Raw genomic sequence first — 72,089 nt, forward strand, 5'->3', positions numbered from 1 at the left:
CAAAAAAAGGTCCTGAGACCTATGACATAATAAGCAGAGGATTTAAGTCCTTGACAACATTTTAAGAAAGTTACAGATATAACCCCTACTATCAGCATGCAATAGAATTGATGAAGTTACAATGGGGCCCAAGATGTACCCTTCTAGAAGGACAATTTATGCCTCCAGCTAATAACTCCTTCAAGTCATGCCACCTCAGATGTAAACTAACCCATGTCATTAAGGGGACTGATACCATTTTGAAATATCTTCTGAAGAGGACCTTAGTTTTATTATCTCTAATCACAGCAGCACCTGACATTAAGTATATGCCAAAGAGGTCAGATGACCTTGAGAATAATAACATTTTATTCTTCCACTGTCTTCTCTGGAGTGGTTTTAGACATTCCACTCTGATGAAGAAAGCTATAGAACTGTCTTTGGGAATGAAGAGTGTGTCTCAAACATTTAGGCTTGCCTATAATGTGCTTCAGACTGAATCTTTTTCACCAAGAATACACAGAAGTTTCTCTCTTTCTTCATGGTAGACTCAGGTCTACCATTCAACTAACAGAAACCAGAGATTCTCCCTTAGACTTTATTGGTCAGGAAATACACCTTTGATTACCCATAAAAACCTCACAGAACTCTGGATTCGAGTCCAATGACCACTGAATGATAAACTCAAACTAGATCCAAGCACATCTATCTTTAATCTGATCACCAGAAAGGTAACATTCCTCCACACCCATACCTGTGCAGCTTATTTTAAGTTTAAATAGGGAACAGATCCATGGACTTAGACCCAACTAGTCAGAAGAAACCTCAGAACACTGTCAAGTCTGATTTTGTTAAAAATAAAAATTTTCTAGAGTTCTCTGAAGATGTGGAGCCTGGAGTGCCTGGACCAACCTCCTCTACAGAAGGTAAAAAGGGATACTTCCCTACTCTCCAACAGGATTGAGGGCATTTCTCTTTTCCAAAATTTTGGTATTTTTTTCTTCTCATGATTGAGGCCTTAAAAGTTACCAGTTTGACTCAGTAGACTCCCACAAGAATTCTTTTTTCTCAGCAGCCTCTGGGATATTTTACCTCAGACCAAGGAGCATTTCTGTTTTTAATCAAAGTTCACAGAAATCAAGAGAGGAAGCAAATTGTGGAACCTTATACAACTTCTTGAGTAAAGTCACATGACATGTTGCAAAATCATCAATCTATCTTAGTTCTGGTTGGTTAAACATAAGTCTCAGGAAATTAGCTAATATCATAAGATCCCAAGCATACTCAATTTCAATTGAAATAGTCCAGTTGGAGTTCATAGTGCTGTGTACTGTCATTCTGATTATTCTACCTGATATGTTAATTTCTTGATAATAGTAAGATTCCCACAGTCCAATGTAATCATACGTAGAGCCTTGTGGTTAATTTCCCACAAATGCCAGTATCTACTAGTAGCTAGACTTAAACCAAATCCCCAGAATATAAAGCTGCACAGAAAGAATAATTACCACAGAAGGGGCAATTTCTCTATTTTCAAGAAATCATTAAAGTTTATTGTATATATGTATATGTATATATATATATATATATATATATATATATATATATATGTGTGTGTGTGTGTGTGTGTGTGTGTGTGTGTGTGTGTGTGTGTTTGTGTGTGTGTGTGTATACACACATATACATTTGAGAAACACTTCTAAATTACATTGAAGCCCACTGTGATTGGATATCTTCTATTATCAATGCAATATGGGAGATTCCTTACAATAGCACGATTTCTTCTACACTGAGCTTGTTTGGGGAAAACATCCACTTTTCTCTCGACCAGATGGACATCACATACTCTCAATTCGATTATGGTATCGATTTTATTTTTTCATATAAACACTTTTTACTCAACAACTGAGATTCCTGAAATGCTTCCCCATGCTAATGAGGCATTCCAGGTACCCTAATCCAATAGCTGATGACCATTACCCATCTTGCCTGTTCCTACTCTAATTTTCCCAAAGTTTCATGATATCACCCTAAGAAAATTTTGAATCTATGTACCTTGGTCTCTATATCGAAATGCAGAAAAATGTTCACACATAGTACAAGCTAAGTAGATTCCTATTACCAATGACATCGTCATATGAATATAATGACTAATTATGAACATAAATTGTTTGAGAAACAACTTGGACCTTAAATTTAAACCAGGAAGAATCACTCAGGGAGGCCAGAAAAGTAAAGATATTTAATTTTTTAGTTGAATGGCAAATCACTTTGTAGACTTCAACTACAATAGTTCGCTGTTGTTTTCACATCATGTGCAGAACTAAAGAAATTGCTTGTCAATTCATGTTGCTGTCACATCAGAAAGCTTTTACATAACCAATTGTTCTCATCATTTTCCTTTTCTTTATGGTATTAATGCTTCATAGAAATAGAATTGTGTCTTCTATACTGATTTTTCTTTATTTAATGATAATAAATTTAATAATAACTTCCACCCATATCCTTATTGTCCTCCCTGTCTACAGTTCCTTACAACTTAGGATGTGCATATTATTAGTAGAAACTTTGAGAATCCAGGCAGCAATTGCATTATTTATGCACAGGTTGGATAGCTATGCCAAACAAGACTAACTCTTCAGTTTTGGGTTCAGCTACTCAGATCTGTGTGTAGATGAAACCACACCATTATGGGTAATTGGACTCAAGCCTAAAACAAAAACATTGGGGAAGAGAAATAAGTTGGTGCCTGCTTTCTCTAAGAATGAACACAAACTAAAAAGATAAAAAACTCTGAATAATAACTGGAAACTTAGGATAACTGCGGTAAAGTTTCTCCACTGTATAAAATACCTAGGACCTTTACATTTGACAGAATTTTATATGGCACCTTCACACTGCCTGAAGGAGATTCTGTCAATAGGGCATCAGAGTTTTCCTTTCTTACATGGGGTTCACTTTTCTGAGTGTTAACTTACTACTTCTCACTACATTGAACAGAATTGCAGAACTCTCCTAGGACTAGCATTTCCCTAGACCTCATTTGCCAAGTGAGGCCTTGAGCACTTATTACACCTTACGTGGTCTTTATATATTCCTAGTCCTTCCAAGTTGCTTTGAGTCTTTTTTCCTTAAAGGGCTGTCAGATCAAGGGAGCCTTATACCACTTATTCAACATAAAAGAGCATCTAACATTCCCTGTCTTCCCAATAGGATTGTGGCTCTATTGTCTACCTCCACAAACAAAATGGATTTTAGACCTTCAATTTCTGCAAAAGGGGAACTTGGGAATCAAAGTCTATTGAAAAGGCTCTCAATACTAGCACTGTGTCAAAGGGGTGTTTTAAACCTCCATCTTCTACACTAGAAGACTTCAGGTCAACTAGCAAATGAAGATCCAAAAAACGATCTCTTCTGCCCATGGCTCACAAACAAGTCTATTAACTAAATTTTCTTTAAGGCCTTCACAATATTAGCATTGCCAATGCCCTTCTATACTTAAAGAATGAAGGAAATGTCAGGGGCAGCCCCGCATATTCACTGTAAACCTAAAATCAATCATAGGACTAAAATCAGCAATAGGCTTGACATACATGGTCTTGGGTCTCTGTGGAAAAGCACAGAAACAGATGGTTATTAGCTATTGTAAACAAGCAACTTTGGTGGAAAGTTACCATAGACCTGTTGTCGTAGAAAGTTGTCATAGACCTTGTAAATAGGTAGCCATTTTGGATAGTACCAACTTAGATAAAAAAGAACAGGACTGATGGAATCAGAGAGCTCAAGAGACAAGGGAAGTTGAACAGAGGCCACAGGGGGACTTGTGGAACCAATGTTCTCCATTGGCATTAGTCTCAACACTGGCATCCCACATAGCAGCAGGAGGCACAGCACTGGACACATGGCACTCTGTGAGCTGCTCTGTGCATCCACGATGCCTTCAGTTTCCCTTGATTGAGCCCATAGTGTGGTGGGAGATGAAAAGAAGGGCCCCCACAAAAACCTTGGTCTACTTACCCAGTCACACAGGTTGGTATCTCAGGTATCCATCAATGAATTCTGGTAGATGCTACCTCACAAAGACATCCAATCATCTGTTGTGCACAAAGGCCCAGATGGTCTTGCTGCCCACTTCCAAAATCTCACCTGCATTCCAGCTAGCATGATGAGCTGAGGACAAGGACATATCTAAACAAGGAGGGAATATTTCATCTCGACATTCCCATTTGAAAACTCTGCTCTGGACTCAGGCCCCCCAATGCTAAGCAACTACAAAATAAGCATCTCCAGGCAACTGACCAGGATACCTGGCAACCATTATGAGCTAATTCAAGCTCCCTCAGAATCTCTCTCCTCTCTGAAAACCTCCACCCCACCTCCATCACACCCCAGCCATTCACCAACTGCCATGGAACACTCTGTGGACACTTTGATCATCTTCCTGCCTCTAAAGTCCCCAAGTCACTCTCACCATGGATCCTTCTTTCTATATCCTAACACACAACCACATACCTACCTGTGCAGGGACCAGGCACACATGCAACTCAGAGCTTTCTGAATAGATTCAAGTGGACTCAAGATGACAGGCAACTAGGGACAAAGCACAATGAGCATGTCTCACTTGTCTCACCAGGATCCCTGTAGCACAATTCCTCACCAACTCCTCCTAGACATATTCACACCAAGGTCTTCTGAGGGTGCACATTGGAAATACTCAAGGTGTCTTAAAACTTTCTCTCCAAGTGTTCAATACCACAGCATTATAGCAACTGGGTAGCTATCCACCTATCTATCTATCTATCTATCTATCTATCTATCTATCTATCTATCTATCTATTTATCTGGCAATCTATCTATCATTTATATTTTTCTACTTACCTATATAAATATCTACCTACCTACCAACCTATATAAATACCAACCTATATAAATATCTACCTACCTACCAACCTTCCAACTTTCTTACATACCTCCTATCTTTTTATCTATCTATCTATCTATCTATCTATCTATCTATCTATCTATCTATCTATCTATTTCTATCTACCTAACTACCTACCTACCTCCTTCTATCTTTTTTTGGCTTGCCAATACATACACATCCAGGTATATTTTCTAGGGCGGAACCACCTCTTTGTTTACCAGATAATGAATTCTGTGGTCAATTCTGAAATGATTTTCACTATCCACCAGGAAGCCTTCCTTTCCTGAGCAGTGAGAGTCTCCAGAGGTCCTCTCCTGCACTCTTAAGAGCTTAAGTCACAGCTGGTGTAAATAGACCCATCTAACAACCACCAGGAGAGAAGTCTGGCATTGATTTCCACTTCTGCCTCCCTACCAAGCTTTCTTGAGGCATCTGCTCTGACAGAATCAAGACAGCTCTTTCTATCCAGGCAGTCCTGCTCTGAGTTCTCAGAGGTGCAAGGCCCACCACCCCAAACAAGGAAGAATCCTGTCACCCTCTATATTATGTATTGCTAAACAATTGTCTCATCCTTTTACCAAGACAGAGAGGTACCATCAGGAACAATTTCCCTGTTGTCCACAATAAGTATTTCTAAACCTTGTATCATCCTATGCTATGGCGTGGTCACACATACCACCTTAAGGTTTTTTACTACATTGAACCTAACCTTCCCAGACCAAGCTGTGCTCAACACCATAAGAAATGATAAATAAATAAATGTATAAATGAATAACTCTGAATATTGATTCAGCCTTCGCCATCAATGTTCAATATCCGTGATCAATACTCTTTATCTATAGGTTGAGGTTGACCTTATTCATTATTATTACTACTATTATTTATTTTTATTCTGTTTTTTGACTGCAATGATGAATTTTCTTCATCATGGTGATGTTTTGTGAGTCACTGAGGTATGACATCATGAGTATGACATCATGAGTATGACATCATCTGTGTGACATCATGGGCATGACATCATGGGTGTTACATTATGGGTATGATATCGTGTATATGACATCATGAGTGTCACAGTGTGACATCATGCATGTGTCATCAAGTGTATTTCATGGGTATGACCTCATGGGTATGAAATCATAGGTGTTATATCATGAGGGTGAAATCACAAGTGTGACATTGCAAGTGTGACTTTAAGGGCATGATATCATGAGTTTTATATCATGACTGCTTTAAACATGGCAATAGTTAAAAGAAATTTCAATTTTTCATTTTGAAATTAAATGTCTCAAGATGATTACTTGATTTATGATTGTCTAAGATTTCTGTGAATTATTTTACATACTTGTGAATGTTTCCTAAATCATATCATTATTAATAATAACATTATAAAGTTCTTCCAATAAAATCACATTTGCACAGTAAATTTAAAAATGAAGATAACTGAATAGTATATTTTATAGCATTGATAACTCAGTAATTAATATTCTTTTCTCAAACTTTTAAAAGTTATTCATTTTCTTTGTCAGAATACAAAGAAATGTTTCATTACAGCACTTTTGTGCATATGCTTTTATTCATATACATATTTATATACATAAGCTTTTATTGATTTTATTGCACATGTGTAATGGAATTGTCCATTGTTGTCTAGATAATTACCAAGTTTATTCATGTCCATGAACAAGCAACTGGATGCATTGGAAAGACAGAAGACTAAGTCTTGTAGAAGTCCAAATTAGTAACTTTATATATTCAGAATGGGAGAAGCTTGAGACTGGAAGTCAGTTGAACAAATGATGGTTTGAATATTTAATAGGCCCCTGGTGTCCCTTCCTTTCCAGTATTTGACCTGTCTAAATAATCCCCAAGGTGTTTTCCTGCTATTTTTCTTGGCAGACTCTTCTGAGAACAAAAACACATCATATCAGGGAGCCTGCCTTAGTTTTTCCTTAATGCTTGTCATCTTGTAACTCCTCCTAATGTATGTTTCTCTCTCTCTCAATTTTCTCTCTCTCTCTCTCTCTCTCTCTCTCTCTCTCTCTCTCTCTCTCTCTCTCTCATTCTCTCTCTCTCTCTCATTCTCTCTCTCTCTCTCTCTCTCTCTCTCTCTCTCTCTCTCTCTCTCTCTGGCTCTCTCTATGTTTGTGTGTGTGTGTGCACATATTACTGGCTAGGTGAGATTGAGTGGAAGTGGATATTAATGGCTTGTATGTGTAGTGTGTTTTCATGTATGTAGGTGCACATATGTATGGGTATGTATACATATATGTGCATGTGCCTGATCACATGTTAATGTTAATGTTGGGTGTCTTTGATGAGTCACCCACAAACCACTAGCCAGTTTGTCCCTGGGATTCCCAGTCTTCAACTGTCCAGAGTATAGGAGAGCAGCCACACTCACTCAACACTGAGTACTGGAGATCTAAACTTTTGTCCTCACATTTGTGTGGCAAGTGCTTTATCCACTCAACTAACTAACCACCTCTATTATTTTTTGAAAAATATTATTAAAAATTGACATTTATGTCCTTTATTTTCTTTCTGAAAAGTTTGTTGGTGGCATACATAAAAGCTGTTGAATTTTAAATGTTGATTTTGTATCATTCCACTTTGTTGAAAATGTACATATGTGAGTTTTCTGCTGAAGGATTGTAAGCACACGATCACATTTTCTGTGAATAGGGATCATTTGACTTCTTCCTCTCTTATTTCTATCCCTGGGGGTATGTAAACTAGTTTAGCACTGTGTAAATCACTACATAGGTTTTCAAACATAGACTTATTATATGGCCTAGCTGTCACACTCCTGGATAAATACTCAAAAGACCCTAAGACCTACTACTGACATACATGCAATGCATGTTTATTGCTTCAGTATTCACACTACCAAACAAATGGAACCATTTCTTTCCATTATGAGCTTATTAGAAAAACTGTAATTCATATATACACATACATATATATATATACACACATAAACATACATATAAACATATGTAATGGTATTTTAGTCAACTGAAAAGGTAGCTGAAATCATGGCATTTGGAGACAATTGTATAAAAGGAGTGATTGTTATGTTAGGTGAAGTAACACAGTTTTAGAAATAGGGAATTAACCGATTTACTCTCAAGTGGGTTTGAGATAATTTTTATATGATTTTATGATGTGTTCCTCATTTTTCCAAGACTTTTAACATGAAGGGTTGTTGAATTATGTCAAATTCTTTCTCAACATGTACTGAAATGACCACGTGGTTCTTGTTTTTCCTCTGAGTTTGTTTATATAGTGGATTACATAGATGGCTTTCCAAATATTGAGCTACCCCTACATTCCTGGGATAAAGCCTACTTGATCCTGATGGATGATGGTTTTGATGTGCTCTTGGGTACGGTCTGTGAGAATTTTATTGAGTATTTTTGCATCGATATTCTTAAGAAAGATTGGTTTGAAGTTCTCTTCCTTTGTTGTGTCTTTGTGTGGTTTAGGTATGGGTGTGATTGTGGCAACATTGATCTAATTGGATAATGTTCCTTTTGTTTCTATTTTGTGGAATACTTTGAAGAGAATTGGTATTAGGTCTTCATTTAAGGTCTGATAGAATTTTAAACTAAAACCATCTGGTCCTGGGCATTTTGGGCAGGGAGAATTTTAATGATTGCTGCTATTTCTTTATACAGGAAAGGGTCTTTTATTTATTAAACAAAGCTCAAGTTTTTATATTCCTGGCAATGATGATGTTTCCTACTCTTTGTGATAAGAGAGAGCAGAGATGACTACTTTGTCTCACTTCATATGTGACAAAATATGTTAATTGATTTTCTCATCTATTAACAATAATAACCTACATTGTCTGCTTAGAAATACAGCAAAATCACAGTGGGAAGAGAAAATCTCTGTTATCACAACTAATTGCAGTTTTTTCTTTTTATTTATTTATTTTTATGTTTTATTTATATTTCAGATGTCATCCCCTTTCTTATTTCCCCTCCCTAGAAAACCCTATCCCATGCCCCTTTTTCTTTTTGCTTTTATACACTTTTAAAATGTTAATCAAAGGCTTTAAATGTTTGTTAATGCTCAATCAGAAGCGTAACCCAATACCCAACCTAGATGTATCAACTCTCTGACTGGTGGAGACACGTGAACATCTGCCTCCATGTCCACACTCTCTTTCTCTCTCTTTCTCTCTCTCATCACCTAGCTTCACACTTCCTGTTAAAATAAAACTTTTCTCTCAATTGCAATTAGAGCATACTTATTCCTAATTGCACCAGTGAGGTAGAATTCCCAGTCCATCATTTGGTTAACTAACCAGAACCTCTGTCATCTCTCCTAACTAAAGCACTTAGTTCTGAACCTGGCATCTTTCCTTGGTTTTAGAATGAATATCAGCTGAAAACCATCCACTTTCTCTCAAGTAAATAGCCAGGATTGGCTATGAGACTAAAGGTCCTCAACTCCATCCCAAATCCAGAATGACTGAGTTAACTGAAATTATGGGAAGCACAAAGCATTGCTTTTCAGACTTTGCCAATTTATAGATACCGCTGAACACCTGGACAGTCCCTGTATTACAAAATATTGGAGCATCTGATCTTCAGCCTTCTGCCCCAGGATCATATGACAGATTTTATTGGTGGAGAATTATTAAGGGCTGATTACTCTGTTTAGGCAGATATAATCAGTTGACTATTCTGCAAGTGTGTCTTTTTCTGGACAGTAATTTTTCTGTAGATCGAAAGAGGCAATTCTTGCCTAGTGGTTCACATTGCACAACTGGAGTAATTTCAAGGATGCTCAATTTTTCCTAAGAATCCACAACAGGAAGCTTTCAGGAGCAGATGGATCTTTATTCAAAATGAACCTAACTATAGAAATGTTTGTAACGTCAATTCTATGGACTTCTGATGTTTTGAAAACCAACTATCAATGTAAGGTAGCCTGGACTGTTGACTGTTATCTCCTCTCAGCTTTTTCTAAGTAAAATATTGAAAACACTGTAACAATAAACTCAAAGCCATGAATTTGCTATAGTCCCTTAACTCATAGGCTAACCGTCCCAAATCATTTATAAAAGTTAAAGAAGAACTGGGTCTAAGCCTTGTATTCCTCAGTGTGTTATACAGGCACAATGCCCATGAGATTATCAATATTCATCTCACATTTATATCAATAAGAAGCTCATACCAATAAAAACCTTAAATTTGAAATCAAAGTAAATTTTGTACCATTTAAGAAATTATAACTTCATCTTGATATTAATTATACAGATTTATACCAATAGGTTATGGCCATGCAATAAGTTCTAGCTAATCCTCCCTGTTCCAACAAAATTACTACTTTTCCCTAGAAAGACAGACCAATATTAACCACCTTAGTCCCCATGCCCAGGGAATAGGGGCACTGACTCTTCTTTAACTTCTTCCAGCTGATTATGAGCATTGAGATATTAGAAGAGGGGTGGTGGGAAGAGTAAATTGAGAAGCCTCTGATGCTGTGTCTTCAATGCATCCAGATGGAATTCCAGAACATCAGAGGTTTGGGCAGGTCTGCTCAGTATGCTTGATGAGTAGATACACCAAGGTTGTGAATTCTGCAGTATACAATTCTCAGAAAAAGTTTTAGTATCAAGAAAAAATTTTTTCCTAGAGGTTTGACATTTTTTAAAGATGTTGGTTTTAGCAACTTTTCTTTATTTTTCCCTTGTTAAAAATAGTTGTAATATTTTTAGTTCAAATTTTATCCCCTTATCCCATTTCCACCACCACCCAGGAACCCTTTATCCCATCCTCCCTCCCCCCTTGTGCTTCTATGAGGGTATGATTTTCCAGTTTCTATGATGCTGTTTCCGTTTACATAAATTGCCTCCTAAATTTCTAAGTCCTTCCCTTTATGTTATTAAATCTCATATTTTTCTTTCCTTTTTTTCCTCATTTTTCCCTTTTTAGTCTCTCTTTTTTTAAATTGGGTATTATATTTACATTTCAGATATTATGCCCTTACCCCACTTCCTCCCAAGACCCAAAAACCTCCTATTCTATCCCCCTTTTCCATGCTTCTATGAGGCAGTGCCCACACTTATCCCCCCACTACCACCTTTCCACCCTCAGGTCCACCCCAGTCTGAGTTTGTTTTTTATGGTACAAAGAATCTCCTCTCCCACTTATGCCTGACAATTACATCCTCCCCTACATATACTGCTGGAGTCATGGGTCATTCCCTATGTTCTCCCAGGCTGGTGGTTTAGAACCTGGGGGGCTCTGGTTATTTAGTATTTTTGCTTTCCTCCTGCTCCTGGGGTCACAAACCCTTTCTGCTCTTTCAGTCTTCTCTCTAAGTTCTCCATTGGGAGACCCTTGATCATATCAGTGGTTAGCTGTGAGCATCGTCCTCTGAATGTGTTAGTCTTTGGCAGACCTCTAACTAGACAGCTATATCATATTCTTGACAGCATGCACCTCCAGTCATCCACATAAGTGTCTAGCTAAGGTGACAGTACATAGGATGAATTCCCAGGTGGAATTATCTCCTGATAGCCCCTCCTTCAGTTTTGATGGGGATTGCATTGCATCTATAGATGGTTTCTGGCAAGATGGCCATTTTTACTAAATTAATCCTGCCAATCCAGGAGTATGGGAGATCTTTCCATCTTCTGAGATCTTCTTCTATTTCTTTTTTCAGAGACTTGAAGTTCTTGTCATACAGATCTTTCACTTGCTTGGTTATATTCACTCCAAGATATTTTATATCATTTGTAACTATTGTAAAGGATGTCATTTCCCTAATTTAATTATCAGCCTGTTTACCTTTTGAGTATAGAAAGGCTACTAATATATTTGAGTTGACCACACCCTTAACACTATTAATGATATTCTGCTATACTTGAAGACAGAAACCTAGCATAACTGTTATCACAGAGGCTTCACCCAGAAACTGATGCAAACACATGCAGTGACTCACAGTCAAACATGAGGTGGAGCCCAGGCAGTCCTGTGTAAGAAGGGAAAGAAGTATTGAGGAGCAAGAGTGATCAAGGACAGCAAAAGAAAACCTACAGAATCAACTAACCTGGGCCATAAGGTCTCATAGGGTCTGCACTGGAATTCAGAAAGAATGCATGGGAGGAATAAATTAGGGCCTCTGCACATATGTAATAGTTGTGCAGCTGGGTCTTCATGTGGGACTCCAAAACAGCAGGAGCAGGTGTTGTCTCTGATTACATTGGCTGCCTTTGGATGCCTTTTCCTCAACTGGGCTGCCTTGTCTAGCTTCAAAAGAAAATATGCCTAGTCTCACTGCAACTTGATAGGCCATGGCTGGTTGATATTTACAAAAAGGCCCCCTATTTTCGGGTGAGAAAGGAGGAATATGGGGAAGGAAAGTAGGGAGAGGAAGCTGCCATTGGATGTGAAGGAAATATAACACACACATAAACATATATACACACATACTCATATATATACATACATATATACACACATACTCATATATATATATATGTATATATATACATATATATATGTGTGTGTGTGTATGCGTATGTATGTATATATATATATATACACATATATATACATGTATATACACACACACCCTGGAAACATGTTTTGTAAGAGCTATTTAATTATTAAGAACAAATCCATATAGCCACCAAATTTTCCCATGTGATGTTGTTATTTTTTCAAGAACTACAATTCTCAGCATTCCAAAAGTTACCTGGTCCTTTGGTGAATGGAGCTTACAGGTTAACTTAGAGTTTTACCCAATATGTCTGGTAAGAACTTAAATGAATCTTGAAATTCAATGTATACAAAGCAAGAGGAATTTCTGGGAACAATCATGCATACATATATCATCACTATACAAAGAACAGTAACAAAATCGGTACATTTATGTTCTCTTTTCCAAAGCTAAATGAATACTAACTTAACTCAGTAATATGTAGTGTGCCTTATGACTAAGCTGACTGCCCTCAGCTCTCTGTCTTCTCAGAGGTACAAATTCTGTGTGTAAATATGGAAGACATTTATTGCCAGTCATGAGCACTAAAATCAAAGAGCATCCTATTACTTAAACAGTGGACTTAATTATTAGAATCTGAAGAGGAACTCATTAACCTGCTCACATCCTCCTCTTTAGGGACATTACGGAAAGTCAAGTCAGAAGACACACACTCCACAAATGCATAGCAAGTAACAGGAACACTGTTCTGCTTCTTGTAATTAGCATGAGTCAATTTAATATTTATATTCTACTTAGGAAAAGCCATGCAGAAACTTTAAGTTCTTGATCACAAAGGAAACCAACTGGGGGTTCAGGAATCCAGGCCAGCCTGGGCTGCAGAGAAAGAACACTGTCTTTACAAATGAATCCCAGTGAGGCCTGGAGAGGTAGCTTCATGGCTAAGAGCTCTGATTGCTCTTGCACAAAAATCAGGATCTTTCTCAGTACCTATGACATGTTGTGCAATCATTGGGAACCCAAGTTCTAGAGGATTCAACACCCTCTTCTCCATGGATACCAGATGAATATGTGATACACATACATACATGCAGGCAGAACATGAATATATGCGAAATAAAATTAATCTGAAAGATTAAATAAGCATATAAATCCTCACACTCTTTAATCTACTTTCTCTGCCAAATGAAGGTTACTAAATCTAAAGTACAGAGCTCAGTGCAACACCGATTCTCACCTGTAAGAAGTCACATGGTGAGGATTGTTACCTTCCAGTTATTCCTGTAGGATAGTAAAGCATATGGACCCACAGGTACCATTAATTCTTTTTGACATAATTAAGGTGGCTACCTACTAATGATGGGATGGCTTGACTATATTGTAGCTAGAGGAATTTAATCTATCACATTATTTTATCTTCTTAAAAATAAATAATAAAATATCAATGGGGACTGGCAAGATGACTCAGTGAATAAAGATGTTCCTTTTTACTACTAAGCTTGAGGATCTGAGTTCCATCTTTTAAACATGTTTGGTGGAAGGAAAGAACTAACACCTGAAAATTTCCCTCTGACCTCTATGAGTATGTAGGCAGGCAAGTGAGCACACAGAGGCAGAAACACTTCGGTAGTCAGACACACTTGTATGGACACACACACACACAACCAAAAGAATAATAATAATAATAATAATAATAATAATAATAATAATAATAATACAAGCTTCTCCTAATTCAGTAATGAAAATTACTCCTGTGGTTCCTTCCTCAACTTGAACAAAAAATGGTATGATTTCTCAGCAATTAGAAATAGGAAGCTTCTCACTCAGCATTTTAAACTAAAAGGAAAAAATACAGCTATTTTACAGAGTTATTCACTATAATATTTTTTCTATCCTATTATTAACTTTTGTTGAAATGTAAAGTAAAATAATTAGTAATAGGGACAGGTGAGCTGGCTTAGTATTTAAAGGTACTTTCTGTCCATCCTGATAATCTGAAACCAATGCCAAGAACCACAAAGTAGGAGGAGAAAAGTCTCAAAAGCTGTCATCTAAACATCATACATATGAATGGTCTGCACATGTGTGCACAAATGTTCTCTCTCTCTCTCTCTCTCTCTCTCTCTCTCTCTCTCTTTCTCTCTCTCTCTGTCTCTCTCTCTCTCTCACACACACACCACTTACAAAATAAATACAAAATATAATAATACAGACTTCTCCTATTTAAATAATGAAAGATATTTGTATGAATCCTAGTGTTGAATTAATTCTAGAGAAAAAAGCAGGCAGCATGACTTTAAAGGTCTCTGCCATTTGTAATCTTAACCATAACCTGGTCATGCCAGATTTCAAAGCTATTTCATTCAACCTGAGAAAAATGTAAATATTTATTCAGGTCTTTCAATTTTGAAAAAATAAAAGGGCTCAATTTCTTGAAACCTTACTTTTAACCAAGTTTAAGTCCAGGACTCCTTGTTCTGCAAGCTGCAAATGTCCTCCACTATGAGCACTCCCTTTGTCATACCTGGAAGCCTACACAATCCAATGCTGTTTTGTTTCTTTAGTTAAATTACAAAGTCCTTGCACATGGCTTTATACAACTACCAACTGCATTACTACTTATAAGCACAGTGTGAATTTACAGGGTAAGTTTAGGAACCGAAAATCAAGATAACGAATATCAAACATCAATTGATTTCTCTAGCTACAAAAATAGTTTATACAAGTGATATGAAATGAACACTTTTGTTTCTTCAACGCAGACTAGAAAGCCATTTGTGACAAGCCATTACCTTCAGCAAAAGTCTCTCCAATCAGGTCCAGACCATGAGGTTCCTTTATGCATTGATAAGAAATTCAAAACAGCACATGCACCTCTCTGGGACCTATATACAGAAGGATTGAGAGTGCAAGGGAATCCTCAATTATATAGCAAGTTCAAAGCCAACTGGGACTACATGAGACTCAATCTTAAATCATAAAACAAAACAAAAAATACCTGAAATATATTAATGTGTGAAATGAACTTCTATCAAAAGTCTCCAAGTTTCACATATTGCTAGATAATGATATGCATTTTGAACAAATCTACTCCCTGTTGTCTGTTTTATTTAGTTTTGTCTTTGGTGAGTGGTATAGGAAACGAAATGCAGGACTTTACTCATGCTCAACAAACACTTTCAACTAAACTACATACTCAATCAGGTCTGTTTATGAGAGATAAACTCATAGAGGGAAATAGTGTTATATTAATTAACTTTGAAATTTTACACATCAACTGATGAACCTTGAAAGTATACACCTTTATATCTATATGCCTTTCATATAAATCTATCAAGTCTATAGTGGCCTCAATTGCTAACCCAGGAGTACAGACATAACTAAAAATTCTAGATGCTGTGTGTGCCCTATATAGCTTGGTGAAAAAAATCTTAGAAAAAGGGTCTTATTTTGTAAGACTAACAATGACCATCAGGCACAAAATATGCTCTCTCTCTCTCTCTCTCTCTCTCTCTCTCTCTCTCTCTCTCTCTACCTCTCTCTTTCTCTCTCTGTCTCTCTCTTTCTCTCTTGCTCTCACTCTCTCTCTCTCTTTCCTTTTCCCTTCCCCATCTCTGTTTCTCTCGGTCTCCCTCCCCCTCCACTTTTCTTCTCCCCATCTCTCTTTCATTCTCTCTCTTCCCATCCCTCCCTCTCTACCCCTCCCCTCTTCCTCTCTTCTTCTCTCTCTCTTATTTTCTCTCTCTCTGATGTGATTGTGTGTGTGTGTGTGTGTGTGTGTGTGTGTGTGTGTGTGTGTGTGTACATATTCCCATGGTTAGAACCAACTCAAAACAGGTCTCTTTCTCAAAATTTTACTTAGCATTATCTGAAAGAGGAAATTTTTTTATAATCACTAAAGATAATATGATTAAAAAATGGATTTGATAACTAAAAGTGTTTGGGTTCAAAAAACCAAAACAACCTGAATAGTCACAAGAGTCAGGCAAAGCAAGATCTTCATTTGGATTAGGTAGCAAAAATTGACCAGTCAGGGACAACAGCACAGAGTCAGGTGCTGGGCCTTTTACATTTCATCATAATAAGTATACAGATGGCAAATTTTTATTGTACTCAGGCCCCTACTGATCCATAAGGGACACAGAACAGATTCAGTAGCTGACTTGTGATTCTGAAGGGAAATTGTACATTATTTTTAAAGGATGAGATCACAAAGCCAGGGGGAGTGGGTGGGCTGTAGCATTGTCCAATCATATTTTGACACACAGAGTTGAGCAAGGATGTAAGCATTGGTGACTAACCCTTATCTGCATCACATGCTTTTCAGATCCTTGATTAATAGTATTAGTGGTCCTTCTAGTGGACTTTTGGTCTTCTGGTGAACATTTAGTCCAGTAACAAAGTAATGGAATGACTACCTGTAGTGAATTAAGTCATAAGAGGCAATACATTTACAACTTGGGGGGTCTTAGTTTAGATAGAAGGACACTTCACTCTTCACATTCTTTACTAGTTGACAGCCAAACATGAAACACCTAAAGAAGCAGGATAGGCGTGGGTGCAAGAGCTTGGAAGCATGAACTCAGTTTTGACCCTGTCAGCAAGATGGAAATTGTTCCTGAGATGACTTGACTCAGGCACTTTTTCAGGAACAACCAAAAACATAGAAAGTCTTTTGGGATTGGGCTTAGGATGTAGGTCAGTTGGCAGAATGATTACCTAGTATGCACAAAGAAAGGGGTTCTATTTTTGGGACCACATAAACCAAAAGAGGCATACATGCCTATAATAATCCAAACACCTGGGCAACATAGGCAACAGGAAAAAGCTCAAGATTATCCTCAGAGCTATGGAGACAAGAAGAAACCCTGTCTCAAAAATGTCCTAAAGTCAACACAATGACTCTGTGGGTAAAGGTACTTATAGCCAACACTAATCAGTTCAATCCCTGAAACCCACAGAGTGGATAAAGAGAATCAACTGTCAAATTATCCTGTGATCTCCCAAAGCACACCTTGATATGCATGTATGTGTTCATGTGCACACACATAAATACACACACATTAATACATACAAATTTTAAATTTCTTATGGCCTCTATAAAAGAATCTACTAAAAGTAAAAATGGAAGACAATCATAGAGTATATAACCAATGCCCAGAAACCTGCTGTAGGCCTTTCTGTGGGAAGATTGCATTTTGTATTTGACTGTGGGGATTGCAGCAGTAGATAATAGAGAAGACAAAATTTTCTACATGCTTCTCCTTATCACCAGAAATGTTAAATTAAATCTCCCTTGAAGATGGGGAGATCCAAGGGTCTGGTTCATAATCCCTTCCCCCATTTGTGATTTTTCAGAGAGAAATCTATGGATTTTTCAAAGACCTTCAACTCTTCCATGCATCCTAAGGATTTCTGGGAACAACAGTACAGGCAGAGAAATTTCTTATCAACAAATCTCTCACCTTAAGTATAAAAATTCACTGAAAAGACATGAGACAGCTGCCCATCCTTTATAAGAGTTCCCTTTTCAGGTTTCTCTATTTGTGTTTTGTTCTTCTATGTCCAATAGTGGTGCATAATTTAACTGCATGCTTTAATGATTTGCCAAAGTTCAAAAGTGCAAAATTTTATGTATGAATATTTACTGACACAGGGAAGCAGTCGTTATTTCAGAATAAACAGCCAGGAACTAATTGTGCTTCCAATTACTTAATTGAAAGTGTAGCAAATTCTGAATTTGTTTTATATTCAAAACAGATTTCATCCTTTTAAATTAAAAAATAATTTGAAATTTAAAAAAGTAAATGTAAGATTTTATAAGCCATGGGGAATAATACCTAATTAGAATGTCAGTGAACCATTTGGAGCAGATGAGATGGAGCATTGGATTTTTGTTACAGCTGACAGATTGTATAAGATTGAAAAAAACAGTGAAAGAAGACATGGGAATTTTTTTTATTGTGTTTCCAGAAAACACTTCAAGGCCAACTTTGAGTTTCTCCTTTCTCGTATCAAATCTTCTATTACTTCCATGTAAGAAGGCTGTATAAATACAGATGCCTACTTCTGATATAATGGATCTGAGTACTTCACACAGAAATATTGTGAAGATACTATTAAATAATGACACCACATTTCTAGATAATGTCACCTGTAAGATGGCAGTTCTATTTGTAAAAACATGCGGGAAAATGGAGGGTTTTAAATTTTTCTTCAATGCATGTTACAGCTAAAAAGCCAGTCAGGTATCTGTATTTTAGGGTAAAAATAAGTAGCCATAAGTCATAGAATTATATATTAGGTAAAGAGGAAAGGAGAGAGAGACAGAGAGAGACAGAGAGAGAGACAGAGACAGACAGAGAGTGAGACAGTGAGTGAGACAGAGAGAGAGACAGAGATAGAGAGAGAAAGAGACAGAGAGATCACCTATGGTATAAAGAATTTAGATAAAACTAAGTTCCAAGAACTAATCCATTTAATATAGAGAGGAATAGTCAGCAAGCAAGAGTAACAAGGAGAAGGTCCTTAGCCAGAGGAGGCAAAAGGGAAGTGGTTAGCAAATGAAACAACATTGCCATGAGCCAAAGAACATGGGAGTAAATGGGGGATTTGACAACATGCTGATTTTTATTTTCTTTGGTAAGAGCTGGTTCCATAAAGTGGTAGGCACGGAGGCTGCAGATGTGTGTGATAAAGATTATTGTGAGCAGGGAGAGAGAGAGAAATGAATGATGACAAGGGCTCATAAATTGAGTAGAGAACTGTCTTGCTAGACGAGAACACATGGATATCATCCAATATTGGATACTTGTCCCTCAACTGGAGCACAGGCAAGGAGGGCAAAAGACTGACTGTGGTAAGAGAACATAATGTCTGAAAAGGCTGAGAACAGAACACATGGGAAATATTAACTTGAAAGATCACAAGAAAGGCCACAATTCCTATGCTGTACACGCAGGGGCAAAAGATGACCAGAAATGAGTCTGACCACTTCCTATCTTGCTTGGGACTCTTGTGTCCAGAGTATCTTTGGCTCTACTGTCCCCTCTAAACACATCTTGAACTTCATGGTGCCTGGAGATACTTACTAAGCTGGAACCATTGCTCATACCCATCCAATGGCTGATATGTGGTGTGGTGTGGTGTGGTTTGGTGTGGTGTGGTGTGGTGTGGTGTGGAATGGTGTTCTGTACTGTGCTGTGCTATGATGTGCTGTGCAGTGGTATGCTGTGGTAGCCTGTGTTGGTGTGGTAGTATGATGGTATGGTGTGGTAGGCAAGAACAGAAGAATCTGTGAGCATCAAGAAACAATGGGAACCTTCTTTATCTGTGCTTGTCTTGAGTTCCTGGTCCATGTGTAGGGCTTTGACAAGACACCACCTTTAAAATAAGCACAGAAAGCACACACTGTGTGTTCTTGGACACCCGAAGCTATGGGAAGTTGATGTGAAGATGAATCTTAATTTATATTCTGGTCTTAAAAGGCCATTATACCTTTGGCTTGAGCCTGAGACCATACTATGTAGTATCACAGGCTGAACCTAAACCACAGCAATCCTGGAACCCAATGTGCAGAGCCTTTCCAATGGGTTCTTGCTGATGAAGGGAGCCACTAGCTAGTAAATCTTCCCTAATGTCTTGTTGTCAGGCCTAAGATGAACATGGGCTAATGAAGCAATATCAAATCTACTCATTTTTGCCTTTATCTCTCATTCATTTACTCTTTATTTTTTCCTTCTGCATGACAGGAGAAGAGACAAACAGGCATGTCCTAGGTCAGTGATTCTCAACCTTCTTAATATTGTAGTGACCCGCAACCATAAAATTATTTGTGTAGTTTTGCTAATGTCTCAGTATTTACCCAACAACCTAACAATGTGAGGGCAACTGTGCTCATATGTCCCAGGGCTTCTTGAGGAGGTTATCACCAAAAACAGCCACACTCTAAACAGTGAAGTAACCCAGTTCTCTCCACAGGTGGCCTCTAATCTCCTGGGATTCCCATGTCTCTCCCTGAGACTTGCTCTCTCTGATTGCTGCATTCTGCAGTCCTGTGTTTGGGAGTAAAGTGTTCTGTTCTCCCATGTCCTATTCTGCAACAGAAGACCAAAGTACTAAAGTCCCTTTCAAAATCCAGAGCTATACCTGTGATTGTAAGAACTATAAGTGATATGTAGGAAGACAAAGGCAACTCCAAAGTCACTCTGCTACCAGGATGGTTGAGGAGCTATCATAAGCCACTTCCATACTCCTATCCTCAAAACCATAATCACCTCTCCAAGTCCTCATCTCCAAATCCATCACACTGGAGATTAATGATCCCAGTGAATTTAGGGAGCACAGAAACTTTCCTTTTCTAACCCTCGAGCATAAACCGTGAGCCTAGAGGCATGCCAGATTATTCTTGGTTTTATTTCATTGGTTTGTTTACTTTAAAAGTAAAGCTGAGACAACACACATAAAGACAAACCAAAAAGAAAGGCTGCACTCAGGAGGACAGTGTCTATACTCATAGCCACATGCAAGAGTAGCAGCCAGTGACATTTGTAAGTGTGGCAAAAAAATGCTAATACACTAGGAAAAGGTATTGCATGAGATGTTTAGCTCTAAATGTGGGCTCTTCATCAGGACATAAGCACAGTCTTCCAAGTCAGTAATATTCCTAGGATATCAAAGTCAACAACACAGACATAAGACTTGTAGTCGAGCATAGTGTTTATTAAGTAAATATGTATACTATTTTGAACAGATATTACTTGCTCACAATTGGGTAACCATTTAACATAGGATATCAAATAGCACCGGGCTACAGAAAAGAGATAGAAATAAAAAAAAAAATAAACAAGGCCTCAGAATTTGGGAAAACTACATGATAGAACAGGTTTCCCCCCTGTCTTGCAATTCTATGGTATTTTAAATTTCATCAAGAAAAATATGTAGGACCCTGACACACTGCTCATGCCACAACAAAAGCACATCTGGATATAAATATACACAAAGTGGTGTTAAAAAAGCAGGGGCCAGGGATCACCTATTATCACCCACCAAGTAGGATCTAACAGTCAACTTCTGCAGCAATATTTACAATAAACTGACTATGCTTAAGAATAACTACAAACTTAATTTGCAAGTAAAGCAGTATGACCCACCCACCCTCTCCCATCAAGGGACTCTCCCATTTTGTATGGCCCTTTGCCATGCAGACAGTGGAGGTCTGTCTTCAGCCTCATCTTCCGCTCATGGGTGAGGATTAGTGTCCTATTCAGCCTGAATGGAACCAGAGTGATCTTGTCCAGGGGGCAGAAAGCGTGGAATTTTCTCTTTTCGGTGGTCAAAAGAAACATGCTGAGAAAATAAAGGGGGGGTGAGAGTGGTAAAATTAAATGCTTGTCTAGAGCTCTTTCATTACATAATCTGTGCTGAGGAAGACAGAAAGTAGGATTGTACCTGAGAAACATCAATCTAACTCAGTAATATACAGATCCTAGTAGACACTGGTTTTACAAACCAATGAGTTCTACATGTGTAACTTCCTCAACTTGATAATACTTCAAGTCGGCATTTCAAGTAGAGACTATATTTCTAGTGTGTTTCCCTCATGAAGAAGAGGCCCAGAATCCTTTGAAATGCAAAATAATAAAAGCAAAATAATAAAATAAAATAAAATAAAATAAATAAAATAAATAAATAAAATAAAATAAAATAAAAGCAAAATAATAAAAAATATATCAACTTTTAATACTGATTCTCTCTTTGCCTGTAAACCCAAGAGTGGATCTTTACTAAATGATAATGTTCTGTAATGGGACCCATGATATTATTCTAAAGCTCCATAAAATTTTCTGAGGATTCCAGGCCATGTATTTTTAAATCAAGGTTTCCAGATGATTGAGAATCACCTACAGGTGACATTGCTGATTGGTGATATGATTCTGCCAATACTTGTTGTGACACCACTGATGCTTGACGTGATGGTGCAGATGCTTGATGTGACACTGCCAATGATTGACATCGAGGTGCAGATACTTGATGTGTCACTACAGATGTTTGACATAACAGTCCAGATGCCTGACATGAAGCTGCCAATGCTTGACATAACTGTGCAGATGGTTGACGTGTTGATGCATACACTTGGATTAATGGTGCATATGCTACACTTATTGGTGCAGAAACTTGACATATTGGTACAGATTCTTTATGTATCAGTACAGGTACTATACATGATGGTGCAGATGCTGAACATGATGGTAAAGATGCTGGACATGACACTAATGATGCTTGACATGACAGTAATGATGCTTGAAATGAGGCTGCCAATGTTTGATGTGATCCAGTCATTTCTTGGAATGATCTTGATGAATGATGCAGAGGTGGAGGGGCACAATCAATAGGATCCTCCCAATGTCTGTAAGAGAAGAAGTTTGGAGCAGTGACATAAGTCAAAGAATGATGGCTCATGAGAAATTCTCCATGCTACATATAACCTGACCCACATTTATATATTATTAGCTCTTCACAGCATGTAAGAGAAATCTTACATCTACATCCCTGGTTTTCATAGCCAGTGCCTTCATTCCAAAATGTTAAAGAACAGACATGAAACTGGGGAATTACTCAGCTATGGTCAATAAAGTCTCTCTACAAACACCCTATGCAGAGACTCTGAACTTGAGCAATGAAGCCAACTAATTTCAAGGCTTAGATTTGAAGTCTCTCACTTTGAGGCTGTCTTATCTAGGCTTTCTGTGTGAAAGATCCTCCATTCTATTAATAGGTACTCAGATAGGCACTACTAGGCAGGAAAAAGGGAAAAGGTGATGGCCTCCACCCTTCTTCCCAATCTATCTCTCACCTATGTGTCTCATTTCGTGAATGCTGAGAATTGTCATTTCCAAAAAATTCCATGGTGGGTGACCCCATGTCATCTATAACAGTCACCACCTGTAGACACCAACAGGCTTATTGTAAAAAAATTACAGGTATACCATACAACCCCGTCTTACATTTCAGGCTCAGACTATCCCTGTACCTGTTCTCCTGGATGATATACACGAGGTCCTTGTCCTTGCCCAGTATGTTGCTGCCCAGGCCGTTCATATTTTAAGTTTCGAAGCATTCCAGTACACTGGGAGAATTCATATTCACATTGTTCTTGTTCCCTATGCTACAGGTTTTGATGCATAAAATAATAAACATAAAAGTAATTCAATGTCGGAAAAAGACACCGCCTCCCAAGAAATGAACTTAACATTCAAATGAATTCAAAAACAATAAAAGTCTGGTCTCTGTACATATGAGGCTATAGGAACTACTGACTGCTTTGCTAGCACAGTATTCAGGGACATGCCCCTGGGTTACAGACTTCTAAAAATCCAGAACACCCACACAAACATGTGTATATCATCTAGCCTATATTCAGGTCTACCTTGCACAGATACTTTTCACTTTCTGGGACCACTGAATTGCAACGTATGGAGTAGGCTAAGCCAAGTAAAGGAAGCAACCCAACATTTTTTTGAAAATGAAATGTTGTTTCAGTTATAAAAGTAAACTAAATTTCTATACCTCCTCTTCAATATCTGGGTAAGAAGGTTGTTCACCATAGAAGGATCTACTTATATTCAAATCATAGACCTCTGTCATCTTCACTCGTGGGCCACAGAGTTGGGCAAACTTTTCCCCAAAAAGTGGATGATGGTATTGATATGTTCTCTTTGGCTGCATTTGTAAGTACACAAAGTAACAAAGATCTGTTGTTAGTCTATGCTTTTCTTTAATGTACGAAACACAGTGGACATGGGGAGGGATTGCTTACCCAAGTCTTTAAGAAACCCCAGACATATAGATGTTACACTGGGCCCTGCTAAGACCTGCCTGGGCCATCACCTCCTGTACATAACCAGATTGCAGACCCATTACTCATTATTATAAGAATTAAAAATTATATCTACACTGAGAATTTAATTGTGTACTAATTCAAAAAGAAAAAAACCCAAAACATTTTAGTTTAAAAAACTTTTTTAAAAAGGATAAATGTATTCACATGCTTTTTCTTCTAAATAGTTCAATGAAATTTCCTGGTACTCCAAAAAAAAAAAAAAAAATCCCTGCAAGGCAAAAAGGCCTTTTCAAAAACAAAGATGCCAAGACTCAGGAATTTGCCATTGTCACATTGCTGGGGCTAAACTGAAACAACCATCTTTTAGGTTTTAGTCTATGAAGATTGCCTGGGGAATTGGCGGTGGAGTATCTGCCTTTTGGATCTGTAAGAGATGCAAACAATTCTGCATAACTGATAAAAACTCACTTCCTTGCTTGATCATCCTGCATATTTAAGAATCCTGCCTTTTAGAAAATCATTATTTAAATACATGGTTATATCCACAATCACAGATAGAAGAAATGAAGGCAAGCAGAAGAAAAGAAACTAGCTTATGCTGCTGTTTGCTGAGGAGAAGGTTGGGATAAGTCTTCAAAAGAGCTGCCCTCTCTTGAGATTTGCCCACACATGAGGAAAATCTGGACCAGTAGAAATCCAGTATTTTCATAGCAGCTCAACTTACTTCAACTATTCTCTGAAGCACAAAACATTCTTGTATATTTGAAAAGCTAGTAGATTAGAAACTATAAAGTTAACCTGGGCAAAGTGAATTTAAGCTAGCTTCTGGGTGCACAGCTTGTAATGGTGTGGTTGGACAAGATGGGGCAGCCTCAGATACCTTCTGATGTCCTTGTTCTTGACCCACAACGACTTCTTGAAACTTAGGGTCTTTCTTGTGTTCAGTATCTTCTGTTATTATACAGAAATCATCATCTGAAGAAGCATCATGACATGCAGAATATTCATCAATTACATGTTCCTTAGGATTGGATAGCTTTGCCTCTACCAAGGATTTCTTCACATCCTCTTCAGTGCATTCTCCTTGTTCTGGAGTGGCCTCTGTGTCTTGGCTGTCATTTAGGAGGAACTCTGGACCTACTTCAAATTCTCTGTCTTGGGGCTCTAGCATATATTTTGGATCTATCTCATACCCCTGTCTAGATGTAGAGGCTAAGGAAGAAAGCACAGAGAAGATTGTGACAAAACAGTAAAATGTGCCAAAAAAGGAAAAAGCAAGTGAATAATAAGAATTCTATTGAATTCTTCCTATTGGAAGAGGGAGAATCTGCACATTTCTAATTGGGATTTCTAGAAGGTACAAGACTAGGGATTGATTGAATCTGTGAAGAGATATTTACCTTTATTGCTCTGAAATCATCATCTCCAAAATTTTACAGAAAACAGGCAAAGTTAGACTTGACATTTGTGATTTCACACCATTATAAACTGAGCACGGTTTTTATTTTAAAGCTTGCTATGCCCTTGAAGGTCATCCCATTTCTTTAGACCACATCCAAATAGCTAATTGTACCTACTTGATACTGGTGTTGTTGATGAAATATCTGTAGATGAAGAACTTGTGCTTGTCCTCATGCCAGCACTTATGCTTGTGGCTGCACTTAATTCTGGGGTTATGCTTGAGTGAGAGTTTGTCAGGACCGGAATTAAGTCAAATGGCATTCGCTGAGTGGCTGCTTGAACTTCTACAATCTCAACCTGAATTTGCAACAGAAGATAACACATTTCACTTACAAGATAGAATAAGATAGGCATACTAGGAAAAACAGGCAGACCTGTCCCAAACCTTAGACATACCTCACAATATACTTCAGTAATTGAAGAAAGACCCAAAATCTTCACACACACACACACACACACACAAACACACACACACACACACACACCTACACATCCTTAAAATTATTGTTGGGGTACTAAGCCTCAAAGAGGAAGTGGCCACTGATGGGTTTTCTCAGAGTTCCTACACATGTAAGGTAGGCTTCAAACACAATAAATGCCAAGTATGACATAATGTTTCAGGCTGATTAAATGGAAAATATCAGTACGAGTATTTTGGCTGTAAGAAAAAAATGAATTGTAGGACACTAGAATTTCTAAGGTTAAGGTTATAGAGCAAGTTAGGAGAATAAAAGAATAAAAGGAACAAAAGATGTCAGTTTTCATTAAGCATGCTTATGTTTTAGTCAAATGTTATTTTAAACCATTTGTAGATGATCAACTTAGGGTCAGGATAAGCACAAGGACTATTCTAAGCATGGCAGTTACTTACAGTAAGGAAAAAAATAACAGAAACTGTCATGCTCATAAGACATTTATTGAAATGAAAGTCTTTCTATATTGATAACACACATTAACTAAATAATGATATAACAAGAATAAAGGCCCCAATGGTTCTCTGGGTGACTGCCAATGTACATACTTCTGTGCCTGCTTCAGGACATTCCTCCACATTCACAGCTTCAGCCTGAGCATCTGTTTGCATTTTGTTCCTACGGTGGCGTTTTCGAAGCCATAATAAAGCCATAAAGAAATCATTATTAATATGTCTTTTGTGTATTGGTCAGGAAGCTTCCTCATTGCTGGATAACTTTCATAGTACTGGAAGGGGATTGAGGAAAGAAATTCATCAACAGGCTTACTAGCTGTGAACACTGTGATCAAGGATAATGCCTAGCATGACAGGACATGCTCATGTTTACAATCATGGCATTACAATGTTATAGGTGCAACCAACCAATTTCTGACTGGATTGATGGCCACACCACAGGAGAAAATACATAGGAACTGATCTGTGAAGCGTTAGGAAGAGAAGTTGGAGATTATATGACCTAAATACATTGTGTGAAATTCTTAAAGAATGAATAAAATCATATTGAAAATAACATTGTATAATGATATGTATGCATGGAAATACCATAAGTAAACCCACTACTTAAAATTAGGGGTTTTTAAAGTTAAAGTATGTCTAACTTTAAAATGTCCTGTGTCATAGGATTAGAGGTTTGATTCTGTGGAAAAACACTTAGCCAACATAGTTTATGTTCTGGTTCTAAATCATATTCTAGTCTTGCAAAGACAAGAACACAAAAACAAGATTTATATTTGGGAGGTCAAGCAAGAAGAAATCCACCATCAGTACAAAATATGAGAAGTTGAGATATAGTAATATGTCTGACTGTAAAAAAATAAACAGCCAGGCAGTGGTGGTGCACGCCTTTAGTCCCAGCACTTGGGAGGCAGAGGCAGGCGGATTTCTGAGTTCAAGGCCAGCCTCGTCTACAGAATAAGTTTCAGGACAGCCAGGGCTATACAGAGAAACGCTGTCTCGAAAAAAAAAAAAAAAAAAAAAAAGAAAGAAAGAAAGAAAGAAAGAAAGAAAGAAAGAAAGAAAATAAACCAAACAAGATAATCTAACAGTAAATGTGCTAAGTGATATTTATGAGATTCTGATGTCATTAAGAAGAGTTAAAACAGGAAAAGCCAGTTAATGAGTTATTGCAGCCATCTGCATATGTTATCTGGGCATGAAATGTACAATTTTTACTCTTACTGGTTTGATTTTCAGTGTGAAATAATTTAAACATAAGCATATTATTTACAATAGTTAACACTTAGAGAAAATTCTAACACAACACACACACATGTGTATGGGTGTACATATATACAACACACATGTTGATTTCTTCTTGAAGGTAGGATCTCACATATCCCTGGCTAGGCTTAAACTCAGTATGTTGTCAAGGAAGACATTAGAGTTTTTATTTTGGGGCTGGAGGAATGACTCAGCAGTTAAGAATACTGACTTCTCTTTCAGAGGCCCTAGTTTCAATTCCCAGCTCCCTCAATGGAAGCCTACACCTCTCTGTAACTCCAGTTACAGAGTATCTCACACCCCTCTCCAACTGCTGTTTTTCACTGGAGATATGTGGCTCACAGACATACATGTAGGCAAAATACACAGATAATGATTGTCTTTAAATTGCTCTATGTGCCCCCACCTCTCAACTCAGATATCACAGGCATATGCTGCTAGGTTTATGCTAGGCAAGCCCTCTGTCAACTGAGCTACATTCCCTGCCAGTGGAGAAACCCTTTTAAAAAAAAAAAAAAAAAAAAAAAAAAAAACGTGACAAAACACACATTTCAAACACTTCAATTAAAGCTTTCAATTCAAGGATTTCTGGTCGATTCAGATCATAAGATGATTACAATGATTTTAGTTCCCTTTGAATTTTTAGCCCTTTCATATTTACATATTTCTTTATATGCTGGTGACTTACTCTGGGGAAGCACTAAGATAACTCTCCAACCCCAAGACAGTTTGAGAACATTTTCATAGCTCAGAAAAGGTATTCCACTGTTCTAGCTACCATTCCTCTCTGTCCCCATCCACTCTGCACACAATACCTGGCCAGAGGCAACCTCTAATCCACCTTCTGCCTCTGTTGAGTTCTGTGTTGTGAATTAACAGATGAGCAAAATTCAGTTTGTCTAGGCAGGCTTCACAGCAGGTAGGCTTGGTGGCCAGCAGGCTTTGAACAGAGCCTTCACAGGCTTCTGATTGTAAGCCCTGGGTCTTAACAGACAACCATACAATACTCAGATTCCCCCTTGTTTTCAATTGAAACCAGTCACTGAAGTTTAAACACTTGACATCATCCTGGACTTTTTGTAAGCCCTGAGCCTTGGCTGCAAAATATTGTTACTTTTTATCCATCTGTTCCCAATCCTCATTCTTTTAAGGTAGTAAGTAACCTGGGACCCGTAGCTCTCCCATGTACTTCAGACATAACCTGGGACCCATAGCTCTCCCATGTACTTCAGACATTAATCTATCTTTCACCTTAAATTTACTTGGCTTTGCAGAACTGTCTTAAAGCCAAGCTTGCATTTCCTTTGAAAGCATAAGGCAATTTTTTGCCTTTGAATTGTATTGCAGGCTGTGCATGGTGGCCCACTCATGAAACCCTGGAACATGGGAGTCAGAGGCATGAGGATCTCTGTGAGTTGGAGGCCAACCTGCTTTATATAGTGAGCTCCTGGAAAGCCAGAAAATCTCTCTCTCTCTCTCTCTTCTCTCTCTCTCTCACTAACTCTTTCTCTCTAACTCTCTCTCTCACTATCTCTCTCTCTCTCACTCTTTCTCTCTCTCTCTTTCTGTATCACTCTTTCTCACTTTCTCTTGCACTCAGGCTTTCTCTCTCCTCGAGCCTCTCTCCCCATTCTCCCTCTCCCTTTCTTTTCACTTTCCTTTTTTCTCCCTCTTGTCCCTCCCCTTTCCCCTCCTCTCTCCCACAAACAAACTGACAAATAATGTGACCTGCAGTAGACATCTTTACACCTGACAGCAAGTGAATGTTTTGCTCCATTGTCCTGTGTGGATGGAGCAGGATATAAGCCACTGCTGCATCATTAGGGAACAACCTCAGATGTATATTATGTGCTCTTTTCTGTCACTTTTTTTCTAGGTCCATTATTGGATTAATCTATGAAATGATGTAACAGACAGTAGTTAAACGATTCCTTCCATACATTAAAATGTACAGATCTGGAAACTGGAAGAGGTATTGGTGGTGGGCTACTCAAATACACATACAGATGTATGTATGTAGGTAGGTAGGTAGGTAGGTAGGTAGGTAGGTAGGCAGGAAGGTAAGTGAGAGAAAAATAGACAGAAAGGCAAGGAAAATTCTGTAGTTTTAAACATAATTTGACTATGTTAAAAATTAAAAATAAAAAACCATTTATCAATGTTCATTCTGTTGGAAGACAATAAATTATATTAAATGATATGGTAGGTTCAGAACAGCTAATTGGTCATTTTAAAACTCTTAATCTTTCTTATTTTGGCTTTATTTAGCAAAAAAAAAAAAAAACGTGTTTCAGCTCTGCATTATTTACAACCATGATACCTCTTACCTATGGTGTTGTAAAGTACTGTCATCATCAGAATCATCATCTACAGCATTTGTTTGAATGTTAACTGGTTGTGCCTGCAAAAAATTAGCATCATCAGTTGTCACCATTTTAGCATCTCTGAGAATCAAATCTACAGCTTTGTACAGAGAAGACTTACACCTTCTTCTAACCCCCTAATTGGCATTAAATGTACCTATGTACTAGAAAAACTTGACATTTCTAACATGCATTATATATTCAAGTTAATCCAAGTGTCACCTCGGTGTGAAAAAATTGCTAGGTTTACAGGTACAAAAACATCTTATGCACATACAGTGGTTTAGTCCAACACTAGTAGATCAAGGAATTTCACTTTGATTCAAGTTCACTGCTTGCTATTTTACACCCTCACACTATAAAGACTCCTCTGACTGCTATCTCTGTTCTCTTTAATTTGTTTTCCAAAATATCAACTGGTATAGAAACAATATCCTTTAGGCACAGAGAGAAAAACTGGAGGAAATCACAAATAGACTTTCTGGTGCCATGATGGAGACTAGTGAAATATGGGTGGGACAAAAAAAAATTGGTTTTCTCTTTCTCAGAATAGGAAACAGATCTTGGGGCTGAGTCATCCTGTATATTAGAAGTCTACATTCTTGTGGCAGAAGATGAAACTCAGATCCCAGAGGGTTGGTATGAAGGAAGAGTGAATGAGGCAATCAAATCAGACAACTTCCTTCAGTCTTCTCCTCTATACAACTTTCCACACTCTCTTCAATATGGAAAAGTGGTTTGTTCTGAAATTGAATCTAGGAGTAATCTACTATGGCATCACAATAGAAACCTGGTCTACAGCCAAACAGAGCTCTTTATATAGGCTGCTAACACTACCCAGTCTTCAATGTTCTAGTTAGCCCTGTATCCATTCATTCCAAATCCTGGAGTTTCCATCCCCATGACTAAAATCAACCCAAATTCCTGCCATTCACATCTGGTTATCTCCATTCTTGTTTCTTTATACTTCATGTTCCACATTCAAAGCAGCCTAGGGATTTCAGTCTAGATCATACTCTGCTTAGCAAAATTCTGTATGTATTACTACAGTGAGCAAAGTTCTGCACAATCTATCACTTTCCTGTCTCCACCATCCACTTCACTCTTTCCCTTATTTGAGTCACATAAGCAATTTTATTCCTTCAAACTCTCCAAATTGAGGTCAGTGCACTCTCTGTATAGACTGCCTTTGTTAGACTTGGGGGTACCCTATTCAAAACAGAAATCACCAGCTCACTTTCCCATGACTCCTTTTATCAGTGCCTTGTCTGTTAGCTGCCTGTATGTGATTCCCTGGTACTTACTGCAGTATCTAGGACATGAAAAGTATTTCATGTCATTGAAAATACAAACTAAATGATTTTCAGTCTAACACATGAATTGTAATAACTAGCTTTTCCTTTGGCCTGTAAAAAGCCTTTACAATCAAGTACCTAAGGTTGTGAGGGAGGGAGGACATGAAAATTCACTTTATAAAACTAATATACAAGTTGTTCTTTCTTTGCTGAATACTAAATGTATGTACACGGATGTCCAGTAGCTGGAAGAGAAAATGCTGTGCCCATCAATAAGAGAGAGATATAGAGCATACTCACTGTCTCATCCGGCGTACGTAGAACAGAAATGTTTCCCACAACATAGTACTTTTCCTCCCATAACAGCCTTGGAGCAGAAGACCAAATCTTTCTGCTATTAGGACCGAAGTTTCCAAAAAATACAAATGACTCTAAGGGTGACAGACATAATGGCAATTAAATCAGAAGCAATCCTGGCTAAGAGAGCAGGCAGACAACATTCACATCACGATGCTGTTTGTCACCTCACTGGCAGTTTTCAAGATTCTGAGCCATGGGCTTCTCTTTACCTTCCTTCCCTTCCAGCTAAGATCCCCAGTTTCCCACATGGTCACCACTAATGTATGAGGCATGCATCCTGAAAAATCAAAGGTGTGATTTTTGTGCTGATGTCAATCTTTTTCTTTTGACCTATGGATTCTTGAGTTAGTCTCTAAAAGAAATAGTGTTTGTTTGTGTGTGTGTGTGTGTGTGTGTGTGTGTGTGTGTGTGTGTATTCATGCATCTGTCCAAGTGATTTTTAATGATATTTCACCTTTAACTTTCAAGAAAGAAAGAGGAGAAATATTTTAACATGCATTTGTGTACCTGAAGCAAAAAGTATTATACCTTACCTCTGATTAACTCAGATATTTTAAGGGTCAATTTTAAATTTATATCTTGATTTCTAGGCTTGTACTTCCTTAACCCTCAAAAACTAGGTTTCATACTACACCTGACATAAATGTTATCTGTTGAAAAATTTAGGTGAAATGATTTCTTTCCCCAGGTCAGTGTATAGAGATTTAGAGTTTATATTCTATATATTGGCCCTTGATATAATGTTAGAATTCTAGACTCCAGTGAATCTAATTTGTGGTATGGTTTACAAACTACAAAATCCATCTGTAACTTATTCAAGTTATTCATGGAGCTCCCTTTAAGCTATTCAGTGCAGTAAACATTTTTTGGATTAGGTTTTTAAAATTATTTTGTTTTGTCAGAGGAGACATCCACATCTTCAACCTATATAATCATCCATGTTTCTTTATGACCTCACCTTATAAATTTCAGTATTTTTAAATATCTAATGTAGTCAGAAATTGTGAGTGTAGCAGTATCAGGTATTTCACAGTGACAGTAATACAAGAATTAGTATGCTAGCAATCAGGGAATACAGCACTCATGGACATCATGTAAGTATCATCATCTGGGTTACTTACCATCATAAGAATCCTGTAGGTACAAGATGAATTTCACGTACTCATATATATATCTCCCTTGGTACATGGTCCTGTAACAATATGTGTCCTGGCCACTCTGACCTACATTTCCTTTTCTTATATAACAGCAAAATTCGATTAGGCTTCCCACTAAAGAGAGCAAGATACAAGTAAAGTTACGTAGTCTGATGGATTATTTCAGACAATAATAGTCTTCCTTAGTCAAGACAATATTGTAAAGAACACAACTTTCTTTCCATAAATGCTGGTCCTCAGAAGAGATATCATTCTTATATCCATAAAATAGGCACTATCTGGAACACAATACACTAGTATTTGTATAGCACAACTAAAATTTGAGAAAGGCTGCTGTAATTATGTTTTATTGTAAAGACTAAGACAGGGTGGGATGATTTCTCAATTAATTAATTTTATTGACTCTTTTAGAATTTCATATATGCATGTGATATATTTTGATCATGTTCCCATTCCCTCCAACTTAGCTCAGATCCAGTTCCACATCTCCACTCAGTCCTTCCTAACTTTGTGTCCCCCAAAATACACAATTCCACTGTGTACTACCCATATCCTTCCACTAGATCAACAGTTCTCAGCCCTTTGGGGGTAGAACAACTCTTTCATAGGAGTCACCTAAGACCATGTACATATCAGATATTTACATTACCATTCAAAACAGTAGCCAAAGTACAGTTATGAGGTAGCAATGAAAATAAATTTATGGTGGGGGGTTACCACAGCATGAGAGACTGTATTAAAAGGTCTCAGCATTAGGAAGGTTGAGAGCCACTGCTAGGGGCTACATCCTTAGAGGTACCCCACTCTTCCTCCCACAGCATCCATCAGCTCTCTTGAACTCTTCCACTGGGTGTGAGGGCTCATCATCTGAGAGTAATGTCCTATTGAGCTCCTCCATAAGTCTCTAGAGGAAATAATTTTTAGTGTGAGAAATGTAGTATTTGAAATTATAGGCTATTAACTTAAATAGATATATTATCAGCAACTACACTGATTTTTTTTCAAAAACTACTAAGGTGTAAGAGAGCAAGGAATTGTTCAGCTAAGTATTACTTTTCACACACAATTCAAAAATTAAATTAAAAAAGAAAACAAAACCATGTATGCATACCTATATTTGCCAATGGAAGATTTAGAATGATCTTCTCAGATATGTCATCCTTTTGTTCATCATGAACAAGATTTAATAGGCTCGTCCCAATTATATCTTCCTAGGGTGCAGGAGAAAGAACAGATTTTGCTTTCAATACTAATACCATTAGTCTGCCCTGTATCCTTGCCATAGGTGTTTAGTGCTGCCCATGCCATTTATAGCTATAGGTGCAGTGCTTCAGTCAGTTTGCATTACCCTTTAGTGATTACTCCACATTACAATCCATTCTGTCCACATTTTTCCTGTGAATTATCTCCCTCAAGTAGTTGGATTCTTCCCTACCCATTTCATAGACCTCAGATGCTGTAATCCTCACCCTGTCTTGTTTCCCTCTTTGCTATGAGCCTGGAAAAAATTCTCATCTCCTCACCCATAGCTTTGTCTCCAGTCTTGAACCAAGCAAGTGAATCTGGATGGAAAACCCCACACAACTGTGCCACACAACCGTGCCACAAAACTGTGCCACACAACCATGCCACAGAACCATGCCACACAACCGTGCCACACAACCAGTGACTATACAACTCTGCCAGAAAGCCTTTCCCCTGACTCTGCACTTTCTCACTCTTCAATGTGAATCCTTTCTTGTTTGCACCTTCCTCATACTTTCAAGTCCCATGCCCTCTCTACATTTTAATTTATCCTTGTTTATTTTGATGGAAAAAGTTCAACCCTTCCCCCTGTACCATAAAGGGACACTTATCTTTTCAATAAAAATATTTTCATTGGTCCATATATAAAATGGAATGCCCTGAGTCCAAGAACAACCTGAGGCTACATAAGGAGTTTTGGGGCGGGCTGAACTATAGAATGCTACCTTATCTTGCCAAGAAAGAAAGGAAAAAAGAATGAAAAAAAAGAAAGAAAGCCATAGTGAAACCCAATTATTTTGTGTGTTAATTTTTTAAAGGAGTTTGACAAAAGTTAAAAATTAAAAATTCAACAAATTTGATGTGAAATATAAAGAACCAAGGGGTGTTACCTATTCTTCCATTGCAAGAGAGGTGGCATCATTACTATAGAATCATTGGGTTGGAGACTAGCTCAGTAGGTGTATGCTCACCTGATAGCGACAAGGCCTTTCTTTAAATCAGGAATGAAAGCACAAGCACTCAGTCATTACAAAAGAAGTCAGGCATTAACCCTGCTCAGTGCCATTTTCTGAGACTCTTAACAAAAAGCATGTTTTATTTTTCTGACAGACATTTCATCTTAGACACATATGAGAGGATTGGATAGGATGAGGGAAGAGTAAGAACTTTTGCCGGAATCCCAGCATGTTTTTATTGACTAAACACTGAAACTAGTAGAAAAGATGATGTCACAGAGTCATAGCTGAACACCAATGACTTATATGAGCATAAAATGAAATAACTTATGAACAACAATCCAGAATGAAGAATTTCCCCAAAAGCTGCACGTACTTACTGGAAGATAGCCAAGAAGAGGTGTCACATTCTGAGATACAAAAACAACTTTTCCTTCTATGTTCAGTACAATTGAAATATTTTCAAATGACTAATAAAGACAGAATAATAACATAATTAAATAGTGGAACAATAATAAAATGATAGCTTTATTTCTGAGTGTATAAATTATTAGAATAGAACACAGAAAATGTATTGCATTTCTTACATATCTATAAAGTAGGCACATCTTTAATTAAAATTCTATTATTCTGCCTCCTACACAGAATCTACTTCACCTTAAGCATGAGATATTTATCAATGATGTACCACTTGGACAAACATACTTCAGTGTACCCAAAATCAATAACTAAACTTTCCATCTCACACTAGAAATATTCATTTCTTAGTGTAGATGGTCACACTTTAAATATGTTAAGTATTTGAATGCTAAACGTTTTTAAAGACACATTCATTTATACTTAGCCTAGTGTTCAACTTAAAAATATAGTTAGTGCTATCAATTTTCTAATGTATAATGGTGTGAAGTCAGGTTTCCCAGAAGGTGAAATTTAGAGCATGTGAAATACCAAAATGTTGTCCAGAAAAAGGAGATGTGGATACCTGTGTGCCTGCCTCAGTATCACCTCTAAGAAGAGGACAAATAAAGCGGGGCTCTCCTAGGAATTACTGCTAATGCAATGTACTCATTCATTTAAATTTAGAGTTGTGATCCAGATACTGCTTGTGTGATCCTCAATTCCAATATTTATTTTAAAGCAGTACTTCCTTACCCTATTCTGCAATAAAATGACTATTTTAAGAAACAAGCTCATAGAATTCATACAAGTAGATAGTTGCAAGTAACAGTACCTCATTGTAAACACAAAATGGCAATAAGTCCTTAGAAAGAAGCAATATTGGTGATAAATCTCTGATAAAGTGAATTGTACAATAAAAAAGCACAAACATTTTAAAATATTTTTATTTTGTGTGTGTGAGTGGATTTCCCTGCATATGTGTCTGTGTACCATGTGTGTACCTGGTACCCATACAGGCCAGAAGAAGGCATCACATCCTCTGTAGCTGGAACTACAGACCATTGTGTGCTTCAGTGTGAGTGCAGAGAATTAAACCTACCTCCTCTGCAAGAGCAGCCAGTACTCCTATGTGATCATGAATATCTTCATACCATAATCATTAGTGAAACAAAAAATTAGTTTCAAATATTCTCTTATTACCTGTTGTGTTTTGGAACTGGTTTGAGTTTATCCTCACTCAAACGTTCATGCAAGAGAAGATATTTGTAGCACATAAATAGCAACTGACCACCTCCTAGAATCATTGTGTTAATCAAAAATTGTATGCTACTTTTGCTGAGTATTGAATTAAGGATTACTCACATGCTAGACAAGTGCTATTATTGAGCTAACATCCCCCAGCTCAATTGAAAAACAAAAATGTCAACTTTTTTTCATGAGTCAAAATATGAAAACAATGTGTCCCTGTTTCCACAGGCACTAAAATTATTTTTTTCCCATTTTTGTGCTTAAAAACAGCTGTGATCATACTTGCAACATATTTGTGCCATAAAAAATCTTCTCTAAGAAAAGGTTTTCCAGGGAAGTTACTAACACCAGACAAAAGCTAAAAGGTTGTAGAAGAGTGACTCTCACAGTTTCACAGCACACGGCCTGCACTTTTGTCTACAACCATCTCTGCAGTTGATAGTCAGCTTCTGGAATAGTTTAAATGTGCATTTGGTTTCATAAAAGTATTGACAGATTTCAAATGAGATATTCTGAAGCCTCTTCACAACACAGATTTCAACAGATGATACCTACCTACCTACCTTGTGTTTTTAAATAAAAGTGCTTGAAAGGATAAAAGATGCCTGCACATGGTTTAGGTTTCCATCTAAGAGTGTGTATTGTTATAATATTTGCTCTGTTATTGTTTGAAAACTTGTTCTTTCCAGCTGTGCTTTGAAACGTGATGTAGTGCATCTTGCATTCTAGGTGATCGACATGTAAATGTAAACAACAAATTAAAAGACCCTTACCTGAAGAACCGTCTTATGGTATTCTTCATAGGTATTAAAAACAGGAACTGTGTTTTGTTCATAATTTGTTTGTACGTTGAACATTCCTTTGCATAAAAGAAATGACAGGTGTTAAATTAAGATAACTAATGATATTAGAATTCTCAGCTTATAATTTAGAGAAATACTTTGTTAGTTTGGTAGGGGGTGCTTATGTGTTCCATTACTCATGTGTAGAGATTCGAAGACAACTTTGGGGGGTTGAATCTCTCCTTCCATCTTTATGTGAGCTCTGTGAAAGTGATGAGAACAAGGTGTGTGTAGAACTTGTGAAGTAGGGTGCTAGCAGCTATAGGAATTTTGAAGAGGGTTGAAGAAGAAATGCATTGTAAGGGAGTGGGCACAGCCTAAAAAATATATTTGGAAAGTTTAGCCACAAAGAGTGCATAGAATCAGGGAAATGGACCTAAGTCAAACCTCTTTGAGAAGACAGAGAGGCAATAGCAGGCTGTTCTCTGGGTCTCTTTCTAGATGATCCATATCCAAGTCTATTCATCAGTTTCTGAAGTCTCTTCAGCAAATTGCAAAGATCTTCATGGGTTATCCTCTGGCATGGATTAGAGGCACCACTAATTTACAGAGAAATAAACATGAGCTTTATGTATGGGAAAGCTGAGGCTAATTACTGATATAGTGCCCCAAAAGAGGACTAAGACGACAGAAAGACAGATCTTTTTCATTCATATAACATCCAAGGTCTTCATTATACACTATAACTTCTGTGGCAGAATATGTCAGAAAATGGCCTTAATCCCAGTACTCCGGTGAGATGGCAGAAGTATTGTGGATTTGATGCAAGTCTTGGGCTAAATATCATGAGCTAGTTTCCAAAATAAATGATAAATGAACAAGCAAACAAATAAGATCTATTTCTATTAAAACAATAACATGAAAGTCAATGTTCCCACCCTTTGGCTGTGAGGCTGTTAAAAGTAAAAACCAATCCATTTCCATGTCTTCCCAGTACAGCCTAATACAATGTCTGGCACTGTTGTTTAGCAATCACTTAAGTTAAACCTGAATTAGCTTGAGTGAAATGGCAAGACTTAGCTTCCCTTCTGTTCTCACCTGCTTTAACAGTAATTCTTACCAGGTCTTACAATGAAACTGGGGGAAGAGAAAACCCACAGAAGAGACCAAAATACCCTCAACTTCCCTGACAAAGTTTGTCTACATCTGAAATAACAACAGAGGTCAGAACACAAAGCTTTGCCAATTGTATTACAAATTCTTACCTCCTCATTTTTTGTGTATTCCTCTCCATTTTTTTCAGTCGGTTAGAGGTGGATTCTAAAACCAAATAAGACCATTCTTTTACTAAGTAAACATCTTTCTACAATCTATAGCATCTCCTTGCTGTAGCTGTCTTATGTCTATCTTGCTCTATGCCTGATAATCACCTTATATCTTTGTTTGCATGTATCCTGTTGTTATCTTGAGTCTATCTCCCATCAAAGGATCTCCTACACTGCAGCTATTCTGAGTCTATCTTCCATTTATGGATCATCTATACCCCAGCTATCATGTGCCCTTGTTCCATCTATGAATCATCTATGTTCTAGATAGCCTGTGTCTCTCCCTATCATATTCCCTCTAACTATCATGTGTTTAATTTTCATCTGTCAATTATCAAATAGTTCTCCTGTGTCTACATTATCTCTATTATCTTCCACCAATCAGTCATCTATCTTTCTACACACCTCTGTCTATCATCAATATGTCTATGGCCTATCCTCCGAACAATCTGCTATATGCCTTCTACCCAACTATCATCTATTCCCTAGAAATCCTAACTATGCTGTTTCTATCTTTCAAATTATCTACATTCCAGCTATCCTGTGTCTATCCACCTGGTAGGTCTCCTGTCTACTATCTATCCTTTGTCTTCTCACTGTGCTGCATCTACCATCTATTCTATAGCTATCTTGTCTTTATTATACTACCTATCAGCTATCATGTAGCTAATCTGAGTCTCTAGGCTATACCTAGATACCTTTGACTAACAGAAATATGTTTATCTATCTATCTATCTATCTATCTATCTATCTATCTATCTATCTATCATCTATCTATCAATCATCAATCATCTAGCTTTCCTGTGCATGTCTTCTATCAACTACTCTCTGGATATATTTTGCCTATCTTCCATCTATCTATATTCTATCCTCTAGCTATCCGATATCTCTATTCCATCAATGCACCACTTATCATCTAGTTACCCTGAATCTCTGATCTCTCTATTCTTTATCTTCTAACTATCTTGTATCCATAGATCTACCAACTATCTTCTAGCAACCTTTGGTCTATATTTTACCCATGTGCCATCTATCTTCTAGCTGCCCTGCTTATCTCCTATCTATCATCAATCTTCCAAATTTTCTGTGTGTATGTTTCAGCTATGTATCATCTATCATCTATCATCTACCTATCCTGTGCCTGTATTCCATCACCTATATGTCATCTATCCTCTCCCTATCCTGTATGTCTATACCATTAATATATCACCTATCATCTAGTTACCCTGACTCTGTAAACCATCAACTATACTCTGGCTATTCTGTGCCTGGATTCCATCCTTATATCCAATATCTTTCTTCCAACTACAGTGTGACACTATGCCATCCATAGTTCATGTATCTGCTAGCTAGCCTGCATATCTATCTATCTATCTATCTATCTATCTATCTATCTATCTATCTACAATTCAATAGTCTCCTGTATATGACTTCCAACTATCATCAATCCTCTAGCTATCCCGTGCCTTCCTTCCATCTATGGTTCATTTATCCTCTAGCTATCCTGTGTTTGTGTTCTATCTATCATCTATCCTCTAGCTATCCTGTGTCTGTCTTTCATGTATCATCTGTCTCCTAACAACCTTGTGTCTGTTTGCCATGTATCTACCATCTATCCTCTAGCTGTCCTGTGTCTGTTTACAATCTATGTATCATTTATCCTCTGGCCACCTTTTTCACTCTTTCATCTATCCTTAACATCTAGTTCCTCTGTGTCTCTTTTTCGGATAATTATCCTCTTTCCTTTACCTATTCTTTGTTTATCTATTTATCTATCATGTATCCTCTAGAAGCTAGAGTGTAGCTATTTTGTCTGTCTTCTATCTATCTATTATCTACTTCTTGTTATCCTATGTCTATCTTCTATCTGTCTATTCTCTGTCTTTAACCTGTGTCTATGTCCCATCTGTATGTTGTCTACAGTGTCTCTATCTCCATCTATTTAGCATCTATCCTCTAGATCTTCTACATACATCATCCTTTTCTCTCTCTTCTACACTTTATACATTCTGTGTCTATAATCAGATCACTTTTTCTTTATCCCATATCTCTCCTCTATCATATGTTAGCTAATGTTCATCTTTCTTCTTCTCGGATACTCTTCAATTCTTCAATTTATTATCTACTATCTAATCCTTTATATTCTATATTCTATAATTTATTATCTGTTGTTTATAATCTATCATCATTTTAAATTAATGATCTATAACTTATCACTTATTATTAACCATCTTTTATGTAGTTGTTGTACTGTATGACCCTCATGATAAAACTGGTCAGTATTTAAAAATACAGCCAGTCTGTTTTGTTTTGTTTTTCAATCGAAGGTACCAGAAATTGTGAACTTTGCTATAAATAGTATTCCTCAAGAAAAGAAAAGCTATTTCCTAAAGACCAAGTTAGACAATTAAGCCTGGATAACTCAGACAGTTAACTATACAGCTTTATATTAACTATTAACTGATACAACTGAAATATGAAATTATCACATTCACAGTTTACTGTTGGTGAGTTCACCATCCCTATTTCAATGATTGGGACAAGATTAAACAAGAAATATCTAAGGATTTTGCCCTTAAAACACAGCTCCATCTTAGTCAACCTTACCTCTCCACTCACTTGAAGTCAAGTAGTCTCATGTTTACTGTATCCTGGCAACTATAGAACATACACTGCTTATGAGATTGGTTGAGAATATAAGACTCACTGATTATGATTGGTCCTAAAAGGCAAGGCTGTGATTGGTCAGAAAAAAATTTAAATGGCTGTAGTGGCTGTTAAGAGCCAGGCTGTGATTGACCTAAATTACAAAGTTAATGTTACTATGATTGGTCTTAAGACTCACCATTGTGATTAGTCTAAACATAATCCTTAGTGAATGTGATTGGTGGTTAGTGGCATGGTTGTGATTGGCCTAAAATGTAAGCCTCGAAGACTGTGACTGGTTCTACAAGGCATAGCAGTTGGGCTCAAGGTGTCTGTAGGAAGACATTCACCAGTTGCTGCCTTTTGTTTCCTGGTATGTATCACCAGTCCCAATAAAAGATTTCTCTTAAGAATGCTTGTAAATATATCTATATCTTTATATATTTTTACTTCTATTTCATGTAAATGTTTGGCCCAAATATGTGTGTGTGTGTGTGTGTGTGTGTGTGTGTGTATACCATGTGCATGTATGAAACCTACAGAGGTCAGAAAACTATGTTGGATTTTCTGCAATTTGAATTACAAATAGTTGTAAGCCATGAAATAAGTTCTGGGAACCAAACCTAGGTCATATACTGCAGCAAGACGTATTCCTAACAAGAGATCCATTTCTTCATCCCCCTCAAGGGAAATTTTCTTGCCTTCTATTTATAATCTAATCTATGATGGTAACTCAGGAATAAACAATCACATGAAGGAGAGATACAGAACAGGCAGCAAAGCAGCAATGGCAGCTTAGGTGTCAGCAGACTGAACTATGAAAGCAGCAAGGTAGCTGTCCACACAGCTACAGCTACAGAAACAATAGCTGAACAGTTTAAGAATGCCTATGGGAGAAAGAAAGGCAGAAGAACAACAACAAAAGCAGGAATAGACCTGAGGAGGAAGAAGTGTTCCCAGTTGCCAGCTAAGAGCTCTAATGCTAGTTTGTGTTCATAGCTAAGAAATCCCCTACCTTCTATGTATATACAAGACCTAGAAAACTGGCTGCTTCCAAAGGCTGAGATATTTCAATTTCCTAGCCTTAGACCTGCATGTTTAAGCACAGCAGAAGACTGAAGATGCTCACATTGCCCCAAGCTTTGGGGGCTAAATTGTCTGGGCTAATATTGCTGCTCAAGTCTTCGGATCAGGGTTCAGCAAGAGAGTGAGGGCAGATGCTAAGAATGCAGACCAGACAGAGTATGATACAGTCCAGTTTATTCTCAAGCCTCACTTCTTCTTTCTTTCCAAGTTTCTTGTTCCTAGTCCAAGTCCCTAGTTTCAAGTTCCTAGTCCCTAATGCCTCCAAGTTCCAAGTTTCCAGTCCCCTCTTCTGTCTGCCTCTCACCTTTTATAAGTCTCACTTGTTAAGTCACACCTTTAAGTCAAACACACCCAAGGGAAAATACTGAGTATATATAACAAGATGTTTTCAGAGTGTGCTCAGCTGTTGTAGGCTGTTGAAACAAGTGTCTTGTCAGGGCATGTGGCTCAAGATGGCTGCAAGGATGATAGCTGCCTTTCTGTCAGCTCACCACAGGTCCCCTTTTTTAAATTGTTTTTCAAAAGGTAAGGCTAGGAAAAATTACGGACACCGTGCCTACCTTAGGCCAGAACAAAGGACCCAAGCCTCCTTTTCCCATCTTTGGATATTCAACAGCCATTGATTGAGCTCCTGTCTTAGGATAGGGAGGCCTCCTGTTTTAGGGGCAAGGGTCTTGAAGTGTTCTCTTACCAGTCATTGACTATCTGGCTTAGAGCATAAGTTAGGGGTTAATCCTCATTAGTCTTGATGACAAAGGTTTTAGAAAATCCCCTACTTCCAGCCTGTAATAATAGACCTGTATGGGTTTCAATTGACTAGTATCTATCTGTTGTCATACAAAAGCCATCAGTTTGTGGAACAGCCTGGACCCTAGAGACAAGAGTCTAAACAATGCCTGAATAGTTAGTACAACAGTAACACTCTTTTTTATAGGGCAACACATAACTCCCTCTGTCTGAAGAGTAAAAAGAATAAGTCCTTCTATTCTGTTTACAAATGTGGTATAGCAGAATCTAAATCTATAGAAATACAGAAGGGATCATAGCTTTGATCTTAACAAAACAAGTAGAGAAATAATTATTACTGCTCCACTCAATCTCAAACCCAAAAACAACAATAGTAACTGTGGTAGTTTGTTTTTTCCTGTGTCTAAACAATGTTCCCCATTAAATCATAAGTTGGGCAACCAAGAGTCCAATAGAGACACCCTGGAGGTATGGGTGGTGATGTCTCCTTCCACTTTGAAGACTTCCCAAGTCAGGATTGAAGGCAATTGAGAAGCATCTTCATGTTTCCTGCAGAAAAAATTATGCTTCTCAGGCAGTTAACCTCCCTGGGTTTGTTATTGTTGTCTATTTGTTTAATCAGTCTCTCTGGAAGCCAGCATGTGGCATCTACAGTTTGGGTATATATACAGACAGAACCTCTTCCCCAGATAAGCACTGGATCTGGCCCATTCCAGGTTCCAGTTAATGAGTCTTTCCAGAGGACTGTTGCAAAATGCTTCGTGGTATCAGGATGCCAGAATCTATCTACAGCAGATTTTCCTTCAGATTCCAAAGTTTAAAAATTTAAAATAAAGAGCATATGATAAAGTGTTGGGAGCCAACTTCCCCATATGAGGAACTTCAGAACCCAACACGGTCAGGGCAACTAGCTGGTAAAGTTCCCAGGAAAATGGGACAAGGATAAGTTCTCGGTTCAGAGACTATAATGTTCCCAGGTAAATGGGACAAGGACATGTTCTCGGTTCAGAGACTATAAAGTTCCTGGTTTGGGACAAGTTACTATAAAGCTACAGGTTTGGGGACAAGTTCTATAAAGTTCCCAATTTTGGGACAAGTTAAGTAGAAAAAGCGAAAGGAGTAGAGCTTAAGAAGGCTACTTTGGAAAAGTTCTTACAGGCCGTGGATGAGGTTTCAGTTTCAGGGAAGGATCTTATGATGGCCAAGTAATGAAGGGTCCAAGAAAGATAATGTTAATTGATTTAACTTTCAAAATGGGTATGATTCTGAGTTGTATAGTTATATTTTTTCTGGATAAAAACAATGTAAAGGCTTTTCTGGTTACTGGCTAAAGGAAAGTCTAATTTGGAAAAAAAAGAAGTTTTTTTCTATGAGTTTTCTGAAGAGGTCATTAATGTAGTAGTCATGTCTTCCAGAATTATATATATCAGACATGACAGAGGTAGACCTGCAGAACACTAGATTCCAGAGAGTCAAAACAATTATCTTGATACTAAACTTTGTTTTGAGGCTTATATATTACAGAATACAAAGCTTTGTTGAATAAATCTTCTTATTACCTGCATGTTCACTGATGACCTGGACTTCCAGCTGGATGCAGTTAAGACAGATGTCAGAGGCTTATCAATTTACGCTTCCCCTCATCCCTCTTCTAATATCTCAATGCCCATGTTCAGCTTGAAGAAGTTAATGAAGTGTTGGTGCCCCAATTCCCTGGACTTGGGGACTGAGGTGGTAAATATTAGGCTGTCTTTATCTGTATAATTGTTACTAAGCTGATGCAAAATTCAAGGATTTCATTGGTATAAATTTGTGGGTACAAGGCTTAGACCTTTCACTTCTCCAACAGGGGAAGTTGTGTGTTGCCTTAAAGAGTGTTGCTTTTATATCAACAGTTTAGATATTAAGTCTCTTGTCTCTCAGGTTCATGCTGTTCAACAAACTGATGTCTTTGGTAAGGCAACATATAACAAATGAAACCCATACAGGTCCACTATTACAGGCTGGAAGTAGTGGACTCTAAAACCTCTGTCATCAAGACTGATGAGGATTAACCCCTAACTTACATGTTAAGCCAGATAGCCAATGACAGGTAAGAGAGCATATGGAGACCCTTGACCCTAAAATAAGGGAGGCCTCACCATCTTAAGTCAGGCTGGGGTCTTTTGTTCCAACCTAGCACAGGCACGGTTTCCATAAGTTTTCACATCCTTCCCTTTTGAAAAGATTTAAAAAGGGGACCTGTTGGGAGCCAATTTTAGTAGAAAGCAGCTAGATCAACTTTGCAGCCATCTGGAACCATATACCCTCATGAAAGACTTGGTTTTCAAAAGCCTATAACAGCTGAAGCACACTCTGATAAATATATTGCTTATCCCACATAGCTTGTTTTACTGTTTAAAGACCTCAGCTGTATGGTGCTCTTGGAATGAGTTCATGGGCTCCTGGCAAGGTTTATAAGCTGTGCCTGGGAAGGGATCACGGGCTTGCCATCTTGATTAGCATCTGCTAAGCATCCTGAGTAAACTGCTGTGAGAAGGAACCAGTTGTTCCTTGTTTTAACTCCTGCTGGTCAGGGTTGGCTTGGCTCAATGAAGGATATTTCTGGGGTATCCCATGGTAGGGTTCCTTTCCCCTTTTTGATTTATTTTCAAATTGACATATAATGGTTCGATGCACCCTTTCTACCATAACTTGGCCCTGTGGATTATATGGAATACCCATTTTATGTAGTATTTACAATTTTTCACAGAATTGGTGGAAACTGGAGCTTTTATAACCTGGGACATTGTCAGTCTTTATCTGTTTAGGCACACCCAAAACAGCAATTGTAGCAAGCATATGAATGATTACATGCTTGCTTGTTTCTCCAGATTGTAATGTCACATACATGAAACCATTGTATGTATCCACACATACATGTATATATTTTCGATATCCAAATTCATTATAATGAGTAACATCCATTTGCCAGAGACTGTTTGTTATCAGTCCCTTTAAATTTATGCCCAAATGAGGACTGGTAAAAGTGTAACACATGATTGGCATTGCTTAACAATTTGTCTAGCTTGTCCTCTGGTAATTTTAAACATAATTTGTAAAGATTTAGAATCAAGGTAATGTAACTCATGAGCCTTTATGGCCTGATCCAAGTTAGATGGCAGATCTGACAAAGGCACTGCAGTTACATGAGTAGCTAGATCTGCCTTGGTGTTTTCCTCAGAGAGAGGACCTAGTAGCCCAGTGTGGGCTCTCAGGTGTCCTATAAAGAATTTAAACTTTCTCCTCAAAATTAATTGTTGGCACTGTAAAAAAACTGGCTGCTTCTGAGGAATGCTTTATTTGTGCAGCAGTTTCTACCAGAGGGATAGCTTGAGCTATATATGAGCTATCTGTATAAATATTAATGTGTGTGATTTGGAAAAGCATAAAACACGGCAATAACAGCATGTAAATCAATGAAGTGAGCTGACAGAGATGATGTATCAAAGGATATTACTTGATCTTGAAAGGCATAAGCAACTTTTCCTGATGAGAAACCATCAGTGCAAACTAACAATGCTTCCTTGAAAGGTGCATGTTCAGTCCGAGTTGGAAAAATGAATGCATGGCGATTACAAAAGTGAATCAATTTATCTGGTGGATAATGATTATCTATCTGACCAGCAAATGAGACACATGCAATAGACCAGACTTCAGAACTCTGAATAAGCCAATCAACCTGATGCCTTCTATAGGGTTGTACTATTACATCAGGATCCTTTCCAAAATATTTTTGACTATTATCTCTGCCCAACATAATTATATCAGCTACAGCAACATAGTATGGATAAAGAAGCTTCTTAGGGGATGAGGGAAGATGAACCCATAATATGGGTGCATTTGGCCAAAAAACTGCAGTAGGAGTTTGTTTAGTGTTAAAAATAAGGAAATATAAAGGCCTAGAATAATTAATATGAGTTACAAATTGTTATGAAATAGCACTTTTCACCTTTGGTAAGGCTATTCTACCCTCCTCTGTTAGAGCCCTATCAGACTTATGGTGAGGATCTCCTTTGAGAATCTCAAACAGAGGCTTCAATTCTCCTGTCATGAGTTTCAATTATGGTCTTAGCCAATTAATGTCTCCCAATAATTTTTGAAAATCATTAAGTGTCTTAAGGGAATCAGTCCTCAAGGTGACCTTACTATTAGTAATATGTGGACCTTTAATCTAAAATCCTAAATAAGAATATGGATCTTGTAATTGTACCTTTGCTGGTGCTATTGGTAATCCTGCAGTCTGTAAAGCTGTTCTAAGATCATCAAAGCACTGGAGTCCATGTTTTCCATCTTTTCCTGCTATTAAAATAACATCCATGAAATGAATTATATAGATTTGCTTCCTCCTGGTTCTAGCACCCTCTATAGTGGAAGCCACAAACTTTTGGCACAAGGTTGGACTCTTAGCCATACCTGGAGGCAAGACTTTCCAGTGATATCTCTTCATAGGTTCTCTAAAATTTATAGTGGGAACACTGAAAGCAAAGTGTTTTCTGTCCTTAGCATGCAATGGGATGGGAAAAAAAGTCTTTTAAATTTATAACTATTTTATAATAACCTAAATATATGGCCACCGGTGTGGGCAGTTCAGGTTGTAAGGCTCCCATCCTAATGATGGTCATTTTAACAGCCCTTAAGTCTTACAACAATCTCCACTTTCCTGACTTTTTCTAATGAGAAATATTGGTGTATATAAGATATTCTAGGGAGAGTTACTCTCCTCTAAATGTCCTGCCTATAATTGCTCCTGCACTAGCAAAAGAGCAGTTTGAAATTTTTGGTGGTTAGGGACTAATGATCCACCCAGATGAACGAGTCCCCCTTCCAGGTAATGGGGTCTACACAATGCCCTAGGGGTGCAGCTTTATTTGTAGCCCCCCATTCAAAAAACCCCAAGCCTCCTTCTTCCAGTGTTACCATGGACCTCAACAGGATGAATAATCCCTTCCTCATGTTTTCTTCATTCTTTCCCTGGGGAAAATCCAGAGTTTACCATTTGAGCCATGATTACTTCATCAGGGCTGCAAATAATCCATCTCAACTGGGATAACAGACCTCTGCCCCAGAGATTAATGGGGAGGCCCAGGATGACATAGGGTTGTATATTCCCTGTATTACCTTCTTTATCTTTCCATCAGCAATTAAGAGCATTGTTGTGGATTTTGACTTTGGCCAATACCCCTTAGATTGGTTAAGATTGGGGTCAGAGGCCAAGTGGCAGGCCAATCACTTTGTTTTAGAATACTCACATCAGCTCCTGTGTCAACCAAGCCTCAGAATTCCTTTCCATCCAGCCATAGTGTCATCATAGGTTTTTGTTTAACTGTAGGCTGTACCCAATATGCATCAGAGGAACCAAAGCCTTGATCCCCTCTCTTAGGATCCTTATATATGTGATTAGTAGGGACGAATGGATGTAACAATAGTTAAACTATCCTCCTCCCTGTAGGAATGCTGACTATATTCTGAATTGCCTGTGCTATTACCTTAATCTCACCTTGATTCTCATTGTCTATGACTCCAGGAAAAAAATTATAGTCCATAAATTGTAGCACTACTTCTTCCCACTTTCAGGCCAAACACATTTGGATAGAGCAGTCCATACAAACCAGTGCGTAAGGCCTGATGTCCCATTTTTGGGGTTAATACTGTGTGGGTGGCAGAACTGGGGTCTAGTCCTTCACTTCTGGTGTGGCTCAACTAAGTTCTGAAAGGGATTGTTGCTTGCTGGTATAAAACTGACTGCTCCATAAGCCTGTTTTGGCTTGTGTTGGTTCAGGGACTGGAACTGGCCTCTGTTTCCGTTTCCCTGATTATGAGAAAGGGTGTTTCCTTTTGGACCTACATTCACTAGACCAATGCCTTCCACAGTTGCAAAGTGGGCATAGCCCAGGCTGTTTTCTGGGCTGTCTCTGGGTTAACTGATTTTCCGCAGAATCTCTTGCAAAGTGTCCATGCTTGCCACATTTAAAACAGGCCTTTTGATTTCTACTAGCCAAAAAAAACCTCTTACTGATTGTCCTTTCATGGCAGCCACCATAGCTAATCCCTGTTGGTAGGAGAGACCTATTTCAGAACAGGGTCTGATATACCCAATAAAGTCTGTCATTTTCCTGTAGGGTCTAATGGTCACTTGGCAGGTAGGATTGGCATTTTCATATGCAATTTGGTTCACATAATCTACTCCTGCCTCTACATTACCCAATATCCTCCCTGCTTTTGTCATTAATTGATCAGCACAACCTGGCTCTGACAAATCGTCATCAACCTTTGGTTGTATTTTAGATTCTAATTTGGGATAAATATGTTTCTTTTTATTTTGAACATGAAAGATAGCATTTAAGGAATGAAGCAAAAGCAGACAATTAACACCCGTGAGGAGTAAACAGCAAAATAAAAACAGAGATTTGAGTTCAGGCTGACTTATTTCTTGCTGCATTTTTATTATCATGACTTACCTTCCTCAACATGGTGGATTCTCAGTGATCACCCTTGTTTCACATCTGAATTTTCGGCAGATCCTTCTTCCAGTCATGTCACTCACTGGGTCTCTCATTCTCATTGCCCCACTTTGGGCACCAAAGTTTCAGGTACCTCTCTGCCAAATGTTGGAACCCACACTGCCAAAAGCATGGGGGCCAAAATAGTTAGAGCACACACTGCCCCAAGCATATGGGGCTAAATTGTCCTGGCTCATATTGCTGCTCCAGTCCATGGGTCAGGGTTCAGTGAGAGAGAGAGAGAGAGAGAGAGAGAGAGAGAGAGAGAGAGAGAGAGAGAGAGAGAGAGGACAGTTTGATTCAGTCCCATTTATTCTGAAGTCTCTCCTCTTCTCACTTTCCAAGTCCCTTGTTCCTAGTCCAAGTTCCAAGTATAGTTCCTAGTCCCTAGTGCCTCCAAGTTCCACGTTTCCAGTCCCTTCTTCTGTCTGCCTCTCAACTTTTATAAGTATCACTTCTTAAGTCATGCCTTTAAGACACACCTTTAAGTCACACACACCCAAGGGAATATCCTGGGTATATAAAATAAGATGTTATCAGAATGTGCTCAGCTGTTGTAGGCTGTTGAAAACAAGTCTCTTGTCAGGGTATATGGCTCAAGATGGCTGCAAGGATGATAGCCGCCTTCTGTTGGCTCCCCACGTCAGATTACTGTGGATATTTTAATTTTTAAATTTTTGTTTTATTTGTTTTCTTTGACCTATCATATGAATGACATTTAAATTAGCTGCTCCCTCAACTCCCAAGAATTGACCTTAAGCTCTAGATCCTCCTGCATCCAACTCACAGGTACCTGAATTAGAGGTCTCTGCCATCATACACAACTCCTGCATGGCTGAGATGGAACCCAAATGAACCATAACAACAGCTCGATATTTTATGATTAATTCAGAAAGTCCTTGCCGTTCAACTAGCTGTGGAAAATAAAGAGCCCCAAGTCCCTATAATAATATAAGAACAAGAATGTAAAAAAGAATGGGTCTTTACATACTAGATATCAAGGCTTGTCATAAAGCTCCAGTACTCAGGCTGGTGGACAAGAATAAAGACATGTAAAATATGATGTAACAGAAGTGAAAATACTGTAACAGAACTATATATAAAATAAATCTTTATAATAAGAAGGGTTATAATTCTCAGGCTCATGCCATTAAAAGAAAGGCCGAGATTATACTTACTATTTTTCTATATCCTAGGGTAAGCAGGTTCCTATAAAAATAATTTACTGTGAAATCACATTACCGTAACACATTTCTTTCCCAAAGAGTACACAATAATCTGTGATATCAAATTTATCACGGAAGATACATGCAAGTGTCAAAACTGTCAACAGTACAAATCATTCTTCTCTTTAAGAATGGGCTGGTTTTGTTCACATTTACGTTATGTATCTGTTTATTTGTTGGTTAGCAATGCTAGGAATTAAACTTAGGGCCTTGTATGCCTGGCAAAATTTTCTCCAAAGTTGCATATTCAACCCGTTGTTCTTAGTGACTTTAAAGTGTGGTTTTTAAAAAAGAAAACTTATATAGGTGCTGATCAGATGGCTCTGTTAGTAAACTGTTTGCCATGCATGAGCCTGAGGACCTAAGTTCAGATCCACAAAACCCACATGAAAAGTCCAGGTATGAAGATCTGCAGATTTAATGCTCACACTGCTCTAGGGTCTTAGTAAACATCTGAATAGTATTGGCCAACCTAGGCAATTAGTGAGCTCTAAGTTCAGAGTAATCAGCCCTTAATAATTCTGCAGCACTAAGGTCTGTCAGATGATCCTGGGCCAGAAGGCAGAAGAACAGTTGCTCCAAGGTTCTGAAGTAGAGCATGTGTCCAGGTGTTCAGAGGTCTCTATAAATTGGCTAAGTTTTAGAAACTATGATTTGTGCTTCCCACAATTATAGTTAACTCAGTCATTCTGGATTTCTGATGGGGTTGAAAACATATAGCTATTGACCTTAAGAGAAAAGATTTGAGTGGATGGTCGTCAGCTGACATTCATCCTAAAGCCAGGTTCAGAACTAAATGTTTTAGTTAGAATACATGACAGAGGAGCTGGTTAGTCAACAAAAGGATGGACTGGGTATTAAGACTATCCTGTACCTCACTGGTACAAAATGGCATAATTATGCTCTAATTGTATTTTGAGAGAAAAGTTTCATTTTAACAGGAAGGGTGATGTGTAGGAGGAGCCAAGGTAGGAGGAGTACTGAGAGGAAGAAAAGGAGTAAGAAGAGAAGAAGAGGAAGGAGAGGAGAAGCTAGGTGATGAAAGAGAGAAAGAGGGGGGAGACAGGGAGGCAGATATTCATGTATCTCCACCAGTCAAAGATAGTTGTTATATCTAGGTTGGTCAGTGGGTTACACCTCTGATTGAACAATTCCAAACTTATAAAGCCTATGATTAACATTATTTTAAAATAAATGTATAAATGCAGAAAGGAAAAGGGGGCATGGGATAAAGGTTTCCTAAGAGGTGTTGGGGGATGTGGGGAATGGGGATAGGGGATGACATATGAAGTGTAAATAAAATATCTAAACAAATGAGGTGGAGATCAAATGATGACTAATAATCTTTGGACTCAATTAATTTTGTGTACACATGTGCACACATGAAAAAATGCACACACAGATATATATTTACCAAAGAAGTAAAAACATAAATGTATACGTCCATATTTGCATATAAAAATAGCTTTACTTATTAAACCATATGTAACTAGAATTAATTCATTACTGACTTTCTGTAGTAAAGAATCACTTGTATGTTTTCCATTATGCCAATGGTGAGTGTTTGCAACAAATTTCAAAGTCAAAAAAATCATCAAATTAATCAGTTTCAAACTTCAAGTTTGCCCCTCTACCCTGACTCCATAACAATAACAACCTTCTCTAAAACAAGTAATCTGCTGATCACATCTGAGCTCCTACCACTACCATTCGTGACACACATATGGCAGGGGCCATAGCTGGAGTATGTCTAAGGCATAGAACTTTTGTAAACACCTGCTGAAACAAAATTTTCAGTATTACCTGATGCCAAAAGTGTGATCCTGAATTAGAGTCAAACTAAGTACATCTTGGGAATAATCAGTGGCCCCACTTATTTTGAGATGAGGCAGATCATATTGAGTCTTCTACTTTCTCTGGACTAAAGCTCAATGCAAACTAGGTCTCACTCTAGGTAGCTGCAAGTGGGAGAAAATATGTGAGTAGACACAGAACACATGACTGTGACCACTGCACTCGAATCTATTCAAGTAGAAAAGCATCTCACTATAAAGGGCATAAATTCAACATAAATTACATGGCTGATGGCTCATGATCTCTAAATTCTATGTAAATTCAAATCTATCCTTAAACTCTTCTCCGTTGGTTTGTTCTAAAGATTGATGAAATTGAGTTTTCTGTGGGAAACATCTACCCTTGTGGCTAGCCATACTTCATAATATCTCAGGACCAGGAGTCCAAAAGCTCCCTTTGTTCTCTTTCCCAGATTACATTCATTTCGGGGAGAAGCACAACATTTGTAACACTGGTATATTCTGGAGTGCAATGGGTGAGATTCAGACACTCACATGTGCTGGGCAAGTGCTCTAACACTGAGCTTCACCACAGAACATTTTCTGTGTTTTTAATCAATACAGAGGCTACTGATTATGATAGTCAAGAATCTGTTATTTGCCTGTGTTTGGAATCATTTGTACTTGGCTTGACTTTTAAACTCTTCCTTTCTATGGTTGGGTGAAGTTTGCTGAATTTCTTCTTCTTAATGAGTCTAAATTCTCTACTTAATCTTTAATATACATAAAGTAGCTAGAGTTGCAGCAGCTTTTCAGAGGGTGTAACTTGGAGAGTGTCCGTAGCACTCTAAAATCACAAAGATATGGCAAGAAGAAACACTTGTCTCTGAATAGAAAGTGAAGGAAAGTCATGGCTGTGCAGAGAGGTTTTGTAAGAAGAATGAATGAGCCAGTAGTCTATAGCCAGTAGTCTATAGAGAAAGCGAGCTGGATAAGTTATATTATCAATTGGTGATGCCTTGTGTCTGGCTACAGAGTTGCATTATCAAAATGAGTTCTGTGTCCTCATAATGAGCAACATATGACCCTCTAGGTGTAGTGACCTGCACCCATGATACTCTCTCCCCTTCCAAACCAAAGAGTAGTAGTAATGAAAGGAGAAGTTGAGAAGACAAACATTTTTCTGGATTTTTGCTGGCACCAAGTTGGATACAAATCCACGAAGGATATTGGCCAGAAAACACTACCTGAAGTATTCACCCATGATGTGCTACACAAGGAACCTGGAGTACAGCTGAAGGAGAACACACTGAAAAAATTGTTCATCTGCCAAGGGAGACATAAAAAAGCTAAGAACAGAGGTATTAAAAGACAATACAACAATCAGATTATCTGAGTAAAACTGAGAGAACAAAGATGAAAATGACATAAAGATTCTTGGTAGTGCCAATGAGCAAGAGAGAGAGAGAGAGAGAGAGAGAGAGAGAGAGAGAGAGAGAGAGAGAGAGAGAGAGAGAGAGGTGGAAATTTAAGGCTTGTTGGATAGAGTTTTGCTGGAGCAAAGACATGCAAGAATATTTCCTTAATGTGGACACAGGAAAAAGTCTAAGGCAGACTTGTGAAGGAACATTTCTCTGAAGCAGACGCAGGAGAAAGGATATTCTGCTAAAGCAAGCATATGAAAGAATATTTGATAAGGACACACAGGTGTTGATCCACCTTACATTGCATAGCTTACATTGCATTTGTCAGGACTCCATAGAGAGAAATGCACCAAAAAACTTCTGGTGGTGTGCTGAAGTTTCTTGCCACTTCTGCAGACTTGAGCTGATTGGCAGAGTGAAGTCAGTTGAGACAAACACATGTGCTGAGGCAATACAGTGGCTGAGGCAAGGTCCGTGAAGGACATGTGATGTTTGGAGGGTATGAATAGGGTATGAATAGACACTGATGGAGGCTGAGCTTGGCTTGCTTATAAAGCTAGCTCTGCAATGCCTGTGGTCTCGGGTCTTCCATGGACTTAGCTTGTGAACCCTGAGAGAAGCAAAGCAATGAACTGGCTTTCCTCTTGGTCCTTCCTGCTGACTCAGGTCAAGGCTGAGACCAGGATGTTACTGCTAGGTAGTGCCACAGCTACTGATTTGCGTTGGCTATCCTGACTCCAAGGAACTGAATTTCTGGTATATCAGTGAAGTGTTTGTGAGTGAATTGATCTGCCAATGGCTGCTAACCTGTAAACCGAACTTCTGGATTCCAGACAACACAGACGTGATTTGCTCCAAAGAACCTTTCTAAACAGGTCAGTTCTCCCTTATCCTTTCTTTCCCAGTACCTCTGATGGGTGGTGGGCTACAAAGGTGGTTTATCTTTTAAGAACCATCACTAAAATAGGTTTTGAATAATTAAAGTTTTAGAGAGAGAGAGAGAGAGAGAGAGAGAGAGAGAGAGAGAGAGAGAGAGAATATGACATACCATTTACACACACACACATACACACAGAGAGAGAGAGAGAGAGACAGAGACAGAGACAGAGAGACAGAGAAAAAGAGAGACAGAGATTTCCCTCTTTGCTCCTTGAATTGGAAGACAATGGTTACTAATCAGTGCTCTCTGACACAGGGAGACCTGTTGTTGCTCTAGGGTAGCCTGAATCCCAGGAAGATGTTGTTATTCTTCCAGATGAACTCTATGGCTTCCAGGAGAACGCTATAGACTCAACAGGCAATAATGGCCAGAAAGTTTCTAAAATGTTTACAATGAATTAGAAAGAAAAGTAGAAAGAATCTGGAGAAAAGCAGAATACGGGGGTGGATACATCTTTGAATATTACTCTACTTCCTGTAGTTTTTTAAACGTCTACATACTTACAATGTTATTGCAGAAGATAATCACCATACAAAATTACAAAATTTTCTGGACATTCTCAAGGATCAATTCTTTTGACTGAGAGAAACATACACATATTTTTTATAAACCTCTGCTTAAGTAAATAAAAATAGTCTATCAAATATCAGTATGATTCCAGATTTTTTTTTTACATTTGTAGAGAAAATTCAGGATATCATTTCATATACTTCAATGAAGTCATCTTCTGTGATTCATATAAGACTTATTGAAAAGCATTTAATCAGTGAGAAAGACTAAGATATTTACAATTCTCTAGTAGACCAAAATGATGTTAAACTCTATCAAACCAACTCTAGAAACTTCCATTTTATTTCCAATCTAATTTTCTTCAAACATTAAAGCTCATAACTGCATTCACTCATCTTGAGGTACAGTAACTTAGCAATAATGAAGGCACCTGCCACCAGTCCTATTGATATAATACCTTCCTCTTTTCACATATAGGGGAATGAAATCCAGATTTTTCAGCTAATTTCCTAAAATCAGGTTTAGTGTGGCAAGTGGTGCCACTTGTGCCTAACTCACTGTCATAGCTTTTCACTTTCTAGTGTAGTCCAGCTGATAGGATGCTATCAAATGCAGCAGAACCTGTCACACACTGTCTCTGACCCACATTCCTTACATCACTTTAAATTCCATCTGTAACCTTTGTAGTTCTTTGGGAATAAGCAGAAAACCCCATGTTTCTTCTGTTTCTGGTTCTCTTAGCTATCACCAAAACACTGTGATGCCCTGTAGCAGTTACATTTATGTCCAATAACCTATTTGCAACTGATCATGATCTTGAAAGTCATCAAAATCCGTAAATGTGCTGACAGCATGTCTGTAGACACAACACACAAACGTCTTAAGTTGGAAAAATGAGGGAATGTCGTTCATCATGCAGAAAGCCTTGTCCCTTGACAGCAATAACAGAAATACAGGGCTTAAATATCTGAGACTCCCTTGTCTACAGCAAAGAGTGACACTACCTTGAATTCCAAGATTCTAGACAATGGTGAAGCTAAACAAAAGTATGAAAGTACATTCCATCATGATATTGATTCTACACTTGCCTTCCCATATATCCCCAAACTATTGGTTGGCTTCCAAGCATTTACTACTCTTCACTCTAACCAAGACCTTACCAAGAGCCTCTGTGGTCATTTTGTACTGTCATCATAAGAATAGGCCATTACATCTAAAGACACAATGACCAGAATGATATCTGTGAATGTCTCTAGTAGTTAAATGTTTATGCAGAGAAAGTTGACTCTTGCCTTTTACTTCCCAATTCTACCCCATTTTAGGTGCTCATGTGTTCTGTGCAAAAGGGGGCAAACTGGGTTATATGTTCACTCTTTCTTTCCAAGCTCAACTAATGGACACTTTTCCACCTCTACCATATTGTTCCTCTTAGCTCCCATTCCTTAGTTAATATTATATTATATTATATTATATTATATTATATTATATTATATTAATTATATTATTCCAATATTAAGACTTTTCCAAATGAAAGGAGTTTCAGATCTTACCTAAGTCAGTAATGAGAAGCTGAAAATGGATCTTTGATAATTCACTTGTAAGAAAATAGAGAAAATGACAAAGAACAACAGCAGAACATCTTCTAACCCCATATCTTGCCTCTCTCCATACTAAAGCACTTATGTAAAAAGCAGAGGGTCATCTATGGACATAAATGCATGCTTCCCACTCAGAGATTTCTTCAATTTCCATGTAAATTAAACCCAATCCCTTCAGTTGCCATTTATTTTCAGTTGTGGAACTGGCCTTGTGCTCATGATACTCTTACCTCAGTCTCTAATGCCATTAATTCTATCTCTCATTTGGCATCTTATAGGTATTTTCTAAGTTGGACTCTAGGGACATCTCAGAGGAATAAAAACATGAACTCAATATTAAAATCAGTTCATTAGAACTCAAGGTTAAAATTCCTCAATTCTTGAAGAAAGTTACATAAAAAGTGACACAAAGGCTGCCAGTGGCAGAACAGCCACAAAGCACAGATGTTAGAGCTCCTTGTGTCCCATAGCAGCCCTACATGCTAAGTGAAGCACCTGAAGAGTTATTAGGTGGGACATAGCTTGACAATCAAACCAAGAGCTTATCATAATTCAAGCAAGTACTCTACCACCAAACTATGTACATAATATTTTTCTAGAATGCAATCCTATTGACTCTACCAAAAACATTCAGAGTTTCTTACCTAATACAAAGCTCATGCTGCTATTCATAAAATTGTTGCAAAAGAAGATGTTAAACCTTCACAGAGAAAAATGTTATCAAAGAAAAATTCTTTTGATAGGATATATCTCAACAGAATTTCTGGCTCAAACCCTTTAGAGTAAGTCAAAAACAAAAGCAGTGAAAAATACCAAATACACATACATCTTTCTTGCCAGCATGTGCTTTCACTTGAGGTTTTAATCTTACCCATTCTGGTGTATACAAGATAGAATCTCAGAGTTGTTTGGATTTGCATTTCCCTGATGACTAAAGATGTGAAATATTTCAGATTCTATTTTTAACTGGGTTATTTGGCTTGTTGGTGGCTAATTTCTTGAGTTCTTTATAAACTTTGAATATTAAGCCTCTATCAGATGCAAAGTTGGTCAAGATCCTTATCCAATCTGTAGGCTGCCATTTTGTCCTATTGACAGTGTCCTTTGTCTTACAGAAGCTTTTCAGTTACATGAGGTCCCATTTAACATTTGTTGATCTCAGAGCCTGAGACATTGAAGATCTGATCTTCAATTTTCCACTGTGCCAAGGAGTTCGAGGGTATTTCCCACGTTCTCTTCTATGAGATTTAGTGTATCTGTTGTTAGTTAGGTCCTGCATGAACTTGGACTTGAGTTTTGTTTAGGGTGAAAAATATAAATCTATTTTTATTCTACGCATCGAGTTCAACCAGCACCAGTTGTTAAAGATGCTTTCTATTCTTTCATTGTATGGTTTTGCATTCTTTGTCAAAATTCACATGTCCATTGGTGAGTGGGTTTATTTCGGGGTCTTCAATTCAATTCCATTGATCAACATGTCTGCTTATGAATCAATACTATGCATTTTTTTATCACTGTTGTTCTGTAGTACAGCTTGAGGTCAGGGATGGTGATTCCCCCAGTTCTTTTTTGGTTCAGGATTGTTTTGGTTAGCCTAAGTTTATTATTTTTTTCCATATGAGGTTGAGAATTGTTCTTTCAAGGTCTGTAAAAAATTGTTGGAATTTTATGGGGATTACACTGAATCTGTAGATTTCTTTTGGTAAGATAGCCATTTTCACTATGTTAATTGTACCTATCCATGAGCATGAAAGATCCTTCAATCTTCTTATGTTTTCTTCAATTTCTTTTTGCAGAGACTTGGAGTTCTTGTCTTTTACTTGCTTGGTTAGAGTTTTACCAAGATATTTTATATTATTTGTGGCTATTCTGAAGGGTATTATTTCCCTGATTTCTTTCTTTGCCAGATTATCATTTATATAAAGGAAGGCTACTAATTTCATTGAACAAATTGTGTGTCTACCCACAGTGTTGGAGTTTGTCACCTGCAGTTCTCTGGTAGAATTTTGGGGGTCATTTGTGTATCCTATCATATCATCTGTGAACAGCAATACTTTGACTTCTTGTCCAAATTGTATCCCCTTGATCTCTTCTAGTTGTCTTATTGTTCTGGCTATAATTCAAGTACTATATTGAATAGATTGGGAGAGAGTAGACAGCCTTGTCTTGTCCAGGATTTTACTAGAATTGCTTTAAGTTTCTGTCCATTTAGATTGGCTTTGGCTATTGGGTTGCTCTGTGTACTGCTTTGATTTTGTTCAGATGTGTGCCTTGTATCCATAATTTTCTAATACCTTTAACATGAATGGGGTGTTCCCTGTCTACACTTCCTTACAGCTTAGGATGTTCATATTATTAGTAGAAACTTTGAGAATCCAGACAGCAATTGCATTATTTGTGCACAGGTTGGATAGCTATGCCAAACAAGACTAACTCTTCAGTTTTGGGTTCAGCTACTCAGATCTCTGTGTAGATGAAACCACACCATTATGGGTAATTGGACTCAAGGCTATACTTGATTTTCTGGACCAGCTTGTATTTCATGGACTTCTAACCAGAGAGGACAGCCTTGGAGAAATATGGAATCTTCCAAGGGCATTTCAAGTCAGGAAGAATTTAGGAACCCATCCTGTTTGTTTACAAAGTGGAAAAATAAATCCTTTTTGAGGAGAAGTAGAAAGTCTCTTGTGCTAGGCACTAGAGGGGTTGTGTCAGACAGAGAAGGCCAAAGAGCCAGGAGCAAACCCTCTTGAACAAAATGAAAACATTTCAGATTAATTTGTTAAGTGGAGACATATTAAGTAATTCCTTGTGACCAGTAACATCCACAATACCACTCGGCTTCTATTCATTCTCATAATCTAGAATAGACAGACATAAGTTTGGAAAGTCCATTGCAGGCTGGGAGCAATATTAAAGTACATATACCAGTCTCATAGCATTCTTTCTGTAATCTCAAATCTATCATCAGCTACTTAGGGGTTGGTATGAAGGGTGAATTTTCCACTATGATTGATTATCAGCATAAAGACACATAACATGAGTTGTGGGCTCTGGAAACATAAATCAGTGTAGTATGAATTCCCTTGTGTCATAAGCGTATTTTTTTAGCCACGTGGGTTAAAAGTGGGTTAAAAGTCTCTCTTACTTAGAGTAGCTTAGGACTTATTTGTCCCAGTGCATAAGGAATTGAGTTGACCATGCATGAAATAATGCTGAAAGGTATGAGGTAATATTATTCAAAAAAGTATATAAAATTTAACCTTTGGCAGAAAAGAAATGTTAATGCTGTGGGCTGTCCTCTTCTGGTGTCCTTGACCCTCTGGTTCCTACAACACTTCCTCATCATCTACTCAATTTCCTGATCTCTCCTAAATGCTTGGCTGTGGATCTCTGTATATGCTACCATCAGCTGCTATAGAAATGTCGCTGATGCTTAGGTAAGACAGTGATCTTGATATTTGGTATAGCCTGAAGGCACAATAGGCTACTGGCTCATCTTGGTGGTTCTACTTGGGCCATTTGCTTTCATTCCAATGACACAGCTGGAGCATAGTTGCACAGAACAATTTTTGAAACCCTTAGTCAAGGTGATTCTTTGAAAGGTCATGTTTGTACAGCAGTTGGTACAGTCAGCATGTGTAAGATTGAAGATATGTATGAAGATACCATTTTACTGACAGAGAAACTTGATTTGGTATAGCCAAATATCAACAATTATTTCAATGACTTTTGTTGCCAAAGTCCCCTTTGGTTCTAACTTAGCATTTTGTGCCAATAAAATTTTAGATCTTGACCATCTACGCAGTGGTGGACATAGGGTCCTTCTCATGTGTTCTTGGGCCTGAATGTAGACTAATCATGGGTTGTCCACTGCCATGAGCTCTAAGCTACAATTGGATGCTCAGTACCAACTGTAAATTATAAAGTGCCTGCCCAGTGAATCCAATAGAAGGTGCCGTTTTAGGGCATGAAAAACTGCTTCACTATTTGCCAGAGTTCCTTTGTAGCTGTTCTGTAACTTAGCATCCAGTTTTTTGAATCTTTGGACACCTGAACTTGTGACAAGTCGGTCTAATGAGACCATGAGGTGCAAAGTCCCTCATGTCTTTGCTAGTCAAATGCTTCCCCCATTGTGGGACACTGAAGGGGCTCTCCAGGACATGTAGTCTGGGAACTCAGCAACTGCTTGCCCCATTGGGGTAGAATGTAAATATTTGGATGGCAGATAATGTAAGGAGTCTCAGGCCATGGAGGCTGAGAAACCGGAGGTCTATGGTCAGAGGTTAAAGTCCGTGTTCAGGCTCGCTGGCCTTTTTTCACATGTCTGATCATTTTCAGTCTTTAACAAAATTGACAGCAGAAATGGTAAATAAGCTACCATTGCTTGAAGAGACAGTGAATGTACTTGCCAATGGTAAATTACAGAAAAAAGCAGTTAAGCAGGACCATTTGAGAGAAGATTTCTATCCTGACAACTGTCGACACATCTGGGAGGCAAAGGGCAGAGAACTAGAATGACCATTGTTCTATAGAATCAAGTAAAGCTCCAGAGTGTCTGTTTGGACTTGCATGGGCCTCTCTCAAGGTGTCTCACCTGGCAGCTGTGCTTGCAGTAGCAGGGCAATCATCCAAGCATTCTGAATGTGGAGGGACACTGAGGACCCTTTACCTTAGAATCCAGAGTGCTACCTGGTCTGGTGCCACTGTCAGTGGCCATGACAAAGAATTGTTAAAGAAGCATCATGATTGGAAAGGGCAAAGGATGCTGAAAAGACTGTGCTCTCAAGTCCTTCTTGCTCCAGTATATTGCCCTCTAACTGGAGGCCATCAGTGTTGCAGAGATGTCTATTGGAGCCTCGTAACTGAATGGAAAATGCTGATCCAGAACCCTGCTCCTCAGAGACTGTGTGGAGTAGACAATCACTTTGGTATTGTGCTATGGAAAGAAGAAGTGATAGAATTTGAATAGAACGTAAAATGTATGGAATGATATTACAGATATTATTCTGTATTGTAAAGAAAACATATCCTAGAAAAATTTATGACAACTCTTAGTCTTTCTGGATGCTGAAAGACATTACTGAATGACTAAATAATATATATTGCAATATTGTTATTGTGCAAATTATATACTATTATAGGTATTGTTTGGAAAATAAAGACAAAATATTAGTTTACTTGGAGTATAGATGCAAGTTGATACTTTTATCTGTGCCTGACTAAGTGTGTAGATTCAGAACATAGATGCAGTTGGACTCTTGAATGTAGCACCTTAAGTAATTGCTTTGCCTGTCACAGTGTACTTGTTGAGTTCTTATAACATTTATGTATTTGGATTGTTTTTGGAAGAGCACATAATTCTCCTGAAGGTACAATAGGCTACTGGCTCATCTTGGTTCTACTTGGGCTATTTGCTTTCATTCCAATGACACAGCTGGAGCATAGTTGCACAGAATAATTTTTGAAACCCTTAGTCAAGGTGATTCTTTGAAAGGTCATGTTTGTAGAGCAATTGGTACAGTGAGCATGTGTAAGTTTGAAGATATGTATGAAGATACTGTTTTACTGAAAGAGAAACTTGATTTGGTATTCACACACCTTGTCAGTATATTGAAGCAGAATTTTGATCTTGTTGGTTGAAAGGGCTTTGTTTGTTTTTCTGCTTTATTTGATTTATTTTGTGAATAATTTTTGTTTCCCTCTGGCTACACAGCCAATAAGCCATGTGTAGTTTAGAAGAACATAAGCACTTTTCTATTATCTAATTAAAATACTGTGCAATTCCTTTAGTGCTCTGCAACATTCTTTCTCCTTGTCTTTTCCAAATGTTAATCATTCACTTTCTTTTTTAATACCAATATATGCAAATAATTTTCATTTAAAGGAATCTATCTGCTTCCAGGAAATCCATTATTTTACTTTATTCTGTGGTAAATTCTGTTCTTGACTATTTATGTATTCACAGTCTTATCCTCATGCTAGTAAATATCATAATTTTGGTTGGCTTATCTGAATTTCCAGTTGGTCTTTTACAGTCTTTGAAGAGACTAATTTTACATACAAGAATAATACTGCTAGGCATGAAGAACTTGCAGCAGGGTTAACGGACAGAAAATTATTAGTATCAATTCAGATAATATATACCTTTTGAGAATTAACTTGGCAATTCTAATGTCAACACTAAATGGGTTTATCAATTTCAGTTATAGTGACTATGTTTACCTCACATAATCTATCAAGGTAAACTGGGTAGGAGTTATACTTACATGTATGACATTACTAGACTTATGATTGACTAAGATTTCTGTGAATTATTTTCCACACTTGTGACGATCTCCTAAATAATATCATTAATACCAACATTATAAAGCTGTTCAGATTAAATAACTTTTTTCATAGTATATTTAAAAATTAAAACAACTAAATAGTATATATTGTAGCATTTACTTCAGTGATTAATATTATTTTCTCAAGCTTTTCAAAGTTATTCTTTTTCTTTGTCAGACTACAAAGAAATCAGATTCACTACAGCACTTTCATGCATATGCTTTTATTCATATACATATTCACATACATATGGTTTTTTATTATATTGCATGTTTTTAAAAGAATTTTTCACTGTTTTCTTGATGATTACCAAGTTCATTCCTTTGCATGAATAAACAACTGGATGCACTGGAAAGACAGAGAAGACCAAGCCTTGTCAACAACCACATTTGTAACTTTATTAATTTGGTTGGGAGAAGCCTGAGACTGGAAGTCAGTTAAACAAAGTCTGGTTTGGATATTTAGTAAGCCCCTGGATTTCATTTTTTTTCCAGTACTGGACCTGTCTAGATGATCACCCAGGTGCCTTCCTGGCATTTTTCTTGTCAGAGAGTTCTGAAAACAAGAATACACCATCTCTGGGAGCTTGTAAATAGCAGCAGCAATTTTACTTAGGGGAGATAGAAGTTATGACTTGTACTAGTACGGGGATAACCACTGTGAATACAGAATTAGTCAAGAACAGAATTTACCCAATGTTGTAGGAAAAGAAAGGATTACCTGGGAGCAGATGTCTCTAAAATTAGAATTATTGGAATATATTTGGGTCCAAAAAAGAAAGTGGGTAATTAAGAATTTTGAAATTCCAAAAACAAACAATGCAGCAAAGCACTAAGGTAATGTTACAGGGAAATAATTAGATGAAAGTAAAGTGCCCCTGTGCGTCTGAATGATGCCAGGCTTATTGGCTGTGTAGCCAAACGGAAACAGAAATCATTCCCAAAATAAAACAAAGTACACAAACAAACAAACAAGCAAACAAATGCCGTTCAACCAGCAAGATCAAAAAACTGCACAAAACACTGGCAGGATGTGTAACAACCAAATCAAGTTTCGGTTAGTAAAATGGTATCTTCATATATATCCTCAATTTTACACTTTCTCAGTGTATTAACAGCTCTACAGACTGACATTTGAAAGAATCAACTTGACTAAGGGTTTCAAAAATCATACTGTGCAACTATGTTCCAGCTGTGCCATTGGAATGAAAGTGAATGGCCCATGCGGAGCCACTGATATGAGCCATTAGCCTATTGTGCCTTCAGGATAATTATATGATCTTTCAAAAGCAACCCAAATATATAAATGATCTAGAGACTCAACATGTAAAATGTGAGAGGAAAAGAAATTGTTTAAGTCCATATGTGGTATATTCACAAGTACAACAGCATCTGTGTTCTCAATCGATGCACTTAGTCACACAGAGATGAGAGTATTTGGAATGCAACTGGCAACTGTACCATATGGAGACTATTGTTTTTTCTTATTCTCCAAACAATATTTAAAATATTAATTGTACAATAATTTTATTGTAGTGGGTATTTTTAGTCATTTAAAGATGCCTTTCAGCATCCAGGATGGCTCACAATTGTCATAAATTTTTCTAGGTTAAGGCATGTTTAAAATACAGAATAATATCTGTAATATCATTCCATGTACTCCATACACTGTATTCAAATTTTATCACTTGTTCTTCTATAGCACAATGTCCAAGTGATTGTTTAGCCCCCAAAGTTTCTGAGGTGCAAGGTTCTAAATCAGCCTTTCTTATTCAGTTAACATGGTTCCAACAGACATTCCTGCAACACAGATGGCCTCCCATTAGAGGGTGCTCTCCTGGTGCAAGCAGGACGTGAGAGCACAGTCTTCTCAGCACACCTTTCACTTTCCAATTATGATGCTCCTTTAACAATTCTCAAATAGATTAAGTCGGACCACTGGTCCCAAGAGAGTTTAACACATTTGACAGCTGCCAAACCATGGCAGATAAGTAAGTCTTCTCACAAAGACAAACAAAGGTATTTACAATTCCCACAAAGTTCCCTATGTAATCTGCTTTCAGTAAAGTGAGCTTGATACCTGAGCTTGCTGACCAAGGTGATTTCAGACCTTGTCCATTAGATCAGGAAGAAAATGAAAGTCCTTCATCATTAAAAAATGGGCTTAGATCATCTCTTACAATCTAAAGAGGATTAAATGCAATTGTAGTTCCACAAGGGAGCCTCACAATACTAACACATCCCCAAGCAAGAACAAAATTTTCTACAAGTACATCAGGAGCTCAAGGACGCTTTCCATTTCCAGATGAGGTTCTTGAGTGTTCCGCACATATGCAAGATGTGGGAGAAACCCCTGAATCCACCCAAATTATTATTGTGCCTTCTGCACACACACAAACTAATCTAGTACATTCACCATTTTTACCAGGTGTTCTGGGCCATTCCCAATATGTCAGGGGTCACTAGTATTGACCCCCTCTAGAGAAGATGGTCAAAGACAAATCTGCTCTCCCAAAGGAAAAAAAAAATATTTTCCTTCTATGAAAAGGGACCCTGAAAATTGCCTTTCTAGCAAAACAACACTGAAAGATCCTACTTCTAAACAACCAGTCTTCAAAATATTCATATCTGACAGAGAATTATTCAAATGTCCCCTACCATCCAAAAGGGCCCTCCTAATTGTCATCAGGACCAAAAGAGCCAAGGTTGTGCCAAAACCAATCCAGTGAGCCATGCAAGCTCCATACTTGTACAGTGTGCTCAGAAGATACAACCTTCCCTGCCTACCCAGGAGACTCTAAAGCATTCAGCTTTGATAGGAGAGGCTCCTAAATTTACGACAAATACATCAGAGAAGCTAAGATTTCCCAAACCTGTACCAAGTTCTTCAAGTACTACCCTAACTCAGAAAGGGTCTGTTAGACAGAATACATATACAAAAAAATTTCTAGACACTATCCCATTTTTTAAATGGCTCTTGGATGTTGCACATCTACAACAGATGTTCTAAGACATATTTCATCTGTAGAAAAGGCTATGAATCCATTTCCATGTGAACAAGGGCCCCTGGAACATGATATTCATACACAAGATTCTGTAGCCTCTTGTAGATCTAAAGAAGGAGATACATTAAATTCTGCCTGTGCACAAGAATGCATAGGATCTCCCCAAATTTCTGAGAAGGGGCTGGGAAACTCCCTATTCCTTCAAGAGTAATAGCTATCTTCTCCATCTACACAAGATAGTATAGACTCTTTCCAATCTGCATAGAGGGCAGTTGGTTCTTCTTCATGCACACAAGTGTCTCCAGAACATATTCCTAATACTCCAAAGGCTATGGATTTTGCCTTATCTTCCAAAGGATCCTTGGAATCTGTTTTGCCCATCAAGTTGGCTATGAAACATGACATTCTACACAAAAGGTGTTATTCCCTTTTCCAGCTAACAAAAGTTCCCTTCCAACTTCCACAGGTACACAAGAAGGAGGTCTAGAAACTTCCATGTCTGCCCATGAGGCAATTAGACCTCTCTCATGTGTCCATAATGCTCCAAGAGAGACCTCATCTACACAGGTAGCTCTAGTATTTTCCCCTCAGTTTGAAGTTACAGTCAATTCTTGCACAGGTACACAAAACACATTAAGAATTTCTTCATCTCAACAAAATGCCTTAGGATCTACCATATCTGAACATGGGGCTTTATAATTATCTGCATCTATCCAAAAGATTTTCTTTTACATGCCTTCTCTGGGAAGAACTTGTAGGCATTCTCTTCCTACCAAAGTCGTCCCCAGGCAACCAGCTTCCAGAGGAAAAAAAACAAGTTAAAATTGATTCTTCTGAGAAAGGAGGCTTAAATTTTCCCGTCTGATGAAGATAGTTTGAACCTCCTGCATTCTGCAAAATGGGGGCTTGCATAGTCTACTGCTGCCAAAAAATCATCAAAAGCTAGAACTACTTCTCAGGTCTGTCCCACATCATTTATATCTGTTTCAAAATCCTTGGAATGTTCCACAAATGACCAAGGAAGTGTGGTAAGCTGCCAATCTACCCAGGGGCATGCTGGACAATCAACATTTTCCCAAAAGTCTCTGGTTTCTCTGTCTACCAAAAATGCTTTAGTATTTTCACCATGTGCTCCAGGGCTTCAGTGAATTTTTTCATCTCTACCAAAAGCTCCAGAATATGTTTTCCATGTTCAAAGTGATTTCTAACACTGCAAAATAGAATTCAGAAGTCCACAACATTTTCTATATTTCCAAGGGTCTAAGAGATATTGTACAAATCAAAAAATGTCTAAAGTGTGGGTCATTATCTCAAATGTGTGAGAAAGCTTCTGTGAGTTCTATAGCATCTAAAAATCCTTCTACACAAGGGTCACTTGGGCCTTTGGTATCTGACCAACAATAAAGACAAAACAGCAATCAAAATTGACTACTTGGGATAGGCTATATAAACTCAAGGTACTTGAGGGTCTTCACCATGTAAGAATGAAGCTTAAGATCTACTAGACAAGCCTATAGGAAGGCTCAAATATTGCCAACTAATCAAGGGGCTGAAAAAACATTTTCTGTCTTCTAGAGGGGCTATGGGATGGCCCAAATCTGAAACTTGGACTCTAGAAATTTTGCCATCTAAACAAGGATCTTCTTGTTCTACTATGAGAACTAAAAACAATTGTTATCTTCCCAAGGCAGTGTGGAAACTTCATCATCTGTACCATGTGCTTAGAAACCTCCCCAAACAACACCAGGGACTCTAACAAATGTGAGAAGTAAGCAAGTGGCTCTAGAAAATTTTATGTCTGTCCCAAGGACTGTGGTTTCTTTGACATCTACCTCAGAGTTTCCAGAGAATTCAACATCTTTCCAAAAGAAGCTAGGGCACCATGGTAGAATCTCAGAATTCCTCACCATCTCTTCAAGTGACTACAGGCACTTTGCCATCTCCCTCAGAGCCTACAGAACATTTGCTAAATGATCAAAAATCTGGGAAATTTTCTTTACAAGTGTCAAGTAAACTAGCACATTGGCTGTCTACCAAGCTTTGCATATTTGCTCAGGCAACCCTGGCCTGTCACCATATACTCAAGAATCTCTCCAGCAGTCATCATCTTCCCAAAGGATTATTGGAACATCCGAGTCTGCCCACTGTACTCATAATGATTTCTCTTCTGTCTCACGTTCTTTGGGAATGTCTCCATGTGTTCCAAGGACTACAGAAACTTTGTCACATACCCCAAAACCTTTGGTCCATTCCTCACAAACACAAGCAAGTCCAACCCCTTCAGCATCTTTGACAAGAACTGTGTCCAATTCCCTATATTCACAAGCAGCTCTTGAGCTATACACCTCTGCACAAATTACTTCCTTACCTTCACCATTTACTCAGGAGACTGCATAAGCTTCCCTTTATGGAGAAAACACTTTGGGAAACCCCATAGCTGACTGGGGACCTGAAGGAGCTTTGCTTCCTAGCTCAGGGACTCTAGGATATAATTAAAGTGTCAAGCAGCAACATGGAACTTTTCCATCTGCCCAAGTGCCTATGAGAATTCTTTATCTGCTGAAAAAAAAAAACTGTAAGATTTTTGTCATCTGCACAAATAGTTCCGGCAACTTCCCTATCTGCCCAAGGGTCTCTGAAAGTGTCCACATCCAAACAAGAACATATAAACGCTGTAACATCTATCCTAATGTCTTTGAAACCTGCAACTTTTCTCAGAGTTCTCTTACATATTCCCCATCTACTCAACATATTGTACAGTACTCACCATGTTCCCCACAGAGTCCTGGACTTTCTCCAGGAGATCTACTAGCTATGCTACCTTCTCAAAAGCCCAAGAAAATTTCCAGGACAACAGAGGGATCTTTGCCTGAAGAAACACAGAATACCTTGGGCACCAGAGACTCTAGAAACATTGTCCCATAACCTCTAGAACCTGGTAGACATTCATCTTCTACCCAAGAAGGTGCAGAAACATCTGGATTCAGTGAAGGGTATTGAGCACACTTGCAATCATCTTACCAGCTTTGGAAACTTTCCATCTCAGCCCAGGCAATAATGATTACATCACAATGTTCTGAAGTTTCTTATAGTCCTCTGGGTCTTTCTTGCACAGTACAGGGAACTCAATCATCTTCAGGTTCTGCTCATCAAGCTGTGGGTCCATGTTTATCTTCACAGAGGACAGTATGTCAGTCCACATGTACACAAAACTCTGCCCAATATTCTACATCTCCATAAAGGCTTTCAAGTCCTTCTTCACATATACAACATATAGGAACACAGTCCACTTCTACACAGTTCACTGTATCAGACTCACCATCTACTCAAGTATGTCAGGGACATATCGACCCTGATCAAAAGATGGCAAGAACATTGAAATATGATCAAAGATCTCTGATGATTTCTGCAACTGCACAAGGGTGTATACAGCCTTTGCCTTCTCCCCATGGGCCTCTAGTATATTCACCATCTGTACCAGGTGTGCGAAAAAAAATTCAACAGCTACCCCAGGACATGTGATATCTGGTGGCTCACTTCTAGAACTTTTAATATCTGTTCAGCTTATTCCCTTTCTTACCTCCCTAAGGCTTTCAGATTCTGCCCTTTCTGTAGAAGGGATTTTGTTCTCTCTAAATGTATATTGGGTACTCTAGGACCTTAAACTTCATGCTGCAGACCAAAAGATTCTTTAAATTTCACTCAGTGAGTCCAAGAAATACATCAATCTGCTTCAGAATCTTCAGGATCTATCCATTCTTCCAAATGTCCCATGATAATTTCTTTATCTGGACAAGGAACACTAGGATCTGTATCATTTTCCCTAGGGCTTTTGACAATGTCTCTATGTGTTCAAGTAAATCCTGAACATTTGATATCTGTTGAAGAACCTGGAGGCCCTTGCCTGTCTTTACAGGAGAATCTGGAATTTTATACCTGTAAACAAAAATCCAGGAATAACCAATGCCTCACAAGGATATTAAAAATTATCACCATCTTCTATAGTGAGTCTAGGATCTCCATCTGTCCAATTCGATTGAGAGTGTCACACCCTGAGTTATTGACATTGAAACCTTTCCTGTATGCCCATTGTGTTCTAGGGACATTGACATCTGACCAAGGGCCTCCAGAAACATTTGTGTTATCTCAAGAGCCCCCAGGGCCCTGAGTGGAAAAAGAGGCTTTAAGAAAGTCAACATCTGATCCAGAAGATCTTAGAGCTTCTGAATCTGCCTAGGAACACTAGAAACATTGACAGGTATGCAAAACACTGCAGAAATACTACCTATCACCTGAAAGATTATAGAACCTTTGTCACTTGCACAAGATCCCTTTAGATTTTCACCTTCTTCATCACTTAATCCAGAGTCAGAAGGACCTCTGCCATCTACCCAATCCACTTTTATGACTTCAGATTTTGTTACAAGTTCTGTAGAATTTTAGTCATCTGTGCCACATTCTCTGGGGATTTTGAAACCTAATGAAGGTGCTCTGGGAATTTTAATATCTGAACAAGTAATCCTGGGAACACCAACTTCTCCGCAAAAATGTCTAGAAGTTTCTCAACCAGCCCAGGGGCTTCTAGAACCTATGATATCTACCCAAGTCATTGTGGAAACTTCCTGTTCAACAAACTTTCTGGGACTGTCACTATGTGCACATGATGGATTTTTTGCTATCCCTTCTCAAGAATGCTAGAGACAATTCTCTTTTCACAAGAAAGGCTCTATAGTTTTCAGTGTTACCCAAAGGATATTGAAATCTGTCCCATTTCCTGAAGAGGCTATCAGTTCTTCTCTTTCAGAACTTGATGTCTTAAAACATATTTCTTGTTCATTGCCAGAGTGCAGACTGCGCCCAACTCTCTCGGTTCCAATCCTTCTTTCCTGTGTGACTCTGCCTGAGTCTCAGGGGAAAAGAACATATTTTTTTCTGCTGAATGATTCCTCACATCTTTCAAGTATGCCAAAATACACTCAAATTCTAGTTACCCTAATAAAGATATTCTCAATCATACTTCCTCTACCCTAATAAAGATATTCTCAATCATACTTCCTCTTTAGGAGGTTGGTCTAGACATTCTAAATTGAGGGAAACAAGAACAAGACATGCCTCTTTAGATCAAAGAGTTTTAAAATCTGTGCCACCAGAATATGGGACCTAGAAACCGCCATTCTTCCATCACAGTTGTAAGAGCTTACAAATCTGACAAAAGGGGTTAAAAGTTTAAAACTGAGACCAATAAAAAACTC

At 38.0% G+C, this 72,089-nt stretch overlaps 1 protein-coding gene across 1 annotated transcript; it reads right to left on the minus strand.

Annotated features, from left to right (window-relative positions):
- Window positions 1-21,565: 21,565 nt before the first annotated feature.
- On the minus strand, window positions 21,566-38,960 carry LOC117695952 (uncharacterized). The gene is made up of 16 exons (XM_076706145.1): window positions 38,932-38,960; window positions 38,114-38,265; window positions 37,658-37,743; window positions 35,618-35,707; window positions 34,148-34,247; window positions 33,001-33,150; window positions 31,820-31,950; window positions 30,190-30,262; window positions 26,689-26,780; window positions 25,784-25,964; window positions 25,087-25,418; window positions 23,933-24,085; window positions 23,397-23,531; window positions 23,220-23,308; window positions 22,271-22,772; window positions 21,566-21,712 (listed from the first exon to the last, which is right to left on the minus strand). The coding sequence occupies exons 1-16, from the start codon at window positions 38,958-38,960 to the stop codon at window positions 21,626-21,628; spliced, it is 2,382 nt and encodes a 793-aa protein (XP_076562260.1). The 3' UTR covers window positions 21,566-21,625.
- Window positions 38,961-72,089: the final 33,129 nt, after the last annotated feature.

The sequence above is a fragment of the Arvicanthis niloticus genome (genome assembly GCF_011762505.2).
Source record: "Arvicanthis niloticus isolate mArvNil1 chromosome Y unlocalized genomic scaffold, mArvNil1.pat.X SUPER_Y_unloc_1, whole genome shotgun sequence".
Taxonomy (NCBI): domain Eukaryota; kingdom Metazoa; phylum Chordata; class Mammalia; order Rodentia; family Muridae; genus Arvicanthis; species Arvicanthis niloticus.

What these genes read in the sequence shown, in the direction of transcription:
- LOC117695952 (XM_076706145.1), bottom strand. Translation starts at nt 38,960, where the DNA reads ATGGAGAGGAATACACAAAAAATGAGGAG. An exon ending in TACGTACGCCGGATGAGACA is followed by an intron (nt 30,263 to 31,819) that starts GTGAGTATGCTC and finishes AATTTTTTGCAG; the next exon opens with GCACAACCAGTTAACATTCA. An exon ending in GTCCTGAAGCAGGCACAGAA is followed by an intron (nt 25,965 to 26,688) that starts GTATGTACATTG and finishes TTGCAAATTCAG; the next exon opens with GTTGAGATTGTAGAAGTTCA.